Consider the following 72,089-nt stretch of genomic DNA (forward strand, 5'->3'; position numbering starts at 1 on the left):
GTGAGTATGGGTTATTCTCCCACCTAGCTGCCCACAACTAAGTCTGTTGTGACGTCCGTTGTGTGATCTTAGGTTATGGTCTGTTAAGATTTGTCTCTTGAGGGACGCTGCTGACTCACTTGTGGATGTGCAATCTACAATGAAACAACATAGGTATTGACACAAGGAATGGTGCTTACATAGATGCATAAAAAAAAACAATAAGTCGTTAAGATAACACGCACTATTGTGTCTTGACACCAGATGTTCAATGTTTCAAACCTGTAATGGTACTTGTCTTACAGGTGGTAAGGATTGATCCAGAGGTTTACTTGTCCCTGAGAACCAGGATTGTTAGTACCTTGTATACAAGAAACGTTCAGAAAGAGCATCAAGTTGTCAAGTCACATTTTAAACAGATTTGTATTGCTTTTTAAGAAACAGTGTTAAGCATCTCACAATACAGCCTGTGAATACAAGCGGATATCACATTTACAGGAATGTAGTTCTTTGGCATACAAATCTTCAGTTACTACTCAATAGATAACCCCCCCATCTCCCTCCAAGTTACCCCCCTTCCAGCCCTCTTCCCCTTAAACTATCCTTCCCACCCCCCAGGCATGTCGCTAAGTCGTCAAGTCTTATGTGTATAGGAGTTGGACAGATTAACAGCAGATATTGTAATCCAGCCCAACAGGCTGGTCCCATTGATAAAGTAGCATGGGATGCACATCATAGCAGGCAGGTCAGTCACTCAGTCAGCAATCCAGACTACTAAATCTGTTGAGCGGTCAATCCCCTGGAGGATGGTCTACTACGTCAGGGTATACATCGTCCTAATTAATGGGTTGTTTCAATAGTTCTACTAAAGCCACCCACACCTGTGCTGCCTCCAGCATCTTTTCATTCTCGGTCCATTGGGCCATTTTCAGTCGAGGATCCCTTCACATTCTGCCCATTTCCTAAATTCTCTCATCCACCTCAATACACTAACGCCATTTTTCGCCTTCCATTGACTAGTGAGTTCTGTTTTAGCTAGCACTAACCCCAAGTCTATGAACTTACTTGTGACCTTGTTTTTAGCGGTGTGGGGAAACCAGTATAGTAGACAACACCCTGGATTCATAGGCATATCTCTCTCCGTTGTGGTCACTAGTCTATTTGTCACGTCTCTCCAGAACTCTCCCAGTTGTGGACATTCCCAAAACATGTGGCTAAATCCCGCTCCCACCAGGTTACATCTCGGACAACCAGTCTGGGCATAAAAATATTCATTAATCTTACTCGGGGTTAGGTTTGCTCTATGCAGGACGTAGAATTGAATCAACTGGAATCACGCATTTCTGGTGCTCTTCCATGCCATTTGAGCCCTATAGCTGTTAGGGGTCAGCATACCTCCAGCATTAGGCGTCCATAGAAGCAAGTGACCGCTTTAAAAGTTCTAGCTGCTATCACTATATATTGACCACCAAGGGAGGTCTGGGGTTCCACAACCCCTTCTCTCCAATGTTTTCTGATAGCAGCCACCAGGGCAGCGTCTAATAGGGGACCCCCTCTTGGAAGGTCATAGCGGTCCAGTAGGTCATTAAAAGGAAGCAAGGTGCTGTTCTCGTCTAAATCCCCTATCTTGTAAATTCTCATTTTCTTCCATTCCTGCAATCTATGCCAATCTCCCCCATTTAGTAGTGCTGTACATATTTCCAAGGGAATTGCTGGTGCATATGGGGACTTTATCCTTGCCCGTCTGAGTGACCTGTTCCAGCACTTGCGTACCGTTTATAGCTGTGAGGGTATTGCCCTATCTCTCACGGGGAGACGCAGAAGTATCCGAGCCAGTAGACATAGACTCGGATCCGGACCTTCAGGTTCTTCTGCATTCCAGAGGCGCCCTGCCATCCATTTCGTAAACCATTGTAACTGTGCTGCATGATAAAAGGCCTCAAAATCTGGGATGGCAAATCCCATCTCCACCATGGGCCTCATCATTGTGGTAAGTGCCACCCGTCGCCTTCCAGTACCCCATAAGAACCCCGTAATGATGGTATTAAGTTGAGCAAAACTTTTGTGTGGGATCCATGTTGGAAGGGATCCAAAATACTAAAGGAGTCGTGGTAGCGTGACCATTTTTAACAACGCTATCCTACCCGCTACAGATAGCGGGAGGAACCCCCAAAACTCGAGATTATTTTTAGTGCTACGTATGGCACGCCCTATGTTGTGCTCAAACAGGTCCACTGGGCCATGATGAATCTGAACTCCCAGATAGGGTAGGCATTTATTTTCCCAGGAGACCTCTTCCGTCTCCAGGGGTCCAACCCTTTACGAGCACGTAGGAAATAGGCACGACTTGGTCCAGTTTACTCTAAGTCCCGCAACTCTTCCTAGTACACCCAGGAGAACTTTGGATCCTCGTAGGGCTTTTCCTGTATTAGCTAGGAACATCAGAAGGTCATCAGCATAGAGTGCTATATAATGAAGTTGTCCTGTCACCTCCAGTCCCTGATAGTAGTGCCCAGCTCTGGCGTGCGCTACCAAGGGCTCCATCGCCAGTGCAAATAATAGAGGGGAGAGCGGACAAACTTGCCTCATTCCTCTACCCACCAGACAAGCGTCAGAGATCAGCCCCCGTCCTGACCCTAGCAGTCGAGTCTTTATATAGGATTGCCGTCCATCCCACAAACCGTTCCCTGAGTCTGAATGCATTCATAACTTTAAAAAGATACGACCACTCAAGGCTATCGAAAGCTTTCTTGATATCAACTGCCAGAATACTTAAGCCTCTTCCTTTCGGTAGGTGTTGGTTCCAAAATTCTTAAAAGTCTACGGATATTCATCACTGTATTGCAAGCCGGAATGAATCCTGCCTGCCTGTTAACTAGCAATCTGCTAACCAGTATGCGGCTTAGTATTTTGTAGTCTAGGTTAAGCATTGCAAGGGGACGGTACGCAGTCCGGTCCCAGGCCGGTTAACCAGGTTTCAAGAGTGGGATGGTTACTAACCCTGGGCGGGCAGCTACGCTCCGTGGACGGAGTGTGCGTAGTGCTGGTTCCTACGTATTTTGCGTAGCATGCGTATCTGCCAGCACTACGCACGCTCCGCAGACGGTGCGTAGCTGGCTGCCACCCGCCTCCCTCCTGCCCTCTCTAAATCCCCCCCTTAAAGTGTAAAGTGTTATAAAAGTAAGTTTAAATCATGTACCTGGTCCGCGGCGCGTCCCGGGGCTCCCTCTTCTGTTTTGCTGCACGTCGTAAATCCCAAGGCGCATGCGCGGCCGCCCGCGCATGCGCGGCCGCCCGCGCATGCGCATTTCTCGTGACAAATGCGCATGCGCGGGCTGCCGCGCAAGCGCATTGGGATTCACGACGTGCATCAAAACAGAAGAGGGAGCCCCGGGACGCGCCGCAGACCAGGTACGTGATTTAAACTTACTTTATAACACTTTACACTTTAAGGGGGGGATTTAGAGAGGACGGGAGGGAGGTGGGTGGCGCGTAGTGGGGCTAAGCGGAGTGTGCGGGTGAGCGTAGCTTTGTGCCCACTTCGCGGAGCTCCGCGTATCCCCACTACGCGAACTACGCCCAGGGTTAATGATTACCGCTTGCCTTATTGATGCAGGTTGGTAGCCTTTCCGCCTCGCCCTGTTATATAATGCTACTAGCTGGGGAGCTAAGATATCTATGTAAGTTGAATGGAACTCTATTGGTATCCCATCCGTCCAGAGTTTTATTCCTGGCCATATCTTTGATGGCGCCTCGTACTTCTCCAATCTCAACCTCCCGACCCAGGGCTTCTGCCACCTCATCACTAATCACAGGGAGTTCTATTTCCACCAAGAATATCTCCACTTCTGTCATTTCAGCCCCTAGGTCGCTCTGGTATAAGGTGGTGTAATACTCCAAGAACTGGGCATTTATGTTTTGTTGACTATAGAAGACTTCATCTTCCCACCCTCGCAGCTCAAGTATCGTCATACCCCTGCATGCAGGGTTAGCCAGCCAGGCCAGGAATGCACCAGATTTATATCTCTCAGCATGAACCCTGGCTAAGTATGCCTTATAATCATATCAGTGCAACTTTTCTACTTGCGTTGTCCATACCTCTGGAGCTGCAAGTAAATCAGCCTGCTTATCCACCCTCTCGGGTCTATACTTCTCTACCTCCGTGAGTCTGTTTTCCCGTTTTGGACATCGTGCATGACAACCTTCCGCAACCCTATCGCCTCCCCAATACACCGACTCCGTATAACTGTTTTAAAGGCGCCTCATTCGATTAGTGGATTCATTGCGGTGTTGGCGTTGTCTAAAAAATAATTCTCAATAGCGGTCCTTATGGTGGTCCTGAATACCTGGTCTTCTAGTGTTTCCGGTTGCAGCCACCAGGTATGTAATTTAGGTCTAATTCGCACCCAATCTAATGACACCAGCAGTGGGTTATGATCAGAGATAGTTCTAGATAAATACTCACTTAGCCTTAGAGGTGCACAGGATCGAGTCTAGAAGGACATGTAGCTCATGCAATGCAGAGAAATATGAATAGTCCCGTTCTTCTGGATGTTGGGCCCGCCAAGTGTCTATTAGCCCCCATTGTTGTTGCCAAGTGCGTCCGACCTCTGCAACTCTATGTGTAGGAGTGTCTGGGAGTGGCGGGTGGGAGCGGTCTAACCCGACATTGGTAACACAGTTAAAGTCACCCCCTAATAGTATTGCACCAGTGAGCACTGGTCCTAATATCCTTGAAAGCTGTGCAAAGAGGTAAACATTGTTTACCACAAAACTTTTTCCCCGCAGGGAATCACAACGCGGTTGTTACAACAACCGTGTTATGATTCCGCATACCATTACTCCTCAAGTAGGAACAACTTGCGGAGGGGGAAGGTGTTGGATTTAAAATCCAACACCTTCCCTAGTGTCCGCACAGACTGGAGATGGAATAGTAAATTATACTATTCCAACATCCAGCACCCGCACTCCGCAAGTCGTTGTTCCGACTTGCGGAGTAATGGTATGTGGAATCACAACGCGGTCGTTGTAACAACTGCATTGTGATTCCCTGCGGGGAAAAAGACTGCGGGATAAGGAGATACATGTGTGCAAAAAATGCTGGCTGGTCTACATTAGGGGCGTATATACATCCTATCACTATGTCCCTGTCATCTAGGCGTCCTGCAAGCACCACAAACCTACTCTCTGGGTCTAATATTTTCTTGGTACATTGAAACGGAACTCCTGCCCTCACCCAGTTCAGGGCACCCCTTGCGAAGGCCGAGTAAGTATTGTAAAAAACCTGTCCCCTCCATCTTCTCTGTAATGCAACTCCTTCCTGCCGGGATAGGTGAGTCTCCTGTAAAAGGGCAATCTGTATCCCTCTCCTGACTAAGTGTGCTCGTACTTTATGGCAGCGTAACATAGTGTGCATTCCTCGGACGTTCCAGGACAGGCCTTTAAGATCCATGATGGATCCCATTGCGCTGTCCGTGTCTTGTCATGAACAAATACTCATGTAGCGACATGCCTGGCCCCATGTAACATCCCCTCAACAGTAAGAACTCCCCAAATCCCCCTCCCCAGGACAGGTACCAGCAAACTGGTTCCCATCCAAACTAGAACTAGCATAAAACTGTTCTGGAAAAGTGGCAGGCGTAGGCAGACCTCGCTGGACCCGGAACCCCCCAGACTCCTCCCCCCAACATCTTAGGTCTTGTGGGAGTCCGAGTGTTTAGTTTGATGGTGACATGATGCCTCTATTAGGCATGGGCCATAGCAGTAAACAATATACAGTATCACCCAGGCTGTAGTCATACGACCTACAATGCAATATTCAAGCTATGTCGTCAGCTGTTTGGGGAGTAACAACAGGTAGTTCAGTCTCAGAGTGTCCATTCACGCTGCCTGGATGAGAGCTTTCAGATCTGTCCATACCACGTTCGCTGGTGGTCGTAGTCGGACTAGTACGCCCATGACTGATCTCTGCTACTGCCTGTACAGCCTTGTGCTATTCCAGTCAGAGCCCTTTAGGTGAAGGAGCTCTCACAGGTGGAAGTGTAGGTGATTCCTGCTGGCTCAAATTTGGCGATTAAACACAGGGTTCTGCATTCGGTCGGGATTCTAACCATTCCCATGCATTGTGTGGGGCAGTGAAGAAGTGCGTCTCCGATTGATCGATCACCCGTAGGTGAGCCGGGAACAGCATGGCATATGGAATTTGTAATTGGTGCAGCTTTTACTTGATGGTCAGAAAGGAAGCACACTGGTGTTGTACTTCCCTAGTGTAGTCTGGAAAGATCATTAGTTTACTGTTTCCGAATAGTAAGCTTAGTTTATCTCGGACCTGTTGTAGAATGTGGTCCCGGTCCCGGTTTGGGTGGTCCAGCTTGGTCATTGTAGTTGGTAGTTGGTCTGGTTGGCTATGGTCTTTCAAGCGTCAATCTGGGATGGGGTCCTGCTTGGGTGATGCAGGATGGTGTCTCTCACTACTCGGCCCATGCTTGCCGGTACCGGGCTGCCTCGGTTGTGAGATGGGGCGTCAAGCGGTATTCTCACAGGAAACTGTACATGGCTCTCTCTAGCGGTGATCCATCGGTATGCGCAATGCGTATTGTTTTGTTGAGAGTATGCATGAACCTCTCCACTTCCCCAGCGCGGGGTCACCTTCTGGTGCTGAATCCCCCATGTCTTGAGGTAGTCCGCGAACTCTTGTCCATGGAAGGGTGGGCTGTTGTCTGTCTTCACCACTTCAAATATTCCGTTTGTGGCAATGGTCTTCTCAAGCGTTTGGGAGGTGCATGTCCACACAGATGCGTACTTGCCCCAGCAGTTTCGGTTTCCGTGCCACTACGATCAGGGACACCCACGGGGTGGACCCACTGACCTTTTCGATTATCCCTTGCATCTCCAGCACCCCAATTCTTCCTCGACCTTCTTCCATAGGTGGAATGCAATGCGCCTGTGCTTCAGCGCCACCGGTTGGACTGACGGTTCGATATGGAGAGAGACTTCCTTCCCTTTCAGGCATCCAATACCTTTAAAGACGTCTTCGAACTCTTCCATGATGGCCTCTAGTTCCTCTTCCTGTACTGCCATGGCGAATGATATTAGCCTCAGTTCTTCAGCTGATTGCCCACTTATCAGCATACCGCTGTCTTCCTTCATCACGTACACTGTAATGGGGATCTTGAGGTCTTGGTGTTGCAGTTCAGTCTTGAAGCATCCCAGGAGTGGGATAAGTGTCTTCTGCCGTACGCAAATACTCTGATTCTTGCCTCGCGTAGGGGTGGGCGTGTACTTAGTTGGTTGTATACATTGGCAGCCATCAGTTGAATCGAGGCCCCAGTGTCAATAGTGGCTCTCACTTCCTGGTGGTGGACTTTGATTTTGCACTTTGGAAGTCGTCGTCTCTTCCGTCGTGGCTGATCAACTGCAAACACATAGTGGACCGTAGTCTCCCACGTCGTCATCCATATCTTCACTGTCTCGCTCTTCAGCTACAGTCTGTGCTGCTTCTTTCTTTGATTTCGCTGATCGGCATAGTGCCGTGAAGAGGTCCATCCATCCGCATGTACTGCACTTCTTTCCTCTTGCTGAGCAGTCTTGCATGCAATGGGGTGTGCCTCCGCAGTAACCGCATTCCCTCTTCTTGTCCTGCTGTCTTCTCCCTGCTTTTTGGCGCACCTTCGGCCTCACCATGTTCGCCTTCTCCGCCATATTGACTTGTTCCGTCTTGATGGGTCGGTGGTGGGCCGCTTCCATGTGAGATGATCTGGCTTGTAATAGTTCCTTTGATCGGCCCAGGGTGAAGAATGTTTACTCTGAGTTTGGATGAGTAGCACTCTTGAATTACCTGACCTCAAATTTCTTCCTGTTCGTCACGGAATCCGCACGTGCTGGCCGTCTCCTTTAACCGTCCGTGGAACGCGTCTAGTGATTCCTACGCTTTTTGCGTGGCCTGGTGAAAAATTAACCTTTCGTAGTCTCTGTTCACCATCGGCTTGAAGTGAGCGTTTAGGGCATTGAGAAGCGTGAAATATGTTTTGGGTGTGGCTTCTACTAGGGTCTTGTAGATGCAGTGGATGTCTTTACCGCCGAGGTGGAGGAGTATGGCTCTGCGTCTTTCTCGGCCTATGCCCAGCCCTACAAAGTAGATCTGGAAGCGATCGGTCCAGTCTCTCCATCGCGGAGCAAGGGATGAAGGTGCTCCGTCCACCACGAAAGGCTCAATGGCGGGGATCGATGGCATCTTGGCGCAGACGCAGTTACACCTCGTGGCACGTGCACTGCTTACCTCCTGGGCGCACTAGCAGCCACTTGGCAGAGGGTGATGATGATATCGTCAGTGTCTTCTCCCGTGGCCTGTATCTCCTAGGCCTCACCGTGGTGTCTTTACTTTCTTCTTTCATCTTTTCCTTTTTTTTGTAGTTAGCAGGGTGCTGGGGCATACTCAGGTGTGGGCTCCTCTGGGTGTGCAGGAGAGGCCCAACGTGGAAGAAGACAATGGAAGCAGATTTGATGGGCGATAGAAGCCTACCAAAGAGGCTTAGACTTTGGGCATAGTTGCACAAGCCATTCCAGTGAAATTGTATGAAGTGGGTGTTAGATATGTTCCCATTTGACTGAATTGCCATGGAAGAGGAAGTGGCTCTGCCCCTAGCATTAGAAATGGTCCACCAGAAGTGGATTTGTGTGACTGTTCTCACTGTTCTTACTGTTCTGCTGGCATTGTTTTAGAGTAGTGTTCTGCTTAGTGGAACAGCATCAAGTCCGTACTCCGATAAAGAGTATCCCCATTTCACCTGAGCGCTTTGATAAGGATCACCACTATCTCACCTGATTATATCTATGACCCGTTTGATTCCACCAAGGACTGACACAGATGGGGTGATAATAGTATCTACTAGCTGTAGGGCCCATGGATTGCTTCTCATTCTGACTAGCAAACAATGATCTGGTTTCGTCCCTATTCTTGCTATATGCGTGTAGGTTGAGAGGCCTAATTATGGGGATATATGAATATATATATATTTATTACACTCTAAGTTTAGTAAATTAGGTTATGAATGTGTCCTGGCATACAGTGCATTGCATTAGAGTTAGATCCTGAGAGAAGGACGGAGAAAAAGGTATTGTGCATCTAAATGCTTGCCAGAATGTAATGAGGGAAGCATGAATGTTTCCTGGCTAGATCAGAAAATGAGGTGTAGGGTTTCCAAAGGTTCAACATCACTGAGTTCTCCAGGTCTCTCCATTAGCAGAATGTTTCCCATGAGCAAGTCAGTGTTTTTGTGTAATAACGTTTGAATTCAGTTGAATCAATTAGACATATATAATGTGAAATGTCATTATTTGAATATGTATCCGGATATCTGTATATAATCAAGCAGAACAGTAATATTTCATGCATGTCATCCAACAGTATAAGTTGACCTAGGCCTTAGGCCTCAATTTGTATATTCCTCATGAAATTTCATTGGCTTTCAGTGAAATGATTTAATTAAATGAATAATGGTTTTGTGCAAGGTAGTGGTGATCTCACCCCTCTGCAGGCAATGGAATGTTAACTTGTTAGTTTTAATGGAACTGATAGAGAGAATATTGGAAGACTGAACTGCTTTAGTTAGCTACATCATGCTAAAAGGGCCGTTCTAAGGGATAGAAATTAGATTTCCCATGCTTAAGGGGTATTGGACCTATGTTATGTTAGCATGATGTATCTATATGTATACTTTCTGCTTGATATATATGTCTTTTTGCTAGGAAGAAACCCTCTTTTCTTTCCCTGTGTATCTACTGCTATCAGAGTAGGCCAAGAACCATATAGATGCCATTTTCAGCACATGTGCAAGAGCACGGGATGCGATCCCATGCTGATCACGTGCTGTTTTCAAGCTCCCTGTTCATCTGAGTTACTGGTAGCGGCTTAAGGTAGCCTGTTTACTTTACTGTTTGAGACTCAAGGTCGCATCTGGCTTTGGGTGCGATAAGCGCATTCCTGGAGGCTCCGTGCCTACACTCCCAAGCACCGAGACGAAAGGGAGTCACCCTTCCTGACCTCCCTCGTAATAAATAGCTAAGCTTTGAACTTATCATGTGTGGCATATATGGTTCTCCTTGTAGCTCGAGAGCCAACTGGTGTTTTTCCTTTTACAGTGATTGTATGGGTTGAACTGAAAGTGTATATAACTTAATGTTTGAATATAAGCCAGCAGTCTTCTCTGATCACCTGATAGGTGAAGGACAGAGAGGCTGCTCTATAGAGTATTTTGCTTAATAAATGATTGAACTTTCTTTACTTCCAACTGACTGATTATTTGTAAATGGGATTGGGGCTATTGGTAGGTATAGCCCTATATCTTATTTATGTAGTACTTCAACTCTGGGCAGTCATGTGCCACATGCAAGAAGCTGTTTCGCAATTTCTGATCATGGCTTGAAAGTTTACCATGTTCAATATACTACTGAATGTATTAGGGAGTTTATTCCACCAAGTTGTGAATCTCAAAACTGTAGACAGTAAGAATTCCATAATCTTTTATAATATGTATTCCTGCTTAGATTTGGGTTACATTACTATTGTTTTAGCATGATTGCCTCTCTTTCCCTTACACCATAAATTTTATGAAGATCCCTTGTTTTCTCTTTTAGGGTAAATACTGAATTTAAGGAGCTTGCAATGCAATTTGGGAAATTTGGGGATAACATTTTCCTGTCCTAATGGCTAGATTTTTCATTGATCGACTTTCTTGTTTCCCATGCCAGGAATTTCATTCCAGCAATTTCTCTTGTTTACGGTATCACACCCCTGGATGGTTCAATTAGTATCCAGGATGTCAGGAACGATTATTCAGGCAATACAAAGAGGCTTTCAGGACTGCCTGTAGATCAGATGAGAGAAAAAGCCAGATGTGGGACCCTTTTTTGTGCTCGCAAATGGGAGTTCGGCCCATTTGCAACCGCAAAGGGCCCTTTGCATGTACAAATGCTATTTGGCGAGTCACTGACTCGCAAAATAGCGTTTATGCCTCTTGCAATAAGGAAGGGGCGTCCTTTCCTAATAGCGAGTCTCACTACCATGAACTATTGTTTTGCAACCGCATTTGTGACCGCAAAACACTTGCAAACGAGAAGGGGTCCCCAGGGTACCCCTTCCCCTCTGTGAGTGTCGGAGAAAATATTTTTTTAAAGTAGGCAAAGGTCCCAGGGATCACCGCCTGCCCTCAAAAAATGACGCTGAAAAATTGGATTTATCTTTTTAATTGCATCCCGTTTTCTAAGGAAAACGGTCTGCATTTAAAAAAAAAAACCTGCTTGTTTTAAAAAGTAGTCCCAGACATGGTGGTCTGCTGATCCCAGCAGGCCACCATCGCTGGGAGCGCTAGCCATTCCCAATGGGCTCATAAATTGCGCTTGCCTCATGAATATTGATGAGGCAGGCAATTTGCGATCCCTGTTGTACATTGCATTTTGTGAGTCGCTGTTAAATCTGGGGGTCTCTAGTTGGCAAAGGTTATCACCTTTGTTCGAATAGGGACCCTTACTTCTAAGTCAGGATAAGGGGATTACACTCCTTAATAACCCCTGCTCACCCCCTTGGTAGCTTGGCACGAGCAGACAGGCTTATCTCAGAGGCAGTGTGTTAAGCATTTATGAATATACACAGTAATACAGTGAAAACACTACAGATGGACACAAACAGGTTTTATAAAAATATGTATTCTTTATATAGACTTAACAAAATACCACAACCTACAAAAATCCACAATACTACACTTAAAGTAACTTAAAAAATTATTAACGTCTCTTAGTTCAAGTTGTTGGTAAATGCAACAAATATCGCAACAAAGTACCTGGATGTGTAACGCAAATTGAACAAAAGGCTTGCAAAAGGGGAGATGAGTCGGTTCCGTGACCCGGGGGAACGGTTGCGTCCTTCCTCAATGCTTGCGCAGAGTAGGGGACTCCTCGTGAGCCTTACCGGTCCGGAGGTGATGCGTAGATTCTTGGCCTGCGGGCCCGTTGCGGTGCGCAAGATGGCGCCTTGATGCGATGCGACGATCCGGTTGCCATGCCAGAAGATGGCGCCCTTGATGCGGTGATGCGATGACGATGTGATGACGCCCTGGCAGCCTTGCGACGACTCTGTACTTTGGAGCTGCGACAGGCCCTGCGACGCGCTTCTCCAGTGATGCAATGGCGACTCTCTCGATGGTGTCACGCTTCTCCGGTGATGCGACAGCAGACAGCTTCGATGAACACATGCTTCTAGGGAGATGCGGCGAAGGCTCGCTTGTCCAGCGTTGGGATGATTTCAGCTGCGGAGGTGAAGTCTTCTGTCCCTGAGACTTCAGCAGGAGGCAAGCACAGTTCAAGCCCTTGGAGAATATTCTGTAGATGAAAGTCCTTACAAAGTTCCTTTTCCTTTCCCTTGGCAATGAAGCAACTACTGCAGGCCAACCCAGCAAACAGCACACTGGCAGAGGGGCAGTCCAAACTCCTGCAGCTTCCTTGGTTCTTCTCCTTCGGCGAACCCAGGACCATCTCTCCTTCAGGAAACAGCTCAAGACCTGGCTGTTCGAGCAGTAACGTACCCCCCCCCCAGTGCCTTGAGACCCTCCCGGGTGAGTAGCGCGCTTTATAAATGCCGTGATTGATTGATTGTTCCAGAAGTGATCTAATTTCTTGGGATCAAGGTCCCAATATTTATACCTCAAAATCCTGAGCACTTTGTTTACATGACTCTCTTCTTCCTTTCACTGTGCAGGGCAGAGACATCAGCCGCCCCACAGGAGGTGGAGTCAGCACAGAGGAGGGAAGATACAGCTTTGGAGCACTCTGTTGACATGATTCCTCCTCTCCTTTCACAGTGCAGGGCAGGGACATCAGACAAGCCACAGGGGGTGGAGCCAGCATTGTAGAGGGAAGGCCCATCCCTATTCAGGTCCCAGGTGCAACTCCTCCCTCCCATCTAGATGCAGATCTCTCTATTCACCCCCAGCCTGTCTCCTGGAATTCCCCAGCCCTGCCACACACAAACCCAGACAAGGAATACATAACCCAGTAGAGGCAGGCTCAAATCGTTAGGCAAGCAAATACCTGCTTTCTAAAAATGGTATTTGCAAACACAGGATATTAAAATAAACTTCACGAAAAGATGTATTTTATTATTCTGAGTTCAGGCATACTGAATTCGAATTTCTACCATGTTCCCTGAGTCAGTTAGGTTTATAAGGATGTGATAATCTTAACTGCCCATTCTGGCCTATGAGAACAGGCTGTAGCCTTCAACAGTGAAAAACGAAAATGGCTGTAATTCACTATTAAAACATGCTACACACATCAGGGCATGTCCTACCTTATACTTACACCCTGCCCTTGGGCCTACCATAGGGGTGTCTAATATGAAGCAAAGGAAAGGTTTAGGGACTGGCAATTGTGTGCACTTAGCCAAGTCGACATGGCAGTACTAGACTGCACATAGGCCTTGCAATGGCAAGCCTGAGACACACTTTACAAGCTGCTTCTGTGGGTGGCACAACCAGTGCTGCAAGCCCACCAGCAGCATTTGATTTACAAGCCCTGGCCACACATGGTGCACTGTACTAGGGGCTGACAGACAAATCAAATAACCCAATCATGGAATCCAATTAGTATATCAATTAAACATGGGGAGTACTTGCACTGTGGCACTGATTAGCAGTGGCACAGTGCCCAAAGCATAAATCCAGCAAAAACATATCAAAACAGAGGAGGCAATCCGTCAAAATGGAAGGGAGACTCATGTCAATGATATCAGGTCTAACACGTGTGGGGAGAACTACCCTTCCCCTTGGGAGTTCTCTTCACTAAGGTGGAAAAATCTTGACAGACCATCAGCATTGGCGTGTTCTGTACCAGGGCGGTGTTCCACCGTAAAGTCCATACCTTGTAGAGAAAAGGACCACCTCAACAACTTTGGGTTCTCACCCCTCATCTGTATCAGCCATCTGAGGGACATGTGGTCTGTCTGAACACGGAAGTGAGTCCCAAACAAGTATGGTCTCAACTTCTTCAGTGCCCAGACCACAGCAAATGCCTCATGCTCAATTGATTCAGAAAAGGGGGTGGTGATGAACAGAGTGTCTGAATTAAGCAGACCACTCTTACCCAGTCCAAAGATCAGGGCTTGATCCATCACCGTTATTTATCTCACTGCACCATCCCAGTTCAGAACCTGGCTATATGCAAATCAGTCTGTCCCTGGCCCAGTGCATCATGGGAACAGGGCAGACTAAACTACCAAGCCAATTCTTCACTAGAAAGGAGACTAGCTACCGGGGACCGGTTTCTGGCATTTCAGCCGTCGTCGGCCCGGCTTGCTTGAATCCTGATGGTGCAGTGAGAAAGGGACTCATGTCTGAGTATACCCTGCCACACCTATAGTGGCCAAAAACAATTCAGAAAAGGGGGTGGTGATGAACAGAGTGTCTGAATGCCAGAAACCGGTCCCCGGGAGCTTGTTTCCTTTCCAGTGTAAGAATTGGCTTTTGTAGTTTGGTTTGCCCTGTTCCCATCATGCACTGGGACAGGAACAGACTAATTTGCATACAGCCAGGTTCTGAAACTGGGATGGTGCAGTGAGCTAAAAAACGGTGTTGGATCTAGCCCTGATCTCTTGACTGGGTGAGAGCTTTCTGCTTAATTCAGAGACTCTGTCCCTCACCACCCCTTGTTGTAAATATTTTTGTCCACCCTAAGCGTGGAAGGGTATTCTCAGATGTGAGACCCTTGTTCATTGCACCATCAGGATTCAAGCAAACCGGGCCGAAGACGGCTGTAATGCCAGAAACCGGTCCCCGGGAGCTTGTTTCCTTCCCAGTGTAAGAATTGGCTTTTGTAGTTTGGTTTGCCCTGTTCCCATCATGCACTGGGACAGGAACAGACTAATTTGCATACAGCCAGGTTCTGAAACTGGGATGGTGCAGTGAGCTAAAAAACGGTGTTGGATCTAGCCCTGATCTCTTGACTGGGTGAGAGCTTTCTGCTTAATTCAGAGACTCTGTCCCTCACCACCCCTTGTTGTAAATATTCATGCTCAATTGCACTCCACCTCTGTTCCCATGGAAGTAATATCCTACTGATGAAGGCTACAGGTTGGTCTAGGCCCTCTTCATTAATCTGTGATAGAGCAGCCCCCACACCATGCTCTGAAGCGTCTGTCTGTATAATGAATTCTTTTGAGAAGTTGGGCGCCTGAAGCACGGGTGCTGTGCACATGGCAGTCTTAAGGCCATCAAAAGCCTTCTGATAGGTGTCAGTCCAGTTCACTTTCTTGGGCTGCTTCCTGGAAGTCAGCTCAGTCAAGGGTGCAACAATGTTGCCATACCCCTTGACAAACCTCCTATAGTACCCCATGAGTCCTAAAAAGGCTCTCACCTGTGTCTGAGTCTTTGGGGGTTCCCATACCAGGATGGTATCAATCTTGGGTTGTAGGGGTGCCACCTGGCTGCTTTCTACCTGGTGACCCAAGTACACAATGGAGCCCTGCCCGATCTGGCACTTACTTGTTTTGATCGCGAGGCCTGCCTTGCGCAGTGCCATCAATACTTCCCAGAGGTGCTGCAAGTGTTCTTCCCGACTGGCGCTGAACACTGCAATGTCATCCAGGTAGGCGGCACTGAAATTCTCCAGCCCAGCCAACACCTGGTTGACCAACCTCTGAAAGGTGGCAGGTGCATTCTTCATCCCAAAGGGCATAACCTGGAATTGGTAGTGCCCATCTGGTGTGGAGAATGCTGACCTCTCCTTAGCCCCATCAGTCAAGGCGATGTGCCAGTACCCGGACGTAAAATCAAACGTGCTGAGGTACTGTGCAGCCCCTAACCGATCAATGAGCTCATCAGCTCTGGGGATGGGGTGTGCATCAGTCCTGGTGACTGAATTGAGCCCTCTGCAGTCCACACAGAACCGGAGTTCGGGTGTGGCACCTGGCGAGGCAGCCTTTTTGGACCAAGACCACTGGACTGGCCCAAGGACTGTTTGAGGACTCAATGACCCCTACAGCAAGCATCTTGGAGAGTTCCTCCTTAATGTAAGCCCTAACCTTGTCAGTCACTCTGTGAGCCTTGTGCTTCACAGGAGTACTGTCGCCAGTGTCCACATCATGGACGCACCACTCTGTGACACCAGGAACCAAGGAATATAGATCAGGGAATTGCCCCAAGGGCTGGCGACAATCTTGCTGCTGATCAGGGGACAGTGTGACAGAGAGGCTAACACCATCGACTGACCCATCTTGCTCTGTTGCAGACAGGAGGTCAGGAAGAGGCTCCTCCTCCATTCCATCATCCGTCGCTTGGAGCATGCCCACTTCTGACCTTTCTAAGTGGGGCTTTAGGCGGTTAACATGCAGGATCCGCAAGGGGTTCCTGGGAGACCGCAAGTTCACCAGATAAGTGACATCACTCTTGGGCTCCACCACCTCATATGGACCATTCCACCTGTCCTGGAGCGCACAAGGCTCCACAGGGGCCATGACCCAAACTTTCTGTCCAGGCTGAAACTCAATCAGAGTGGCATTCTGATCGTACCACCACTTAATTTCCTCCTGGATGGCTTCCAGATTCACAGAGTCTGGTTCCTGAAGGCCAGCATGTAACTATACACATCCTGGGGAGGTTTCCTGGGAGATTTCTCCCAGCCCTCCTTGACCAGACTCAAAGGTCCTCTTACCGGGTGACCATACAAAAGCTCAAAGGGGCTGAACCCTAGAGACTTTTGTGGCACCTCACGGTAGGCAAACAGAAGGCATGGCAAGAGGACATCCCACTTTTGCCACATTAGTTCTTCAAGACCCATGATCATGCCCTTAAGGGTCCGGTTGAATCTTTCAACCAGCCCATTTCCTTGTGGGTGGTAAGGAGTGGTGAACTTGTAGGTAATACCACACTCCTTCCACAGAGACTTCATATAATTGGAAAATAATTGAAAATTAAGTTTGTACCTCGGTCAACACAACCTCTCTGGGGAACCCCACATGGGAGAAGATCCCCGTCAGTGCACGTACCACCACGGGGCCGTCACTGTCCTGAGCGTAATGGCTTTGGGGTACCGGGTAGCATGGTCCACTAAGACCAGGATAAACCTGTTGCCCATGGCTGTCTTGGGGTCCAGTGGCCCCACAATGTCAATCTCCACCCGTTCAAAGGGGGTACTGACTACAGGGAAAGGTTGGAGAAGAGCCTTGTGCCTCCTTCCACTTTTCCTACTTGCCTGTCAAGTTTGGCAGGTCCTACAATGAGTATCTGAACTCTTCCACATCAGGGGCCAATAAAAGTGGGAGACATGCCTTTCAAAGGTCTTGTTCTGCCCCAGATGACCAGCTAAAGGAACATCATGAGCCAAGCCCAGTAGTAAGGCTCTGAAGTGCTGGGGTACCACCAGCACACAGGCTGACCCAGGCTCAGCCACCTTAGGCTCGCTATGAAGGAGACCATTATCCCAGTAGATCCAATGTGATCGAGACTGATCACCTGCTACCTGGTTTGTGGCCTGTTGCCTCAAACCCACAAGAGAAGGGCACTTCTTCTGCTCTTCACAAAATTTGAGGGACCCCCTTCTTGCAGCCAATGGGTCAGCTCAGGTAGGTTCCCCAATTCAGAAACTTGCTCCCATGGTTCCAGGGCATCCCCCTCAAGGTCTGCCTCCTCCTAGACCGTGGGAACAATGGGGGCTGGTTTCCCACGCCCCTACCTCTTCTCTTTAAGGCAGGTTCCTGGGCCATACTTTCAGGCACCAGGGTCTCTTGAACACCCTTAGCTGCTATAGACCGAGTGGTCACACATGCCCACTCAGGCAGACCCAATATCTCTAAATGCGCCTTTCTCTCCTCCTTAGCCCAAGGGGAGCTTTCTAAATCATTGCCTAACAGACAATCAACAGGCATGGATGGCCTCATACCTACATGAAGAGTACCAGAGACCCCCCCTCAAAGGGAATTTGAGCCACTTTGCAATGGCTCTCTGTGTTGTCAATGGCAACAACTGGGAAGAATGCATGAGGGACTACCTGCTCTTCATAGACCAAGTAACATTTGACAGCTGTCATACTGCTCCTGTGTCTCTGAGAGCCTCCACTCTATGACCATTGATGGTCACCCACTGCTTGTATTTTTTAGTGTTCTCAGGCAGCTGAGTTTTAGGGACCATCTCAAAGTCTCCTAATGAAACAAGGGACATTTCTGCGGGCCCCCACCCACCTTCAGGCACCCATTTCCTCCCCACCCAGGGCTACACTGGCCATCTGGCGGGGTGGTGCATGGGGTGGCACATACTGTCCTTTCTGAGGACACTGGGCATCATGCCAATGGTGTCCCACCTGCTTACACTGAAAGCGGGTAACAGGCCCCCTATGAACAGGTTTACCTTTCGGGGTCCTGACTTTTTTTCAGGGGGAGGCTCATTCTCTCCCTTTCCAAAGACAACCCGTTATTCTCTGTTTCCCTCTGACTCTCCATCTTAAACTTAGCCATCTCCAGATTGTGTACCCTATTTCTCTCCCTGTCTTCCAACTCTCTGGGGGACAGGTCTTTGGAAGAGATGCTGCTGCCAGGCGGGGACGTCACCCCACCCCTGGCTGGAAACTCTGGCCCATCAATTTGCCAATTTGCATCCCCCACAGGCTCCACCACAAGATCAGGTGAATTTCTTGCTTCTACCCAGGCCCTCAGCACCTTTTGGTAGTCTTCCTTTTTAGAAATGCCTAGTGTAGCAACTTTCAGTTTCCTGCAGAGATACTTGAGCTGTTTCACAGTGTAGGTTTCCAACCTCTCTTCCTCGAAATCAAGATCCATAGATGCAACAGATGCTGGTTTACTCATGGTAGCAAAATTGGGAGTTTTCAAGAAAAACTAAAGTCCAAGGAAAAAGGATTCTAAAAAAAATATGTGGTCGCGTTTGGTCTGCACTCACTAGTAGTGTCCACCAATCACTGTATATGAAACACAAATGCAAAGTCCAAATCCTCACCGCTGACTACCAATGTTAGATCTGGGGGTCTCTAGTTGGCAATGGTTATCACCTTTGTCCAAATAGGGACCCTTACTTCTAAGTCAGGATAAGGGGATTACACTCCTTAATAACCCACGCTCACCCCCTTGGTAGCTTGGTACGAGCAGACAGGCTTATCTCAGAGGCAGTGTATTAAGCATTTATGAATATACACAGTAATACAGTGAAAACACTAAAGATGGACACAACACAGGTTTTATAAAACTAGGGATGCTTTATATAGACTTAACACAAGACCACAAACGACAAAAATCCACAATACAACACTTAAGGTTACTTAAAAGATGATTAAAGTCTCTTAGTTCAAGTTGTTGGTCAATGCAACAAAGTTTTCAACAAAGTACCTGGAAGTACCCTATTTAGACAAAGGTGATAACCATTGCCAACTAAAGACCCCCAGATGTAACAGTCGCAAATTGCGAGTCGCAAAATTTAAGGGTCATACATCTGGCCATAAGAGCCTTGCACTCACTCATATGGCTATTGATGTTGTCAGATACTGGGCACAAAGTTCTCCATGAACATTTTATAAGCTAATTGGGTCTCACCTACTGACTGAGGGCCTGATTATAAGCAGGCTGGACAATTGTTTATACTGAATGACATGTTAAAAAAATAGCACTCTCTTATCTTGGCCCCTCCCTAGTCTATTACACTAATGCTACCAACAGGCTATTCTTTTGTTTTTCATGATTGTGTACTATACCGTGCTATAGACTGTCTACCATTTCTAAGATCTGTGAACAATCAGAGGTTAAAATATAAGCATTTGATTTCGCTTTCCTCCTTTGGGAAATTGCTCGGAAGCTCTCAAAGTCCAGACAACTAGCTACTCTCTGAGTCCCTGCTGCCACTGTATCAGTTTTTTACAGTCATGGGTGGTATATTCAAGTCAAACCCAGTATAAAAAAATGGCAAGTGAAAAGTCCACATTGTTCAAAATTTTCAAGACAAACTTAATGGCAGTGAATGCAGTAGAATATATTTTTCTCTGACAAAGGTTGCTTGTGTATACTTGCCTTCTGTTAAGAAATCTCACGGCCATCAAAGACTTCATCTACCAGTCTTTGGGCTCTTCTGCTGGGTATTGACTTGCCAAGTGGTGCCAAATTGATTCCCTGGGCCCTTGGAAGTGTAATCTGGTGAACTGAAGTAGTAAAACCATGCATCGCTTCCCAGTATATGTTTTTATCCATGCATCTCTGCAAAGTGAGACACACCACCGCTGCCAGTGCCACAACATGGTACCTGATTGGCAAATTGGCCACAGCTTTCACCACAGGCCTAAAGCTGAGGCTTTCTGTTACAGCACATCAGAAGAACTGCAGCAGCGTTTTGAGCACCACATTACCGACGTTCTTGATGCACAGCTCCAACCCCAAAGCAGTGCTTGTTTCCTCACTGCAGAGTTGAAACGTTTTTGGATTCTCAATGCATCATCCCTCGGCACCTATTCCTTCATCGACATTGCCCAGCAGTGAATAACCGAGGCTGCGTGTGCAGAGACCAGCATATCAACCAAGTAAGAAACTGACGCTTACATCCTCTGACAATGAGAAACAGAAGTATCACCTCCCCTGCGCAGCAGTTAAGAACCGACGCATCAACTTTCCTGGCAATAAGGAACCAACTCAGCACCTCCCCTAGGAATAAGGCACCAATGCATCACTTTGCTTTTCCGACGCGTATCCTCCCCTACACCTGTTTTCTCTTTGAATTTTGACACATGGAAGGTATTTTGTGCTGAGATTTCTATGGACTGAACTGATTTATCCTTTAAAAAGCGATCTTGGTTTGATCAAATAAATATTGGCTATGTTCCTAAACTGGTGTGCACTCGATTTGCAGTGTTTGTGTTACTGTGTGTGTATGTACAAGTGCTTTGCACACCTCCTCTAAGATATGCCTGACTGCTGGTGCCAAGCTACCCAGGGGTTATCTTAGATGTGTGACTCCATTACCCTGACTAGAGTTAGGGCCCCTACTTGGACTGGGTGCAAACCACTGCCAACTAGAGACTCCATTTCCAGCAGTAAAGAAAACTTTACAAAAGACTGGGCTGCCTCATGATTTTTCTGAACCAGGATCTAGTAGTAGCATAAATAAAAGCATGTAATCATGTTATGACATAACCAAGTCTGATTCTTTAGACTAAGATCGGAACGTGTCGGCCGGATTCCTTTCTGACTGAGCCATTCTGATGGGCTCAGTTTGAATGGAATCCGACTTGGATTTCCGGATGGCTTACGACGGGCTCGGAGAGCCCTTCTGCCATCCGGAAATCCTTCAGTACTCCCCCGGTCGCCTCTTTACGGCCGAGGGAGTACAATGGTAGTTTTTCACTTCCTTTTCGTGCCAGTGTGTCCAGCATGAAAGGGCAGTCGGAAACTGTCTCTGGGGGCCCAATGAGGGTGAGGCAGCCGAATGGCGGTCTGGAGGCACCTATGGTGCCCCTCCGTTGATCCCTGCACCCGGTGGCAGGCACCTTGGGGTGCCGGCCACAGGGTGCAGGGATGAACTGCACCCCTGCATTTCACAATGGAGGCATGCATTCCGCTCAGAATGCATGCTCCCATTGTGAAGTATACGAGTGCGACCGAACAGGGTTCGGTCGCATCGCAGGGCCGTAACTGACCACAGCAGGTTGGTCGGTTACGGCTCCTGAACGATGTAGGACGGACTCAGGTCCGTCCGACATCGGAATAGGCCCCTTAATGTGAAAAAACTCAAACTCTATGTTGCAGCCTATCTGAGCCTTAGTCTAGATAGCGCACTGAATAATTATTTGCATAGTGTGCTCGGAACGCTGTTTGTTATTCTGCTTTAGGGTGTACACAGTTAAGTATCTATTGTGTTTTACGTTGGGCTATGAGAAGAATCTTAGCATCAGTCCCTGTAATGGTAGATCTGAGCAAACAATGTTGCACTTCACCTATTTTTGTGAGTTTTATAAAACGTATTCTAAACAAAATCTTTTATGAAATCTCAGAATTGTATACAGTCTAGCCCAGCTTTCAAAGTTTTACAGCAACTAAATGATGATGAGTCATTTTATTATGTTGGCTACTTTCTGAGAGCTACTGTGTGATCACGATGCACAATGCACTTTAAGTAATGTAATTTAACTTTTTATCTGACATTGCATGTGTTTTTGCATTTTATTGGATCTGTCTACTATGAGACTGCTATCAATGTTTTTTTTATAAATGTACTCATTGTATTTTTAATATCACCTGGGCCTCCTTTATGGGTATTTTGCCATAGGGCAGGGCAGCAGGCCTTGCTGCTGCGCTGCCCTACAGCAATAGAAAAGGGCAGGAATGCACTGTATCTATTAGCACAATGGGCTGCAGTGTACCAAAGCAGGCACCTTTGCACCATGGTGCACCAGAGCCTGCATTGCGGGGATTATTGTTTTTGTGCAGGAAGGGAAACCTTCCTGCACAAAAACAATCATAAGAGGCTTTTTCCTCTTTCTATGTGTGCTGCAGAGTGCAGCACACATAGAAAGTAATAAAATGGGGAGAAATAACGATATTTCTCCTCGCTGTGCCTCCCTTACGCCTCCTCTAGGGAGGCTTAAGCTTTTAGTGCTGCCTTAGACTTACGATTTGTTGTAAATCTGGGGCATGGATATTCATCGGAGGAGTAAAACACGGGAAACAGTTGGAACAACACAGGCAGGGTCATACGTGTTCCGATAACGCAAGCACTACCACAATTGCCTTAATCACAGATATGCGTGATTAAGGCAGTGCGGGGTCTAGCTGCTGGCTGCAGCTCGGCGGAAGCAGGAAGATGCCAGAAAGAGAAGACGCAGTCAGGCAAATGGGTTTGGGGGTAGTTTATATGGGTTGCGGGCAGGGTTGGGGTTGTTTTCAGGGCTGGAGGGTCGGGTCCTTGTCAAGGGCTAGGGGGTCTGAGTCTTTTTCCGGGTTGGGGTGTCGGTAAAGTTTTCAGGGCTGGAGAGAGGAGGTGGGGGTTGTTTTCAGAGCTGGTGAGTCGGGTAATTGTCAGGGCTGGGGGTTGGTCGGGGTAGGTTTCAGGGATAGTGGAGAGTTGGGCAGTTTTTTATTTAGGGGTTAGGGTATTAGGCCTAAGGGCAATGGAAGGGTTTGGGATAGTTTTAGGTACAGTACGGGGTGGAAAGGGGTCAAGGAAGTACATGTTAAGGGACAGAGTTTTAGGCCTCAGGGTGGGGGGATGGGTAGTCAGGGAGTTTTTAGGGCTTAGGGGAGGGCGGGTCATTTTCTTTAGGGGTCGGGGGTTATAATTGGGATTAGGGTTCTGGGCCTAAGGGCATTAGAAGGAGTTGGGGTACTTTTAGGGACAACGCAGGGGTGGGAGGGGGTCGGTGGTGTATATTAAAAGTTAAGGACAGCGTGAAGGGTGAGATGGGGTCTGGGTATTTGGACCTCAGTGCAGGGGGGGCAGGTAGGGGGTTTGTAGCTTAGGGTGGGGGGGTCACTACCTTAGCCACACATATCCCTTTACCATTCATGCCTTCACCATGAAATTGCATGGTAAAGGCATGCGTGGTAAAGGAATGAGTCATTAAGATGGGTTTGCGGTATGGGCTGCTTGGTAGAGGCATGCATGGTTTAGCCATGTGTGCCTCTATCATACAGCGGTAAAAACACAGCTTCATAATGAAAAACCTTGCGAATCAATCCCTATGTGATAAGTTTGAAGTGCAAATAATTTAAGTGAAATACTTTGAAGCATACCTTGTGTTCTTTGTATATTTTTTGGGAAGGGGTCAAATAAATACATCACAAGAGGTTTACTAGTTGGATTATATAAAAAAATATATATTCTTAATAGTTAAATAGAAATAAGGATAAGGGAGAAAGAGGGAAAGGCAACTCATAGGAATCTTATATATCAGCATAGCAATGTAACAGTTCTCAGTTTCTAATAACCCTTTCCAAATATACCCCCCGCCCCCTGAAAAATAGCTTCTTCTCATTTTGTAGTACCTGAATATCTAAGTTGTTCCATCAGAGTTTTGAAGCCCAAATATTGTGTAAAAAAGATACTGATGTCACAAATATCATGGGACAGAATATACAAGGTAAGAATGTAATTATTTTTATGTACTTTATATTGGTTCATAAAATGTAATTGCATGCAAAAAATGTTTTTAATTATTTTGTTATGTTTGACTTGTTTTGTTTTTAAAGTTATTGTTATTTTAATGTTGAGTGTTTGCATTTTTTTAGCATAGTTCCTTGTTATTATATTAATAAATGTAAAGGTTATTTTAATTTGATTTTAATGTATTTATTGATGGATTTTTTGTTTTGTAAGAGAATAGGGGGGGTCATTTTCGTAATTTTAATAACTAGCCTATAATATAATTTTTTTATTGTATTTCATTATTATTTATTTTACTTATTTTATTTGTGAATAATTTAATATATAATTTAGAATCAGGGGTGGCCTTCTTCTTGAATGTGTTGGCTTTTCGTCCTTTATCTTTGTGGATGAGAATCTGGAATAAGAAAGAAAATGCCCTTAGCAAGGACATTTTAAGTGACTGCCTTTCCCATGACCACTCAAACATATCCACTGGCTCAAGTATGTTAGAGAATGCTTTACCAGTCTACGAAGGCCAGATCTATTTGTGAACCCAGATGATATCTGTATTTGGGATGTGACTTGGGTGTAGGAAACATTTTCAAAAAGCGTACATGGGCCAGAGAAGAAGTGGAGCTGAGGAAGTCTAATGTGTGTAGGTATCTCTTATTGAAAAATATGTCATTAACTGAACCCTATCTTTATGGTTTGAAAGTACCCATGACAATTATTTACTGACCAGATTTGGATTGGATCTTTTTCAGTATCTTCTGGCCCATCCTTGTGGCGCATATAGAGGGCACTGCCGCCTACCCTGAGGCTGCTGCGGAATGTTTCTACATGATATGATGTACTTTTTAATAAACTGTAGCTTTTACAAGGTACACAGTACGTTTTGTATCATCCTTATTCTTAAAAAGTCAAGTTTTAGGCAGGTGAGACACACTTTTACTTATTTACAACTGTTCTCAAGCCGTTCGGTATTGCACGTTATTTGTTTTTTAAGGTCTGCTATTAGAGTTAGGTTTAGTTGTGATTAACCTTGATGGTTACTTATCTATCACTGTGTTAAAATGAATTTGGTTTTAACATGGTCCATGTTTACAAATTTGCATTTTAACTCTCCCCTAACTACGTGTATGCCCCCTACCCAGGTCGAATGGACTGACCATTTTATTTTAAAATTTTACACTGATGCTATGGATAAGCCACGCATACAGTTGCCCTTGCCCACTAAAAGAAGACCCTGGCACAAATTAACGGCGGATAATTTTCGTGAAGCCTACCAAGCCCCCCTGATCAATGATCACAAAGGAACTATGTCAAATGAACTTGAACGGTTTGAAAAGGCAGTTAGTGAAGCAGTTAACTACACCATCCCTCTGAAAATATACAAACCCCGTCAGGCAGTCAAGCAAGAAATCTGGTATTCGGAGTATCTGAGACTGATGAAACAAAAAGCCAGAAAGTTAGAAAAAGTATGGAGACAGTCTCGGAGACCGGAGGATAAACAACACCATATAACCGCTCTCAGGTCTTATCAAAAGGCCATAAGGGCAGCTCGGAAAAACCATATCGCGATGCAACTCACCAAGGCAGGGAAAGATTCAAAAGTTTTATTTAAGATCTTACAAACTTTTACTAAGCCTGTGGCATGTGAAACTGTAGAGGTTGCATCTCAAGACCTATGCGACGGGATCTCTCAATTCTTCATGAGGAAGATAGATGCTATCTATGGAAAGATAATGACCTCAAAGAATACTGAGGTGGCCGATCCCAATAGTCTTTTCCATAATAACACACAACACAAGCCACATGCTAAGTACCTAAAGAACTTTCCCCCTATCTCCTTAGAGGAAGTTACTGCTCTAATGACTGAGATTAAGAGTGGCAGCCCCCGAGGACCTCATCCCTGCCCGCATCAAGCCCATGCTGGCGGAAGTTCTGGGCCCAGAAATCCAGCAGTTAATCAACTTGTCAATACGTACCGGAGAGGTCCCGAGGGACTGGAAAAGGGCACTCGTGAGACCGCTGAGGAAAAACACCACCATTCCCTGGACGGAACTCACCAACCTGAGACCTATTTCTCTCCTTCCCTTTATGGGTAAAGTGATAGAGAAATTTGTTAATAGGCATTTGTCAGATTATGTTGAAGAGACAGATGGACTGGATCCATCCCAGTCGGGTTTCAGGCCGAGGCATAGCACCGAGACCACCTTGTTGTCAGTCGCAGACGATTTACACATGTTACAGGATAAAGGTCATTCTGTTATCCTGGTTCTGTTGGATCTGTCTGCGGCGTTTGACACCGTGTCACATGACATCTTGACCACCAGGCTTATTAACATCGGCCTGGAAGGTGAGGCCCTAGCGTGGTTGAGGAGTTTCCTGACAGACCGCACCCAAACAGTCACCTTGGGCGCCTATCGGTCAGAGGAGTTGGAGATCTCGAAGGGGGTGCCACAGGGCTCTTGCTTGAGCCCTACCTTGTTCAATATCTACGTGGCCCCCCTAGCGAACATCATGAGGTCCCATGGGTTTATCCCTGTCTCGTATGCGGATGACACCCAACTCCTCTTCCCTTTTACACACTTTACCGATGAGGTCAGCAACTCCTTCTCCCAGGGGATGAAGGCAGTGGCCCACTGGATGGCATATAACCTCCTGCAATGTAATGTTGCTAAAACGGAAGTGATGCTGTTCGGTGAGGCCAAACTCCTGTGGTCCCCCGATTGGTGGCCGCAGGATTTGGGACCAGTCCCGGAGCCTAAACAGGTTGTAAAAAATCTCGGTGTGCGTCTGGACCAGAAGCTGTCCCTGAAGCAACACAGCAACCAAGTGGTGGGCTCCTGTTTCCAGGTCATCGGAATGTTAAGGAAAGTGTTTCCCTTGCTCCCTGACTCTACCAGGAGGACGCTAGTGCAGGCCTTGGTGTTGAGTCGTTTAGACTATTGTAATGGGCTGCTTCTATCAGCCAATGAGGGAGTAATTGCCAGATTGCAGGTGGTCCAAAAAACTGCGGCCCGCCTTGTCCTAAACCAGCCCCCTCGCACCCCCTCCAAACCCCTCTTGAACACCCTGCATTGGCTTCCTGTCAAGCAAAGGGTGAAGTACAAGACTTGTTGCATAATACACAAGTGTCTTCAGAAGAAAGGCCCTGGGTATTTGTTTAATAAATTTCTCCCCTACGAACCTTTGCGATCCTTAAGATCCAGTGAACAAGCTCTGCTGCAGGTCCCGAGAGCAAAAAAGACTAGACAGGGTGGTAGAGCCCGCTCAATTGCGGGTCCAAGGCTTCTGGAATAGCCTCCCAGTTTCCTTAACCCTTTCGATGCTGATGACGAGCTCAGCTCGTCATCACCCACGGGTGTCGTGTGCTGATGACGAGCTGAGCTCGTCATGGTGCCACTAAAATGGCATTTTCCAGCACAGGGGGGGGGAAACGCCCAGCAGCCATGTGGTTAAGACTCTGTAAGGAATATCTTCCGTTTCGGAAACAATTAAAAACCTTTTTATTTCAAAATTATTAGATAGGACATGTACTCACTGTCTATGTGCAGGAAGGATGCCAAAGGCGCGGAGATACTCCTTTGGGAGGTGATCCTAGCGCGTTATAAACCCGCAAATAAATAAATAAATAAGGGGTCATGCAAACAGAATTTTTGCCATTGATATAGTCCATGCTATCAATTTTGTATTTTATGGTGCCTTGACGATGTCTTTTAATACTTTGGACCTCTTTGATTTTGACGTAGTGCTTGCATTTTAACTTACTTTTTACAGGCTCATGATGGTCACATTGTACTGTTATTCTGCATACCGAATGGAGTTTTATTTTGTTTGTTTTAATTGTTTGCTTGACTTTTATGATTTTCCTTGCAAAAAACTAATAAAATGTTAATGATGATCATGAATAAAATGCTAATTAATTGCTGTAATATTCAGGGTGTTGATTATATTGTTGATTTTGTAAATTGATTGTTATATTTTTTATATTAATTATGTTGTTTGTATTATTAGTAACATTCTATGTGTTGTCATCTGAATGTAACTAATATTTCCCTTCTGACTGCATCCTTGATTGGTATGCTTGATTTGTAATGTATACTTTTTAGTACTTTAAATTATTTGTTTGTAAGAATTACATATTCCATTTTTAGATCTTGTGCTATTGTTATAATGAACAAATTGATAACATTTCGGACTGTTAGGATAGCGGTGAAAGTACATTATATTATAAAGTGTGTCACTTCATAATGATACATGTTGATACTTAAGCCTAGTGGCAAATCTTCTATTGTCATTGTAGTATTAGAATCAGTCTATCATAGTCAAAATAACAGATGAAGATCTACTCGATTCACACTGGATACTTCACATGTTAATTGTCGGTTGCTCATTCAAGTGGTTGCCGGTTTATTCTTGAAGTATTTACGGCAGTTTTAGTTTGCAGAAGAACCTAAAGGAAAACAATGTCCATCAAGGATTGAGTAAACATTCCATTTTACTATATGTGTCTCATATTTTAATAACTATATAAGCCATTCTAATATTCAAGGCTTTTATATGTAGTCTCTTTGGGCACCTAATAATATTGTTCCTTTTTAATGTGTTTATTAGTTTTTTAATGTGCCATCCCTTTTTTACACATTACTAGGGGCCTCATCATGATGCTGGTCAGAAAGCATTTCGACCGACTACTTGTCTGTATCGTTTTGAACTGACTCAGGTTCGGGAGTCCAACTGACCAATTACGATGGTTCCGAACCAGTTCGGTCTGATTCCCATTGACTTCAATGGGAGCCTGTGCTCTGACCGACAACACAGACTCCTATTGAAGAAAAGGGTGGTTCTGGAAAACCTTGCACCCTGTGATGGGCACCCCATGGGGCCCACCACACTGTACATGGTTGCAAAGAGGTGTCCCATGGGTACCCCCTCAGGCCCCAAACAGACGGCTCTGGGTGAAGGGGGTCCTGCTTCGGGCCCCCAAAGTCATTTTCCAAAGGCCTTTTCTTGTCAGACAGAACAATTCAGAAAGTCGATCTGAATCTGACATCGTAATACGTCAGCTGGAAGCGCAGAGTGGTACGATTGGGCTCCGATCGACTCAGAGTCTCCAAGTGCCAGTCGAAACCGAGTCAGACAGGTAATTGTGATGGGTGGAGATTTCTTGGTTTTTACGCTACAGAATAGGTGGGACCCCACTAACGGATCATTTCCAAGAAGTTCCTCCACACAGAAAGACCTTAACATTTTTCGGACTGGAGATTGTGAAACCAGCCTCTAGAGGAGGTAATCGGGAACTGAACATGAGGCGTAAGGAGAGAGAATACATAATGCGTCTGAACGCCACGACGCATGGACTCAACAAAGGTGCAGAAATGCACTACTGGCTGTACAAATGAGGTGTTTTTCTGTATGCTGATGCCACCAATAGAGACCAATGTCTCACTGACACACCCTAGAGGGCTCTAGACAATACCTCTGAGCCCATATGCATTCAAACCTGTAGTTTCTATAATGACCTTTGTGCTGTCTAATTCATGTATGCCAATTCCTCCCACTCTTACACTTGTGTGGTGACCTATTTCAGAGGTAACTGTGGGCCACATTGTTTTTTCCTGTTTTTCCTGTACGCCAATTCCTTTAACTCTTACACTCGTGTGGTGACCTTTTTCCCTACCCACCATTACAGATTTCGTGATGCACGACATGACCCATCCCATGGACCACAACGCTGCAATCTACATGATAAGTACATTTCTACTCATATGACCACTATATTTATCTTCCAACTAGATTAGTGGGGTTATTGTAAAGTGAACCAACATCCCCTTGGGTCGCCACGTTAATCATCAATTTTAAAATATTCAAATTCATATTTAAACTTCTTTTATTTTTGCTTTTACCCCTTATTCTTGATTCTGGCTAATATATTTGCTTTACATTTATTCTGTCCGACTCTATTGCTTTTTAGGCCTTTCAACAAGTTGTATGCATACATCTTTCCTGGAGTAACTCGTCAGTGGCCCGGCACCCCAGAGCACGTCATGACTAACTATTTGACTCTGACGTCAGGGGGTTGAGTCAGAGTATATCTGTCGGCGTTTCCCCGACCTCTTCTTGTTCCTGGACCGTAGAGAATGTATACTTATTGCCTTAGAGGTAAGATGGAATTTCTCACACCCCAAACCGACTGAGATGAGATTAACTTTCACAAACATGTAACCAGTGTCGGATTGGTAACGGGGGCATCCGGGCAATGCCCGAGGGGCCGGGAGCCGAGTTCCACCTGAGGGCTGCTTTTGAGCAGCCTGGGGGCCGATTTGGGCGGTGTCTTTGTTGTTTGACTATACCTCCAGCGGCCCAGTGGGTGTCTAAGTGGCCTTTTTGGAGGGAGTTGGGCACTCAATACCTCCCTTATAGGAGCAACAGGTAGAGGTGTCACCCCTTTTCTCTCGCTGGGCCTCCCATTAATGTAGGCATACTGAGCGGGGCAGGGGGCCTGAGCAGAAGTGGCCTCACTTGTTTTCAGGCGTGTTTTACTAGTGTAAACTGATGCGTGCATATTTTTTTTACCCCCCACCCCCGCCCTTTTATGTAAAATTACGCTGAAGCAGTAATTTGAGGGAAGGCATTATGCAAATGTGGGCCGATTTTTTTATGCGTGCCTGGGCCGATTTTTTATCCCAATCCAACCCTGCATGTAAACTGTATCGTATCGTATCGCAGCGCGTGCAACCAGTCAGAGTTCTTTTCAGCACGCACTTCCTAAAGCAGCCGCTCCTGTTGTTCATTAGACAGGATTTCCCCTTCCTTTCAGCGCGCCCTTGTGTTAACACACTTCTTGAAGCACTCCGTTGATGATTCAGGATTACCTGTCACTGTATTCCTAAATATACACCAGTCTCTCCTGGACTTTTTAGCCATTAGCTGAGCTCCCAGCGACACCATTACCTACTATCAACAGACATCTTTTCTCGCCCTTAAGGCCTCAGCTTTCATGATTAAAGCAGATCAGTCTCTTTTCTCGCCCCCACTGCCTCTCAGTTTTCATGATTTAAGCAGGTCAGTCTCTCACGCGTGGCAGGATCTGTAAATAAATAGTAACTCTGTATGTGTTTATTTTACTTTAGTATCACTAACATTACTAACGAAGCCCTGGTAAGCGGTCGATTGATTTCTTGTATTTGTACCGTTCCATCCACAGGTTTCTGTATTTAGCCAAATAAGCCTTTTAGGAATGTCCAAAACGTATGTCTTTCTCATATTCATTTTGCCTTTTATTTTCCTTTAATGCACCACGATACTATGCGTAGACTTTTCTGCATGTATTATTGGACCCTCTTTTACTACACATGCCTGTAATTACATCGTGAATTATGAAAATCAGTTTGGTGATAATGTATCCCTATGCAAATATTTTTTCATTAATTAAATGTACATAATGACCTGGCGTGCCTCTTTCCACATGCTGGATTCGTAATAATGTGTCTATTTGTGCAACAATGTACCAGTCAACTCATTCTTTATGCCTAACATAAAATTATGTAATAACACAGGTTGGATCACCTGATATACATAGATGATTTATCCTGATTTTTTAGTTTGCTCTTGTTTTCCATTTGAACCCACGTAATACCAAGGGTGTTTTTATATTCCATAATTTGACAATGTACCAGTTAACTTATTCTTTATGCCTAACATATAATTATTTAATAACACAGGTTGGATCATTTGATATACATAGATGTTTTATGCTGTTTTTCCTAGATTTCTCTTGTTTTCCATTTGAACTCACGTAATACCAAGGTTGTATCTATATGCCATAATGTCACATTTAACTTGACTATGTAACTCCTTTTCTTTTCCTTTGCTTTTCTCCTTTTTCCTTTTTCCTCTTCTCTCCCTGTGTCCCACCCAGTTTTCATCCCCTTCCGCATACCCTTCAGTCTTTGTCCCCCTAATTCAATGATAACTTTTTCACCTCTCACCCTGTTCTGATATCATTCTCTCACTTCCCTTTTTGACTTGGTGACCCTTTCTTCCTTCTCTCTCCCAAATGTACCCCACCCACTTTTCCTTTTTCCTATTCTCTCCCTATGTGCTCGGCCCGCTCTGCCCGCTTACCTTTTGGTCTCTGTCCCTCAAACTCAACTTTAACCTTCTCAGCTCTCACCCTGATATTTTACGTTTTCACTTCCCTCTTTGACTTAATACCTTACCTATCCCTCACCCTGTACTCATACCACTCATCATTCTCTCCCTTGACTTTTTCTTCTCCTTTTTTTCCCTCTATATCTATGTCTACACACTTTCAGCCTTGAAAAGCCCTCGGCCGATGGACCACTAGGGCGAAACACGTGTCAGCTGTTCATTTCACTATTCCTGTTCCATGTCTGGAAATACAGATAAATATTACACATTTGAAAAGACTTCAAAGAACATTTGAAATGTATTCCGCACTAACGCTGACAAATTGAGAGGGCACAATCCTTCATCTCTCTCTGGAACCGAGTCACACAGAACAAACTGTTAGCTTCCATTGTAATCGGCTGGTCGGAAATGTTTCCGAGTCAGTCGGAAACATGGCTTCCAGCTCCGGTTATTAAAATCCAAATGCCGTTTGGAACCTTTCGACCAACATCGTAATGAGGCCCTAGATTGTTATACTACTTTACAATTATTTGTAGTTGAATTTCAGTCAAATGTTGACTCTTGTTCTTTTTTGCATACAGTATACCCCTAATCTGTTTCATTGAATGGTTGGCGTACCACCAAAGGCTAATACTTTTTCATTGGCTGCTCACACAACGTGAGCAAGGTACCCACATCTAGGAGTATCCTCCCAACATAGGGCGAACAAAGCAAACACAAGGAGATGGACAGAGCGCTGAAACTTTTCAGATACTCACCGCCAGTCACAGATCTCTGTTGAATCCGTCATCGTTCTTTAGCTCACCTTGCCACCCTAGTTCAGACTCAGCCTTATGCAAATCATTCTTCACCCTGTTCCTCATGGGAACAGTCCAGACCAAACTACCAAGCCAAGTAAATGTGAACACCCCATCCAAGAGTGTCAGCAGTGATCACATTGGTGCATTAGGCAGGGTTTCCAGCAGTTATATAAACAAGCATCTGCATTGCAATAGGTCTTGCATTTATATGAATTTGAGCTATTGGCATTGTAAATGACAATGCAAACATAAATGATAGGCATTGTCATTTACCATGCCAATAACCTAAACTCTCGCAAATACGAGACCTATTGCATTCCAAATGCTTGAAGGCATCGCTTAGTTGCCCACTTCTGTCTTCCATGGCCCCTGAAGAGCTCCCCGTTTGCTACGTGTTAAATAAACAAACAGGTTGTCACAATTGCGCATGAGAGACCCTCCAGCGCTCCTGCAGGAAGAGAAACTCAATAAAAAAATAGTGCGTACAGGTTGTGCATGCAAACGCATGGTACCCCCGTGTGCAGCCCCCAACAACCTGGAGGCCCGCAATGGTCCCCCACAGTCAGGCACCGCATGCCTTTCCAGAAAGGCAAATCCCCGCCGGCATTATAACATGGATGGTGGTGTATTGCAGACATCCCCACCATATTATACCCTTTTCCGCCCGGTCTCCTGTTTGACCGGTGGAAAACCTGTGGATGGTCTTTCCGTCCACCGGGGTCCCCCCGCCATAGTAATGTGATAGAGGGGAAATGGAATGCGGGCGGTGGAAAATGTTGTGCGGATCGCATGACATACTAATATACCCCCTTGTTCTTTTCCACTCTGATTGATGGGGTACATACTATCATATTTTAAAACTGGACCAATGTCTTAATGTGCACACCAGTATCTCTGGAGCTGGCTCATGCCAATGTTCATGTTGTCAGTGTTTCTCTCCACAGAGAAGAAGGGCATGCATGCCAAGGCAAACACAGTTACATAGAAGCTGAAGTCAAAAACAAGTATTAGTTCTCAGAGGGGACAAAAATGAGGTGCATGAAAAGAGACATGTAAGGGCACACACCAGGTAAAGAGATTCTTAAGGAGTTTGCACGAAGGTTTGACGGTTCTCATGGAGGCATGGAAGCGGATGAGGAAGAAATAGAGGCCAAAGGGAACAAAGCAATGGACCTGCTTTGGATTGTAGTGTCACCTGCTTTTGTATCTTTATAAGCTTCCATTAAATGATACTCACACTTATATGTTACATAAGCATCATATGGTGCAATGTGGATGATTTCACCATTCGTATTTGCAATGATAGAGCATCGTCAATTTGGAAATATATGGTGCTGAAAAACTGTCCTACATGCTTACAGTATCAGATCTCCATGTTGCATCTTATTTACTTCACTAAACAAAGGTTCGGTTTTTTCTTGGGATTTTGTTCCTGATGCCATCATATTTAGAAGCATTTCAGTGGCATTTGCCATGCATAAATTCATACTGGACTAATTCAATTTAGCTTAATCAGCTTTTACAATAATAATAATATTATTTTATAATTGACTTACATTTTTTTTTGACTACTTTGATGATACCGCATCTTGTAATGTTATCACGTTCAAATGCTTAACAAATATACAGCTAATTCTAGAAAGATTGCGAAGTCACTCTGCTATCCAAATGATTTTTCAGGGATACTAAGGAAGTATGGACAGCGAAAATGTGCCTGTCCCCAAACAAGGAGTACTAATACTATCAAATCCCTGATTTTTCAGCACCACCAATTTCATTTCTCTCGTCCTTTTACAGTTTTGATTGATGCACCACTCTTATTTAGCAATCCACCCATCGTGTTCCGCTTATTAGAGTTGTTTAATATTTATGAACCGGCACCGACAAACGTGTTTCCATATTTTGAGCTATAGCTAAATTACAACACACACAAGTATACACTTGAACATTTTCCAGTTTTCGAACCATTCTCTAAAATAAATTGAACGTTATGAGCAAAAACATAGCAAATGTTAACAATTCTGTAGGTATCAAAACAAATCAATTTCGGTGACAGCAGTTCGGGCTCTGAATGCTCCAACAAACCATGAAAACAGCTTCTTCCAAAAACATACCTTGTGCAGTGACTGGTAAATAAGTGACATTGAGGATCAACTTATCAATTTATCGGTAAACAAGTGCCCGCTAGAGTAGTTTTTCTATTAAACAATCTGTCTCACAGATATGTTTTTTGGGCAGGTTTAAAATATTGAAAACAGGAAAATGATTCAGCCTGTAAAATGCGTTTTATTCTTGCTTACTTTTTGTTCTTTTCTTCATTTTAATCAGACTCTTTCTAACACTGTTGCATTTTCTCTTATAAATAGGTTTTTTATGCTTGGGGGTCGATGCAGCCACAAGAACATCCACACTGGCTTTCAATGTGATTTTAACGCCTAGAGATAAATATGCACCTGGATATCTTTTTAAAAATGTAAATTAGCCATAATTAAATCCTGCGTCTGAGAACCAATTGATATTACAGAATAACAACAGTCTCTCATTTACAATAAAGCTCTCTTATTGAAAACCCAACAGAAACACAAATAAGGAGGACAACTATAATTCCAGTAGCTCATGTTTCACCTTATTGCACATAATGCGGTGCAGAAAGTGACCTAGCTTCTTTGCGCTGCATTGAATGAAAGCGAGAGAGCAAAAATGCTCCATATTTACAAAGATGTGGACCATTTATGTTCTCTCCTTGCGCTGGCATAGTGCATGTGTAGTTCCAATGTGGGCACCCTTACACTACACTGCAAGGGTTCCTGCTTTAAAGCAGGATTGAAAACAATCCTTAGCTGCATATTTCTCTTTTAATGTCTACTGCAGAATGCAGCACAAATGAAAAGAGGAAGTAACGAGGAGAAATACAAATATTTCTCCATGTTTCACCTCTGTAGGCGCACCACTTTGATGCAAACCCCGGTTTACAAGTCTGTAAATCTGGGTTTGCATAACAAAAACATTGTCGCATGCATGGGAAAGACCCATGTTCTACCTAGGTATTGCCTACCCAAGTCAAAGTAATGCAATTTGTGTTACTTCGTATTTACTAAAAAATGAAAAGCTGTGGTAAGTGGCTTTATGTGGCTTAGTAAATGCCAAAAGTGATTTTGTGTCGGGACTTCACCACAAATGTGAAGCAACCCTGAAGTAAAATCATACTAAATATGGACCCAAATTCAATATATGTCATCATGAGGATATGCATGGCTTCGAAAATATGCAAAAGTGATTCTTTGCAGATTTGCAAACCTGTGTGTTTATGTGTATCTGTGTTTATGTGGTGTTTGGCTGAGTAAAGTAATGATAGAATTGACTCAATGAGTGGGTGGATAAATATATCATCATTTCAAAAACTTTATTTCGATTTCATATAGAAACCATAAAAGTATACATAAACAATTTTTAGAAAACATTTGAGTTAATCAACCATAGGATCACAGTACATTTGAGTTAATCAACCATAGGATCACAGTACATAGTTACATAATTACTAAAAAACGAAATTCATCAATATCTTTTTCTGATCACCAGAGCAGATCTAATAAAATTTAAAACGGCATTACAGATATGTGCAGTTGACAACGATAGCAAATGATCATATGCTTCTTTATAATAACGTGTTTCGAATGTTTCCAACAATGGTTTAAGGAAAGTGTTTCTTGGTGCTTTATACAAAGTGCAAAAAAGCATGAGGTGGAGAGTATTTTGTGAAACCCTATTGTTACAAGGACAGTAGGGTAACTTCTCCCACCAACCCCCCTGCTTTGGGAAAGCAAACAGAAAGTGTAAGGTGCCAAGGCGAAATCTCGTAAGGTAAAAACGCCATAGTGTGTTTGTAATATATGACAAATAGAACTGGGGGACTAATTTTCCCCTTACACTTGTCACATGGTCATTTGTCTTTAAAGAACCTGAACAATTACTGAAAGCATTTTTAATAGTCTCCTTGGCATCCCTACCGAGCAGTTCAGGATTAGTAAACATCTTACCTAAACCTATGTTATTAAAAGTCTCCCTAACATATCGAAGCCACGGGATTTGGGTATAGTAATCAAGCTTAAGGCAATCTTGAATAATGTCTTTGGTTAATTTCAATTCTTCAGATTGCCAAACCTTAGCCCATAATGTTAAAGGGGCAATGTGAATAACATCACTTATAAACTCGATTCCAATTTCTCTGTGGCAAAAAGTATTAGATGTACCCATTGGGACAGATAATAAGCGTTTAATAAACTTATTTTCAACAGTTTGTATTTTTTCACAATTATACGAGCCCCAAACTCCTGAACCATAGGTCAAGGCAGAAACACACTTAGCTTTGTATAATAATGTGATTTCTGCTACACGTCGCTGGCCTAATTTGCTGTCAAAGCGGAAGAGAGCTTCAATTAGCTGTGCAACCTTCTGAACCCGTGCTGTTAGCAGGGGCTCCCAGCTCAGTTTTTTGTTGAAGAGGTTACCCAGATAACAAAAGTTATCCACCTTCTCAATAGTGGCATTCTTCACCACATATTTACGTGTCTTAACATTTTTTGGACCACAGGTCATGGCAAAAGATTTAATAAAATTTACACCTAATTCTAATTTGCCCATGAATGTATCAAAAGCATCCAGAGAGATCTGCATACTATTGGAGGTAAGTGCCATTAAACATACTATTGGAGGTAAGTGCCATTAAATATATCAGAAAGCGCATGGATGGATGACAAAGCATGGAGGATGGCGTGGAGCACCATCGCCACTGTGCAGCATGAAACTTAACTTAGAATGACCGCCTCTTTTTTTTTTTGTCCACTGTCCGATGATTAACGCTGCTTGGTCTGCTCTCCTCCATTGATCTACCCAATGCTGTGGTGCCCCCTATCCTTTATGGGTATTGAATAGCAGCAACATTGCTCCTCTAGGGTTATTATCTTGCGGTGCATTTTTGTGAGAGAATGAACAACGCTGAGTGTCAAAACCATATCAGTCGGGTTTATCTGTGACTGTGTAGTTCATACCTCTCTCCTAGTGCCCCTATGTGATTTACCAAGGGCAAAATGAGGACACAAAAAAAAAAAAATGACCGCCTCAGTATTCCTTTCTACTCAAGGGAACTCATATCCAGGGAGGTCCATGTACTGAACCGGATACGTGTAGAATAAGCATAATTTGTTACATATATATACGTCGGCTAAATTACATCAAAAGGTAGAATGCACACCCAACATTACATGTCCATTATACTATGCTCAAGGAAGTTTTGCAGCGTGCCATCCTGGAGCGCGCTCCGTTGGTCTGCGTTTGTTACAACATTGTAGTGCCCTTCCTGAGGGAAACTATAAATATATGAGAAAACTTGTATAAACCACGTGTTTCCAGCAACAACAGGAAACAACAACCAAAATGTACCAAATCATAGCCCGAAATGCATTGGAAATGTCATCTCTATGCTGAATTGCGAGGAAAACATGTACCTCTATGTGTTTGAGAGTAAAACGGGATGGCATTCATTGAACTGATGATTAAATGGAATTTAAGAATGAAATGTCGGATTACTTGTGATTACCTCTGGAATAAACAGTTGAAAAATGGAAGAAAATTATCAAACTTTAATGGATGGTTCATTTACCTTTGGCTTTGCATCCTGGAGGCCCAAAGTTTGAACAATATATGTCGGCTAGCCATCTTTCCATTACCATAAAAATTGTAGGCCGCTTTTGGTGTTCTATGTGTTCCACATATTGATGTCGAATTTATGGCCAGTGGCCAATTATACTATCTGGATACTGCAAGGATGTTCAAATGAGATGTTTCTTCATCCACGGAAGCGCCTACCGGCACCCTAGAAAATCACAATACTTCTATGATCCCCCTACCACTCATCTTTTAAGAGCCTAGAAATGGTGGTCCTGATGAAGGTGGACACATTTTACAATTTTCACAGAAACGTGTTGACTTGGTTGCAGTGAAATCCCAGCTGTCAACATAATCACGGAAAGTTATGAAGTGCATGATGATGTAGGCTGGGAAGTGTATGAATGTGATGTGTGTGTGTTAGTGAGGTCTTGTGTGATAGGTCAGGATGAGAGTGTGGTTGCACTATGGGGATATTCCAAGGGTTTCAATGTGCATGTAAATTCAAATTGAGATGATGTGTTCATAGAAAAATGACATGTATATTGAAATTGTATTATTGTACACTTGCACTTTAAAAATGTTTGGTGGTTTTACTATGGGCCCAATTCACAGAACTGACTTAAGACAAAATCCTAAACTTACTAACATTTTGGTATTCACAGAAGGCCCTTACTCATTTTGATATTTACAGAGGGCACTTACTCATTTCGGTATTCACAGAAGTTAGGAGTCCTAACTTTAGGACTCCTAAATGCCTTCTGTGAATATCAAAAGTTCTAAAGTTAGGATTTTTCTCAGTTTAGGAGTTACTACTCCTAAACTGAGAAAAATCCTAACTTTAAGACTTTTGGTATTCACAGAAGGCATTTACGGCTCCTAACGTTAGGACTCTTAAATACCTCCTGTGAATACCAAAAGTCTTAAAGTTAGGATTTTTCTCAGTTTAGGAGTAGTGAAGTTAGGACTCCTAAATTTAGGATTCCTAAACTGAGAAAAGTCCTAACTTTAAGACTGTCGGTATTCACAGAAGGCATTTAGGAGTCCTAAAGTAAGGAGTCCTAAATGTACTACTCCTAAACTGAGAAAAATCCTAACTTTAAGACTTTCGGTATTCATAGAAGGCATTAAGGAGTCCTAAAGTTAGGACTCCTAACTTCTGTGAATACCGAAATGAGTAAGTGCCTCTGTGAATACTAAAATGATAGTAAGTTTAGGATTTTGCCTTAAGTTAGTTCTGTGAATCGGGCCCTATGTTTTTAACTTTTGTATAATCAAAATAGATAATAGACAAAGTTTTTCTTCATAGATAAAAGCAAAAAATGAGTTAAATAATATAATAAAATGAACAAAATATATAAGTAAATGTTTGACTTGTTTGTATAGCAGTGGGCAACCCATAGAGCGGCTAGAGCAGTCGACCTCGAAGCTGGGGAACCGGGTTTGAGTATCGGCAATGACGCTCAACATCCTGTGATTCTGGGCAAATCCCTTAATCTCCCCGTGCCTAACAGAAATGAATGTGCTCATCTGTATTGAAACTGGTGCTCATGTAAAGAGCTCTGAAACCCGATTTCTCAGGTCTAGTTTGCGCTATTTAAAACTCTACAAAATTGGGAAAATTCAAATCAGCTGATAGTAAAAGGATATAGGTTGGGTGGGAGTTTTTCTCAATACAGTACAGTTTGTTTACCCCTTGCTCCCAGACCCACAAATTAACCACAGGAGGGTACCTCCTTTTTTGTAAAATGGATGACTGAGTGTGTACATAGATATATTACTGGGTATCTCTGTGAAAGAGTAAATGAATGTACAGATGAAAGGTGCATGAGAGAATCTTCACTACATGAGGTTGACCATTCATTCATGAACACAATTTATTCTTTCATGTGTGATCTTGACAATTATGTTATCAGTTACATAATTTGAGAGGCTATCAGTGATTTCATTGATTAATTATTTTAATATATAATTAGGATTGTCATGTTTGAATTTATGAGTAGTGCATGGCAGGGGCATGAATTATGCATTGCAAAACTCACCATGACTGGCCATTTTTTAATGATTTTTCAGGTTTTTCCTAATGATAACTTTGCTTTAAGTGTAGTTCTTACATATACATTTACTGACTAAACCACAATAGATTAAAGTGGGGTAATAGTTAAATATTGTAATAAGATGTTACCTCACAATAAAACATCCTTTAGAAATTCTCTGAATAAAAACTATCCCATTAAGGTGAATAGATAATTGCCCACAGATGTGGGGTATTGAATTACTTCAAGTTCACAAATGCTGTAGGGCAGCGTCACAATAGGGACAGTGCTGTTCTATCCTCTGCCTCATGTGCAATAACTTGTTTTAAACATTTGTTTTAAACTTTTCTAAATCCTAAATCGTTTTTATGCTTTATATGTTTGAATGCACCAAGTGAAAGGATTGTTAGAACTGAACTGAATGAAACTGTATTTGAATCTGCTGACCATAGAGTAACGCTGTTTGCCTCCTCTAAAGGCATGCCAAAGTCAAGTCCATCTGCACCCGTACGCACCGACCGGGCCCAGGTGCCAGGACCCCTGCTCCTTCTAGCGCAGTCATTTCAAGTACACCACAAATCAGCTACTAGCATTGAGAGCCCCACCACTACCTCTATGTTCGTCATTGCTGGGGTCAAATAATAAACTTCAGATCAATAGCAAATGAGTCTGCAGTCAATGCAGCTTCGAAATGTGTTGAAATAAAGACTCTTATCTCACTACTCAGGAGCTACAAGTAGCAACATGGAATCTGGGAATGATCAATGTACGCTCAATGTCCAGGCATGCCATTGATATTAGAACCCTACTGGAAGAGGATCCGCTGGACGTTTTGTTTGTCACAGAAACGTTGCTTAACAAAAACTCAGATCCTGATGTCCACCTCACCCTCCTGGTGGGCTACCAGATCCACAGATTAGCTCAGGTCAGAAAAGTTGTGGGTGGAATTGCCATCATTCTAAAATCTGATCTGAGATGTGTTACTTACTCCCTCTCCCTTCTAGAACGTGAAAGTCTTCAGTTCCAAATCACACTCCCCCCCACGTATATGTTCTAAGGTGTTCTTATCTACAGATTCTTGGAGGCAATCCCAGACATACTGGTCAGCCTACAAAAATCCCACATGACTATTTTAGGTGACTTTAACCTGAACTTCGACATACAGGATGGCCCTCCTTCAAAAAGCTAAAAGCAGATCTTGAGTCATGACAACTAACCCAACTCCTATCAACCCCCACACAAGAGAAAGGGCATACTTTTAACCTTATTGTTTCCAATGAGCCTCTGGTTACTCTTTCTAGAAAAATCCCGGTCCCCAGGTTCGATCATTGTCTTATTCTCTTTAAAATTCACAAACCTGCCCAACAGAACAAGTGAAGGACCCAGATGTCGGCCATAAGAAGAAGGAAAATGGTCATTCAATCCCTCATAGTTTCCTGTCTGGATTATTGCACTTTAACTTTATGTGAGCTCACCCAAATCTATACTACTATTATAAAGAGAGAACTTGCACCTTTTGGCCAGGTAAACTCGGGAACCACAGCGCCAATCTACACACCCGACACATCTATGAAAATGTCAGGGTGTGTAGATGGAGATAGGCTATATAAATTTAAAAAAAAAGTAAATTAAAAAAATTAGTTTTGTAAATAAAGTAGTCCCCTGAAAGTAGCGCCGGCCAGGACCTAGCGCTGGCCGGGACGCGACGTGCGTGATAACGATGAAGGAGGAGGGCGGTGCAGTGACGAGCGGCTGTGCAGTGAGGACCGGCGGCACAGGTAAGGAAAGGGAAAGTGAGACTGTGATGCAGGGGGAGGAAAGAAGGAGGCAGCAGTAAATGAAAATGTCGGGGCGGGAGGGGGGCGCGAGTGAGTCTGGGCGGGAGGGGGGCGCAAGTGAGTCTGGGTGGGAGGGGGGCGCGAGTGAGTCTGGGCGGGAGGGGGGCGCAAGTGAGTCTGGGTGGGAGGGGGGCGCGAGTAAGTCGGGCGGGAGGGGGGCGCGAGTGAGTTGGGGTGGGAGGGAGTCGGTGCGGGAGGGGGTCGGGGCGGGAGCGGGTGTCCTGCGCCCAGCCCCTTTCTGCCCCAGGCAACGCTGGGGCGGGCTGATAGTATGTAATAAAGAGACTCTGCCAAATGTGTCAGCAAGGCTCCTTCTAAAGCTTCCTAGTTATGTCTCCGCAAGAGAACTCCTCAAACTGCTGCCTTGGCTCCCAATTGAGGCAAGGATTAAGTTTTCAATCCCTCTGTGTTGCTCATAGGGCCATAAATAACAAGGGCTCAGTAAAGGTAAGAGACTTGGTAACCACTTATGTTCCAACTAGACACTTGAGATCCTCACATCTTCATTTCTTCAGTACAACCAGGGTAAAAAGGATGAGATGGACAGAAAGATCGTTTGCACACGTAGTACCGAAGTTGTGGAACAATCTTCCACTCAGTCTCAGAGCACTGGAAAATGAAATTTCATTCAGGAAGAAACTTAAGACATGGCTGTTTACCTGTTAAAGTACCAGAGGCCTACTCCCAGCACAGTTCTCACCAGCAAGGAGAAGCCTTTGGGTAGCCATGTGCTTTACAAAACGTAAACATAAACAATGATTGTATAATGTCATCAGGGATGTCGCATCTACACAATCGTAGGGTATGTCCCCTGGGCACTGGTTTATGGGCCTCTTATTTAGAGGTTGCTCCTTTTTGTCTCCAATGTTGAAAGAATAAACTTTAAGTCCAATGTTTCATAAATATTAATTTATTCTTATTGTTACTTCAATCATCTCAATTTAAACTTCATATAGTAGTTTCAGCACTACATATCCCAACATTCATCATATAGGTCCTGATGCATTTCGGCCAGATAGGCCCTTATCCGGGGACAATCTAAAAATAATGAGAACCATGGCTCATTATACTCGAAGGGAATCGCTACTGCATATAAATCAAACTTCCATATTGAAAAAGTGACCGGGTGCCTCAATTCAAATGCCTTGAGTGTTTCTATGCTATTGTGACATTGGTGCTCGATAATTGGAGTGCTCGTGCAAGTTAACTCGTGTGCCTGTTTGGTTAGCTCAATTCCAAGGGGGTGAGCGGGGGCTATCTCAGAAGGTGATCTTCCTTTCCGTGACGTTGAAACACGGGTCCCTATTTGGCCCAAGGTACCAACCTCAGTCAACCGTGTCTAACGGGGATTTTCCAATTTCCAAAGCCTGCATATATCCTGTCTCGCCAACAGAATCACACAAAAGACACATTTCGTTTTCGGAGAGCTTACTCGTAAGCTTGCTTTTGGATGCAGCCCAAAACATATAAGTTGAGGGCTGACCTCTATCTGACGTCCCATCACCCCCTGATGAAATTACATGCTGATATCCAAAAGGGGGCAATCTTCAGGCACGGCATGAACATATGCACATCATTCTCCAATGGAAACATGCACTTCGGGCACCCAAATGCTTTCCCGGTGACTCTTGAAAGCTTGGCTAGAGACCATTATAACCTGTGGGTAGTAAACAGGGGATTTCTCTGAAGTGAGGCCAGTTTCACCTCTGCACATAGAGTAGAGAAGGATACTTGCCATTTTTGATTTAGGTTTCCCTCCAAATCTCCCTCTTTCCACATGTTGATTATATCTGGTAAGCTCTTATCATCTGCCTCAGAAAAAGCCCAATACCAAGTAGAAACCTCCTTTTTGAGAGGGCAAATTCTCATTGCCTGTTTCAGCAAGGGCTCATCTTCTTCTTCAGCCCACTCTTGGGAGGCCCACCATGATTGCAACTGATAGAATGTGATTCTTGCTAGCTGACCCTTGGTGTAATTCCTTAACATCTCCCAGTCTACTAATCTCGAACCTGTTCTAAAATCTGCCCAGTAGCTTAAGACAGCAGATTTTAAGTGTTGACTGAACTGGTCTATCAAGCAATCGGGGGTGCCTGGGGAATCCCAACTTGGTGCTGAAGACTCATAGTAAGGTATACCCAACCTCCTTCGGAAATATATGCATGTTCTTAGGGCTGTTTTGAAAACCTTCAGCCTGACCTTTTAAAAATATTTTGGGTCCCCATATTTAAATAAAAATGACTCTGTCCTAAATCCCTAAGCATTGCCTCAAGTAATCTTCCCATTGCTGCGCGAGCTGGCCTATTTGCTAACATATGAACATTCTTAAAGGGGAAAGCATAACAATATATCAGCAGATATAGAGAGCTAGTCCCCCACCCCAAGCTTCTTCCTCAAATTTTTTATGTCAGTCATGGGTCCCTTCACCGCCCAAACGAAGCTATCAACTGCACCCTGCAACTTAGCTTTATCCTCCCTAAGGAAGGTAAATGGTATGGAGTTAAAAAGATTGTAAATATCAAATGAGGCTTGGGCTTTCAATGTGCCCTTATAACAAGTGCGCCAAACGTTGCAGCTGCCCGCGCTGGTGCGGCGCAGCTGTGAGTAGGGAAAGGGGGTTTTTAAATCACAGTGCCCCCCTCACTGGAGCACATGGGCTCTCCAAACAACATGGCCCCAAATATGCAGCAGCTGTCCTCTTAGCAAGACAGGGCAGATGTAAATCAAAAGGGGGCCCTAACAAGTGGTGCCTTTTGGCCGCCCACGGGGGCCGTTTAAACAAATATGGCTCACGTTAGAGCCACACGGCTCTTGAAGAACAACTTGCCAAACGGTGGAGCCACAAGGGGCTCTATCATGCCTAAGACGTTGCAGCGGCCTGCAACTGCTTCGCCGCTGTGAAAACCAGCATCACACTGGGGGCTGGCACTGACCATGTGCCTCAACACACCCCCCCAAACACTGCAAGACTCAGCCCCACTCACCGGGCTGATTGGAGATTTCTTATACCCAGCGCGGAAGGGCAGGCACCAACATTTCTTATACCCAGCGCGGACGGGCAGGCACCGACAATGTGTCTCACGCCCCCTCTGAACCAGCTCCCTTCACCGGACTCCTCTTGCAGTGGCCAGCAAGGTCGCTGCTTGCTCCGGCCGCCTCTCTTCACCCGGGCCCCCTCCTGGGACCCGGGACTCCTCATGTGTGCTTCTCCTTGTTGGCTGGCACCCACAGGGCTCTCCTTCACTCAAGGGAGCCCCACAGAGGAAGGCGCAGTCGGACAACTACTTCCTGCTTTGGTCCTGCCCGGAGTCAGGCGGACTCTGCCTGGCTTTCGGGTCGGGGATATCGATCGCGCCGCAGCGGTGAGACATGGGGTGTGCTCCCACCATGCAAAATAAAGGTATCAGTAGGGTGGGCAACCGCAAAGTTCCCAAAAGATGCGGGGTGGGGACCTGCCCTTTAGATCAAGAAATAAGCGGAGTAGGCTCCCGCCAGGCATGAAAATATTGCAGGTGGGTATCCGCATCCAGAGGCATCATGAAGGGATCCCCCACACCGGGGTTCCCTCTCCAAGGGGGCTGCAGCAACAGCACTGCACAGCCCACACGCTCCTCTGGGGGAAAGTGGAATGAAAGCGCACACGATGCGCTGGAAGCATCAAAAAGTCCTGCATCCAAAAATAAGGGTCCCAAGCAAGCAAAATGGTCCCAAAAAGTCCTTTAGGAATCAAGGGGCATCAGTCCCTAAGTGAAGAAATGAGAAAAAGGTCCTCAGAGATGAAAAGGGCAATGCAGGGCCCAGGGAGGCAAGCCCTCGTGGTAGCCTCCCCTGGGCCCCTGCCAGCAGCACGCCCTGGCAGGAACAGAATTGAAGAACTGAACATTTACATGGGGTCACTGCCCCTATATTTATATCACATAATTTTTTGTGTAAAAGTGCAGGGCATGGGAGAACCAGATGCAACTGGTTCAGGGGAGCTTTGGAGCACTCTGTTTTGCTCAGCTCCTCTCTCCTTTGTCAGATGGAGGCTCGGGGATCAGACACACCACAGGGGGTGGCACCAGCATTGTGGAGGGAAGGCACAGTCCTATTCAGGTCCCAGGTGCAACTTCTCCCTCCTATCTGCATGCATATCTCTCTATTCACCACTGGGCAGACTCCCTCTAGGTCCTGGAGCCACCCACACCTCTCAGCTCCTGTCACTCACAAGCCAGACATGCATTTCACATCATGCAGGCAGATACATAGGATACAGAAATGCCAACTTCTAAAAGTGACATTTCTAAAATAACCACAAAATATCTGCGCACACTATTGCACAGCATTTATTCACATGATTTCTGACATACCAGAGTTGACCACACAGCTCCTCTCATAACAGGAATTACCACTGACACACACTGATCAGGGAATTCCCATGCATTCCTATGGGAGGGCAGGCCAAACTTCCAAATGTAACACAGAGAGCGCCTGCACTTTACACTGGGCCACAGTGCTAAAGTGCGCAGAGGCCTAAAATCACTACCACCATGTCAGACCTTAAGGCAAAAAGTTTAGGGTTGAACCTGTCAAAAAGGGCCATGTCCAACTCAATCTCCTTTCAGCCAAAATGCAGGGTAGACCAATCATTCCCTTGATGGGCTTCCCTGCTAAGGGCGAGACAATACGGATGCGAGCCCTCAACGGCATGGACACCCTCCGGTTCTACGCCACTCTGAACCAACGTGGTTTCCTCTGAAAAAAAACCTCAGGCCCAACTAGGCTACCCCACTGGTACTCGCTAGTTGTCCACGGCCAGGACCAGGCCCTAAGCAATCTAGATACCACTGGTCCGTGCCAATTCACAGAGTGGAGGGCAGTAACCCCTGGCACACACTAGCCAATCTCCACTCTTCCTCTAAGTGTAGTTCCAAATTACCACTGACCCTTCAACTTATGGTCCGCACCCTCCGGCTGACAAGAGATGACGGGTGAAGCATTTCCTCACCTTCCCTCCCTTCAGGCATTCTGCACTCTCCCAGGAGAAGCACCCCCAGAACACAACTCACCCACCAGTTCAGGACCTCTCTCCATAACTGGTCTACCACCTGGGATCTACATTCACCGTCTGCACCGGGTCAGAGGACTCCCTCTCTCTACACCCCCTTCCAGAGCACTATACCTGCCAACTTGAGTGGTACCCCTAGAAGACAAGCCCGGTCAGAACACTGATTACAGTTGCTCTTCGTCCAGGACCGGAAACACCTGAACCAGGCTCCCCAACCCAGAGACGGTACCCTTTGGTCAGATAATTGCCCGGTGAGCAAGGACTTCCTGAGGGTGGCACATAACTAATGGGTTTTGTGACAGTTTGCCTGGTGCAGAGCCCCCAACCTCCTGTCCATCTGACAGTGCGTGAATATGCCCTAGGACAGAAGTGGCATCACCATGGCCAATCATTGGCGACGCAGCCCTTCTGGCTGGCCCCTGACCCACTGGTTCTTCCACTGGAGACTCTTTCTCCCTCTCACCCCTCAATCTGGACTTCTGCACCCTCCACTTAGGAGCGACACTGCCAGACACCAGAACTGATGGAGGCTTGATTACAGATACTCCCAGCTCACCTAACAAGGGAGATCCCCATCGAAGAACGGTCCAACAGGACAGACTAGGCTCCCTACCTGGTGTTCCCTCTAAGAACCATCCAGTACTGGAGACTGAGGTGTGGGGCACTTTGGGACACAGCCTAATCTCACTCATTCTCCTGCGAGACCGGATGCGAGTGCCTACAACTTCCTCACTACAAGGTCATGTAGCTGGGCTACTCTGAACCACTTCCACCACTCTGGGTTGGAAGAGACCTGCACCATTATTCTAGTATCACTCCCAGTGCAAGCTCCCTAAAATCAAAGAACGTAAACACACTCCAACGGATGTTGGAGCGTCTCTGGAAAACAATTATGGGGCAGGATCTCTCTGACAGAACAGATTGAAGCGCCCTTTAACACCATTTACCGTGCTAACCAATCACCCAAATGCCCAGTACACCACAACATTCATCTACACTCCTCCCACAAGACTGGTGAGACTGCAACTTACTGCCACTGAAACACAACCTGTACCCCTCTTAACCGGGCACCAGGTACCATACTCTGGGAATCGGGAATGGGACTACCTGCACTGGACAACATATTGCTGCCACCACTGGATGCCACCCTTACTGGGTATTCCAGAAAACTAACACTGCACTTAGGGGATAATCTACCCTCCCGAGCTAGTTACTCCATACCAATTAAGTTACCACTGTAGGCCAACTCTAGATATAGCAGACAGTACAGGGGCAGTTCAAAACTCCTTTAGCTTGTGCTGCAGGCCAACCCCATAAATAGCAGTCTGCACAAGGGCAGTCACTCCTCCAGATTCTCTGGTTTCTGTCCTTGGCAGGACACCCAACTCATAGTGCAACATAAAATACATTTCAACAAAAATGACATTTAAAACAAACTCAGAGACAATATTCCCCATCCTGTGACTGTCTAAAATGCAGAGCGTGTAGTGCAGCCAGTTGTCACTGCGGTATTGAGCAAACACAAGTCCTATCCTCACGGCTGACAACCAATGTTAGAAATGGGATCTCTGGTTGGCTAAGGCTTGCGCCAAAGCTAGACAGAGACCATCACTCTAGTCAGGGCAAGGGAGTTACATGCCAAAGATAACCCCTGATCACCTCCTTGGTAGCTTGGCACGAGCAGTCAGGCTTACCCCGGTGGCGATGTGTAAAGCATTTGTGCAACACGCACAGCAACAACATACTAGGCAGACCACAAAAGGAATTCCACACATGGTTATATCAAAAATAGCCTTTGTATTATCATAAAACACATTAGCTGGTAATCACACAATATACACTGTGCCAACTGGCACTGGGCAAAATTTACAGGGGGATTATATACACATGACAGGCTAACATGGACCACTGTCAGAATCATCACTTGGTAAAAATAGTAAAAGTAAGAACATATCATAAACGTAGACCACAACCAGTGATTACTGGCAAACACTATACTCAGCATCATCCTGTAATGTAAATCATATCATGTACAGTATCACCTTATGCGAGAAATACATTCTGCACCAACCTCATAAGCCTAAACATATTGGACCATAATCTCCAAAACATAACTCGCAATAGGAAATAAACGTACTAACATAAACCGCAGTAGGGAATAACTCATACCTAAACCACAGTAGAGAATAAACTAAAACATAACACAGTATTCAAAACCTCATATTCATAAAATCACATCTAGAGGCATAAATCAGGGTGTATAAAACAGTACATGAATTACATTTCCTGCGCACCTACATAAATCACATTAGGGCCTGGTGCCCTACAAAATTATTTGTCCCCCTGGCCAATTGGCCATCTCTAAGGGGCTCAAATGCCCTAGGTCCAAAAGTCAGGATGGCTGCCAAGGCAGCAGAAGTCAAGGGTGCGCAGGCCTAAATGTTGCAGCTGGCACTAAGTGCTGCGCAGCCGGGAAAGTACGGGGCACAGGAGTGCATCTCACTCCTAACTTCAAACATGCCCCCAAAGAAAGGACAACCTAAACGGTGCAGCTGCCCACTACTTGCTGGGCAGCTGTAAATATCAAATGAGGCTTGGGCTCTCAATTTGCCCTTAGAACAAGTGCGCCAAATGTTGCAGCTGCCCGCGCTGGTGCGGCACAGCTGTGAGTAGATAAAGAGGGCTTTTAAATCACAGTGACACCCTCGCTGGAGCACATGGGCTCTACAAACAACATGGCCCCAAAAATGCGGCAGCTACCCTCTTAACAAGATGGGGCAGCTGTAAATCAAAAGAGTGCCCTAACATGCGGTGCCCTTTGGCCCCCTACTGGGGCCTTTAAACAAATATGGCCCACGTTGGAGCCATACGGCTCTTGAAGAACAACATGCCAAATGTTGGATCCACACGGGGTTCTAAAATAATCATGCCCAAGGTGTTGCAGCGGCTCGCAACTGTGGCGCTGCTTTGAAAACCAGCACCACACTGGGGGCAGGCACCGACCATGTGCCTCAACACACCCCCCCAAACACTGCAAGACTCAGCCCCACTCACCGGGCTGATTGGAGATTTCTTAAACCCAGCGCAGAGGCGCAGGCACCCACAATGTGCTTCACGTCCCCTCCGCACCAGCTCCCCTCATCGGACTCCTCTTGTGGCAGGCTGCGGGTCGCTGCTTGCTCCTTCCGCCTCTCTTCACCCGGACCCCCTCCTGGGACCCGGGACTCCTCATGTGTGCTTCTCCTCTCTGGCTGGCGCCCGCAGGGCTCTCCCTCACTCACGGGAGCCCCGCAGAGGCAGGCGCCGTCGGCCAACTACTTCCTGCTTTGGTCCCACCCAGAGTCAGGCAGACACTGCCTGGCTTCCTTGTCGGGGATATAAATCAGGCCGCGGCGGTGAGATGCGGGGTGGGCTCCCACCATGCAAAATAAAAGTATCAGCAGGGTGGTCACCCGCAAAGTTCCCAAAGGATGCATATTGGGCACCCGCCCTTTAAATCAAGAAATAAGCGGGGTAGGCTCCCCCAGGTATGAAAATAATACAGGTGGGTACCTGCTTCCAGAGGCATCACAAGGGAATCCCCCATGCCGGGATTCCATCTCCAAGGGGGCTGCAGCAACAGTGCTGCACAGCCCACACACTCTTCTGGAGGAGAGTGGAATGAAAGCGCATACGAGGCACTGGAAGCATCAAAAAGTCCTGCATCCAAAAATAGGGACCCAAGCAAGCAAAAGGGTCCCAAAAAGTCCTTAAGGAATCAAGGAGCATCAGTCCCTAAATAAAGAAATGAGCAAAAGGTCCTCAAAGATGAAAAGGGCAATGCAGGGCCCAGGGAGGCATGCCCTCATGGTAGCCCGTCCTGGGCCCCAGCAGCAGCACACCCTGGCAGGAACAGAACTGCAGGGCAGAACATTTACCTGGGGTCATAGCCCTGATATTTATACCACATAATCGTTTGCGTAAAAGTGGATGGCATTGGAGAACCAAATGCAACTGGTTCAGGGGAGCTTTGGAGCACTTTGTTTTGCTCAGCTCCTCTCTCCTTTGTCAGGTGGGGGCTCAGGGATCAGACACACCACAGGGGGCGGCAACAGCTTTTTGGAGGGAAGGCACAGTCCTAAAAAGGTCCCAGGTGCAACTCCTCCCTCCCATCTGCATGCATATCTCTCTTTTCACCACTTGGCAGACTAGCTGTGGCTCCTGGAGCCACCCACACCTCTCAGCTCCTGTCACTCACAAGCCAGACATGCAATTCACATCATGCAGGCAGACACATAGGACACAGAAATGCCAACTTCTAAAAGTGGCATTTCTAAAATAACCACAATAAATCTGCGCACACTATTGCGCAGCATTTATTCACACGATTTCAGACATACCAAAGTTGACCACACAGCTTCTCTCATCACAGGAATTACCACTGACACACACTGATCAGGGAATCCCCATGCATTCCTATGGGAGGGCAAGCCAACCTTCCAAATGTACCACAGAGAGTGCATGCACTTTACACTGGGCCACAGTGCTAAAGTGTGCAGAGGCCTAAAATCACTACCACCATGTCAGAGCTTAAGGCAAAAATTTTAGGGGTGAACCTGTCAAAAAGTGCCAAGTCCAACACCCTTGATAACTTACGCAACTCTTGAAGCTAATATCCCAGAAAAGATCTCATAATCGGTCTTCAAAAGTGATATTGGTCTATATGATTCAGCTCTTGCAAGTTCTTCATCAGGTTTCAAAACGAGGATCACAGTTGCCTCTGACCAAGATGCCAGCACTTTCTCACCCTCTAAATATATATATCGCATTGAAACTCCTTTTAGAAAAGGGATTAGCTACTCGATGATCCCTATAGAGAGCTCTACTGGAAGGCCATCTGGGCCATCCACCTTCCCGCCACTCATTTTCCTACATTGTGCCTGATCTCATCCTCAGGGATCTCCGACACCAGTATATCTCTTTGCTCCCTTGTAAATATTGGAAGATCTAACTCCCTTAACCAGGCCACTAATTATTTTTAGATTTTCTATATATAAACTACTCATATACCTCCATGCTTCCGCTCCAATGTCTAAATTTGTTTAAAGAGCACCCAAGTCTCCAGATTCATCAGTTTTGGTATCAAATTCCTGGCACTATCTACCTTAGCCTTCCAAGCCAGAAGTGAACTAAACCTCTTGCCATATGAGAAATGCTGTAACTTGCTAACTTTCCATCTTTCCTGTATTCTTTTAACCAGTTGGATTTTGTACTCTGCCTGTAGGTCTTCGAGTTCCGTTCTGAGGTCTGGTATCCTAGAAGTTCCCTCAAGTGATACCTTCTGAAATTTGTTTTTTTTCACCTTAATTTCTGCTAGAGACACCTCATCACTCAACCGTGCAGCTTGTCTTCTACCAATCATGATGTCACTTATTATTTCCCTTAAGTATGCCTTGAATGAATCCCACACTATTTGTGGCTTTGCAGAATCTCTATTAAAATGAAAGAAATCAGCCGTCTTATCGGCCAGGCCTACGACCACCACCTCATCCAGCAGTATAGTTCTTTCCAGGGTGCACCTTCTCTGCCCCGATTGTTGATGGTTTTCTAAATATAGGACCACAGGAGAATGATCAGAAAGCACTGCAGGGCATGGATTACATAATTCAAAGTCTGGTCCACCAAGAAATAATCTATACGTGAATGTTGGCCATGCTTTTTACTATAAAATGTTAATCCTCTAACTTCCCCCATCGTCCTTCACTAGATACCTAATAACTTTATTTCAGTCATCACATTTTTTTAACCTGGAAAATGTCTTAGTGGTATTAACATATTTTTGATGTTCTATCAAGGTCTTTTCTTAGGACTATATTAAAATCCCCTCCGAGAATAATAGGAACTGTAGCCTCCAAGAGACAGGATTGCAACTTCTCTAGCGCATCAGGAGTGTCGTTATTTGGACCCATAACAAGCTGCAGATGATACCAGCCTATCCTGAATCTCTATATTAGCCACCAACCATCTACCAGAAATATCCAAATCATACTTCAATAACCTTATTCCTGAATTATTTCTTATTACTAAGGCAACTCCTCTCTCTCTTATCTGGGCATACTACATCCTCTACCCAACGTAGTTTACTAAAACAGGACCTGCACTTCTCCCACTCTAAATGAGTCTCCTGGAGCATTATGATATGTGTCCCACTGTTCTTTAGATATTCTGCCACCGATGCAAACTTCCGCCTGGATCTCAAACCATTTACATTCCAGATTATGAATTGAATCTTTCCAACTTTATTCATATTTCATTACCCTTATCTTGTACCAACTTAAACTCTCCCTGCAGGTAATACTGTTTAAGGTTATATACCAGATACATCCCTGAGACGGTCTTATTTTGACTGAAATTTTATAAGAAGAGGACCCACACCCTCTGGGGAAGCCCCCTCCTATCCTTAGGTGGCAATGTATGCCATTCGCTAACCCCCACCGCAGAGAAATATACAAACTAAAACATATAAACAAATCAAGCTGGCATCAAATATAATATCTCCAATCAGTATTACTATCTACAGAATACAAGAGTGGACTTTTAAGAGCTAGGTGTTGCGACAGTGGTTCCCTCCATCTGAGCTAAGAGAGTATACACCTCCTCAGGGTCACTGATGTTCTACATTTTGTTCCTCCACATGATTTGTAACATAGCAGCAAATTTCGTCTGGACTTGAGCACCTTTACCACTTAAGTCATTCATCCTAGAACCTAACTCCCATTGTCTCTGCGCCATTCTCTTTCATATATCGGACCTCACTTTATAATTAAAATCCTCGAACTTCAAGGTTTTCTCCTTCAATACCCGGCCCGGAAGTTCCAGCTCTTTAACCGCATATGTAAGAAAATGATCCAAATTTTTCTAGGAGACTTTCTATTGGGGTTTAATTTAAATGGATCCCTGTGTACTCTTTGGATTTCATTTTCGAGGTTAATATCCAGCCTGTCTAGTAAACTTCCCACTCTTAGCTTACATATGAAGCCTTTCATATCTCCTTTTTCTGCACCTTACGGGATGTTGAGTAGCCTCAGGGTATTAAGCCTAGATTGAGTTTCCAGTCGTTCCAGATCTTTTTGCAATGTTTTGTTTTGCATTTTCAGTATGTCAATATCTAGAGAATTCTGATTCATTCCTACTGATAGAACTTTCACATCTTCCCTGAGGGTTGCAGTACGTTCTGCGATACTATTCAGCTTTTCCTCCCACACCACACATTTCTCCTGCATAACTTTCTGATTAACCTCTGAAAACTCGAATTTCTTAAGGATGTCTGACCTAAGGCTCAATATTATGTTTACCAATGGATTTTCAGCTCTCTCCTCAGCATGGGGCTAGCCTCCGACTGACCCGGGCTTGCCTCTGTATTTATCTCTGTAGGGACTTGTTAGAAATGGGGGTATCTGGTTGGCGGAGGTAGGTACCTTTGTCCAAATAGGGACCCTTTCTTCTAGAGAGGGTAAGGGGGATACATTCCTAGAATAATCCCTGCTCACCCCCTTGGTAGCTTGGCATGAACAGACAGGCTTATCTCAGAGGCAGTGTGTAAAGCATTTGTGAATAAATACAGTAATACAGTGAAAACACCACACCCGTTTAGAAAAATAAGTAATCTTTATCTAAACCAAAACAAGACCAAATGACATAAATCCACAATACAGCATACAGCATTACAAATAAAGCTTTCAAAAGCTAAAAATAGGTAAGTTCAATGCAAGTCGTAAATGCAACACTTTTCTCAAAAGTACCTTAGATGCATCACACAAAGCAAATAAAAATCTGCAGGGAAAGTGATGCGTCTGTTCCTTACACTCAGGGGAGGTGATGTGTCTGTTCTTTACTACAGCGTAGGGGAGGGGATGCCTCGATTCCTTACTCTGTGGGGAGTTGAGGCATCTGTTGCATCTTACTGTGGGCCCCAAAAATGCGACTGTCTTGGTGCCTTCATGCAATGCATCGATCCGGTATGATGCGTGGTTTTGTGCAGCCGCACAGCAGACTTGCGTCCGAATCGGTGCCGTGATCCCGGACTTCGGAGATCATTACACTTGATGCATTGTGCGGTGATTTCTCAAGCCACGGCAGGCGCTGCGACGGTTTCTTCAGCGATGCGTCGAAACAAGTGCGGTTGCGATTAGCTTCTTCTGTATTGCGTACATTTTCCAGTTCCCAGCGACAAACAGTCTCCAGAGGTCCTAAACAGCAGCAGGCACCTCTTTGCAGGTTGGAAATCCCAGCAAGGAAATTCAGGGGAGCTGGGGGAGAAGCCGTTGTGGCCCTGAGACTTCAGAACAGGAGGCAAGCTCAGTTTCATGCCCTTTGAGATCTTTCTCAAGATGACAAAGCAAACAGCAAAGCCCTTGTCTCCCTTCTGTGGCAGCAAGCAGCCACTGCAGGTCAAACCCAGACAGCAAATAGCACAGGGGCAGTATTCCTACTCAGCTTATCTGGCTCTTCTCCTTGGCAAAGGTTCCTCTTGATTTCCCTGAAGTGATCTAGAAGTCCAGGGTCTGGGCCCTCCTTTTATACACCAACACCCTTTGTTCTCTGAAGGCAAACAATCTATGTACCCAGCCAAAACCAGTTTTTTGGGGCACTCTGCAAGTGCACAACAACCTTCTTTGTCATTGTGAGCCCTGGCGGAGGGGTGGAGCCATCATTGTGGAAGTCAGGCACAGCCCTATTCAGGTGAAGGTGTTACTCCTCCCACCCCTCTAAATGGAGACCAGGCCTATTCAGCCCAGCCCTGACTCATCAGACTTCAGAAGCTGCTGCATTTCTCCAGCCCCTATCATCCAAAAGTCAGACATGAAATACAAAAACCTGGCAGAGGCACACAGGATGGCTAGGCAAGAAAATACCTACTTTCTAACAGTGGTGTTTTCAAACAAAGAATGTACAAATCACCCCCACTAAAAGATGCATCTTAACATTCTGAGTTCATGCATACTAAACTTTATTTTCCTATCTTGTTCCCAGGGTCAGTTATGTTTATAAGTTGTTATAAACAAACTCCCGATTCTGTCCTATGGGAACAGATAGCCTTGCAATAGTGAAAAACAAAATGGGCAGTATTTCACTATCAGGACATGCCACACACATCAGGACATGTCCTACCTTTCACATACAATGCACCCTGCCCACAGGGGTACATTGGGCCTACTAAAATTTAGAAATGTAGAAAAGGGAAGGCTTAGGGAGTGGCAAGTGTGTGCACTTGCCAGGTTGACATGGCAGTCCCAGACTGCACACAGGCACAGCAATGCCAGGCCAGAGTTACATCTTACAGGCTGCTTCTGTGAGTAGCACAATCAGTGCTGTTGCCCACTAGCAGCATTTGATTTACAGGCCCTGTGCATTATACTAGGGTCTGAAAAGTAAATCAAATATGCCAATCATGGAATCACTAATCCATAAACACAATTTACACAGAGAGCATATGCACTTTAGCACTACTCAGCAGTGGTAATGTGCCCAGAGTCATAAAACTAAGCCTGGGTGGTGAACTACTCTCCGTTAGCGGACCTTGCGGAGTTTCCCGCACTCCTCGTTCCGCGGAGCTCGCGTAGTTCCAAAAAACTCTGCTTCACGCGAGGAAAATCGACCTCCCTGAGAAATTTTTCCTCATTTGCGACAGTCAACATCAAGTTGGCGAGCGTGGAAAATAAACACAGCTGAAGATTTCTCAACGTGGGGTGGTCAGGTTTCTCATTGCGAGTGGTTGTGTATGCTTGCGACCGCTCGCAATGTGAAACTGCTTGTTCACCTTGAGAAAGCTGCAGCTCGATTAAAAATGGACTTGAGTGGCAGAAAAGAGAAAGAAGGGACCGCTTGCGCTGTGCAAGGTGCCGTTCGCAATGATTGCACCGTGAGGACAAGCACCCGTGCTGTGCAATCACTGCGAAAGGCATTTTGCTATGGAACTCCACCACTTGCGGAGCTCCGTGTAGTGTGACAGAGTTTTTTTGCACTTCGTGTAGCTCCGCGAAGTACAACTCTGCAAACTCGGCCCAGGGTTACATAAAACCAACAAAAACAGGCCATAAGCAATAGAGAGGAAGGCAAAAAGTGCAGGATGACCCTGCAAAGGGGCCAAGTCCAACAGGGCTTGAACTACTCTTTCACGGACCGGTTTGCGTCTTCCTCAGCTAAATTTTCCAATGGGGAAAACGGATACTGATAGAAATATCCCATGGTCTTACTGTTATTGAGGTGGCTTGTTCTTGACCCTCTTCCCCGCTACACCCCTGAGGTAGTACTGTAATTGTTGTCTGCTCCATGATTTTAAAATAGGAGTTAAATGAAGTTGTGGGTTTAAGAAATGCAGAACCTGCTGTCAACCCACATTGTTTAGGCCTCCCAGTGCTTTTCATCAATTTCTTTGATGGGAAACACAGTGATCACTTCATTAGTAATCCACTCCCCTGACCTCACACAATTTACTTTTTTTTCCGGGGCAGATCTTAACTGGTATCTATTTTTTAGTTGTGGTAACTGACGTGTATCAGCTGGGCCCTGAACCTCCTGTACTGGTACCTATCCCTTCAAAACATGCCAGGTGGCCCTTAGATGCTAATAGTACCTGCGGGGGGGAGACCCTTTCCATTGATGACAGCTGTACCTGCATGCCTGCAGGCTGCCAGCACCTTTCACCCTCAGTTTCTTATGCCTCCATGCGCTGAAATTTGTGACATCGAGGAGGCTGTTGCTAGCTCTCTGTTTCCCCTCTTCCAGGGGTTGCCATCTTTCTACAGGATACTGAACTGTGCTGACTCTGCCTGAGCTCACCTTGAAGCCAGTCCAAGCCACAGCAGCCTGAGATCGCTGCAGGAGAGCTGATGCCCAACCCCACAAATTCCGATGCTGCCTCTCATCAGATCCCATCAGTGTCCCGCAGAAGAAAAACAAATACCTCAGAGCCACTGTACAGAAAAGAAAACAAACCTAATCTCCTAATCCAGTAAGTCCATCCTCAATTCAAAACGTTTATGGGAGGTTGATATTGTGTCCTTCTCAGCTGAACACCAGCCCACAGTTCTCTCCATTGATCTGGAGCTCCCGCGACCAGCTTCAGCCCGCCGCTATGTTCCCCTGCCACCCATGTCTCATTTCCACACCTAACTGTAACTTTATTTTAATCTTTGTTTTTTTCAGTATGGTTTTTTTCCCACATGTTAATTTTCTTATTAGTAAGCCTAACTATAAAGTTACTTCAACCTTACATATTTATATATATTACACTGGTGGCACTAATACCAGAGTAGTTATAGATGCAGCCATTATAACAGAACTTGGTGACTCTGTAAAAATGTGTCCCCAGTCTTTAACCCTCTATTTTTGTGTCATTTCCTCAGCTGTTCCATCGTTTCCAATACAAAGATCAAGGAAGATTGGGGAAATACTACTGTGTACCTCTTGTATGTTCCACTGTGCCAATATTAAAGTGTTTGTCATTACTCTCACAGAGATCCTTGTATGAAGGGGCTGAACACAGGCAGAGTCACAAACATGAATTTCCAGTTTATCACACTCGTATGTTTGCGCATCCAAGCTTGCTACTTGTAAAGTTGCTCTACCTCTATTAAAGACAGGACGCTGTATACAGTTACACGTTGTATTTATTTAACTTCTTTTCTACAGAGAGCGCCGAGCTCGTGCAACCTTGCTCCAGGGTTCGCGCCGTTTGCCTTGCTTGCTGCGCGTGCATCCTTTAAGATGGCTGCCGGCACGTCGCGTCATGACGCAACGTGCAACCACTATAACGCCAACACTACATATCTCCCTTTTTTCCCAAACAATGAAACATGTAACTCACAGTCCGCCGCTCATATCAAAGTCTCGAAACCTGGCTGGTCTCGTCACTGTTCTTCCCCTGTGGGTCTGTCTTGCCGGGGTGATCAGGGCTTCTCGTTCCAAAGTCTCTGCCCTGCTCCCCTTGCTGTTCATTGCAGCTTGACTTTCCATCAACCCGTTTCCGTTCATCTCTCTCTCTGCTCCCGGGCTATCTCCATAGTCTTGCTCCTTACTGACATCTTCACTTCCTAAGTCCATCTCTCCATCGAATTGTTCATCTCTTGCCTTAGACTCCTCCACACTTTCTAGGTCCTGTCTTCCTTGGTCCCACTGCAGTAACTTGTTGCATCTCGCCATGCGGTCCTGGGACCAAATGTTGCCATCACTCAACAGAGCTGCTCTGTCATACACCTTCTTCACTTGCAGGGCTTTACTATACTTGCTATCTCCTTTCCTTTGCATCGTCGCCAACTTGACTCGCACCCATTCACCTTCTTCCAGTCCGGTATCCTTCACGTTCCTCCGTCTGTTGTAGTGCTTTGCATAGACATCTTGTGCCTTCTCTAAGTTTGCTTGCACAACTGCTGGAGACCATTTGCTCATTATTGTTTTCTCCTTCCACACTCTGTTGTCCTTCGTGAAGGGATCACGTCCTCTGACAGAGGGAGAAAAATTCACTGCATAGTTACCCTAGGACACTCTTATCACTAGCTAAGCATGAACCCTGTGTAGGCCCTGCTGCTTAGAAGTTATAGGCCTCAGTTACATTGGCCTGAGCACTGCCATTTTCTCTCAGCTTAAACAGAAGCAGAAAGCAGGTCTGACCCAGGCTTCTGCCAGCTCCACTTCTGCGAAGCCTCGCACTCCTTCGAGGCTCCCACCCCACTGTATGCTAGGTTTACGATCATTGAAGTTCAAGTTCCCTCTTATTCTTGCAACACACCCCAAGCACCCCATCTAAAAGCTGTGAACGGAGATAAGGGAAGTTCCCACCACAAGCTACTTCTCGAGCTTGTCCGATAAATGAGGACAAATGTGGCAAATCAGTATCACAGACTGGCACAAAAACGCATGAATAGAATCCTTCAAAGCAATAATAACACATTTCTGATTAATGACAAACTTCCAGTCAGAATGGCAGGAACTCAGTCTAGGCTGGCGTACGTGCCACACAATTACGAGAAGGGGCCACATTTACACTTATGATGGGAAGTCACCAGGCAGGGGCGTGAGAGGCGATAGAAGGATATGTGGTTCGAGGTGATGTGATATGGCGTGACCATAGGCCCCTCACCCCTGAACAATATAAAATGGTGGTCCGCCAGATAATCGTTGAACTACTCCTCGTTTGCACATAGGGTGTCGGACAGGAGTTTTTCCCAGGGGTTACTCGCGATAGCCCTTGTTCCATGTACTTAGGTTCTGCTCCTCCATTGTATATTCTGCTGTAATGAAAGGCTTTTTCCTTGTTGCATTTAAAGTTATATTTCGCCATTTGACATGTTATGTTTTCTCTGACCTTGTTTTATCTCCACTGCATTGAAGGTCTTTAAACTTGTACTTTCAGGACATCTTACATGCAGTGGTGAGTGTGCCCAATAATATGTGCTTAACCTTTTCTATGAAAGCTGCCTCAAAGCCCAGAAGTGTACTTAAAGTATAGCCTCTCTCTCTCATAGCAGCTGTAAACTGTACTTTGTAAACCCAAACTGGTCCATGTGACTTTCAAGAGAATGCTAGGAGCATGATCAAGTATTATGTGGTTTTCATGATATCATTGAATATTTCTAGAAGCTGTGTCTTCTAATAAAACTTGTTCAACTTTCAGAAACAGTCTCCAAGGCTCATGTATCCGTTTATTCCTGTTTTTAGAGCAAGAGTTCCAGGACTACCCCGGTGCAAATTAAGCTGTCCCATTTCCCTTAGTTCTCTCTCACGGGTCTCCCCAGCGCGGCTTCAGAGCTGCTGCACCGAGTCCCCTGGCCCCTCCTGCCCAAAATTCATTTTCCCTCCATCATCTTGGTGACCCCGACGTGATGACAAGGACTAACTGAACAGGATGCATCTGGATTAAAGGAGGAAGTACGAAGATGATAAGCGGTACTGCACCACTCTCTGGCCGGACCATTGGGAAGAACACAGCCCATGGGTACGCATATCGTTTTGACTGCCCGTGGCTGCTCTTGTTCTCTCTCTCTTGGGTTTGGGTGCGGAGGAGAGGGGTGTATTAGTGTGACGCAGCGGTACTCCTGCCAGTACTCCGTGCTCCCTGTCTGTTGGCCTCGCCATTTGATCTTACTCAGAGGAGGGATTGTGTGCTAAGTGGAGACTGAGCCTGACAGTTAGGTCATTATTATGATTTATGTGTTTCTCTTTGTGTAAATAGTCGCATGTTATTGCTAAGCCTCGTGTAAATACAAGAAGGATTGTGTCTGTCATCCTGTAACGCTTATTTTTTACATTTAGCTTTTTTATTCAGCATTTATTTAGCGGTTAAAGGGAGCCCCTGTTGCATTTAGAAAACAGGGAAGGAAAGAACGCATGTGGCAGTTCTTTCAACATTTATTTTGATTGCAGTGCCTCTCTAAGGAGGGGACCTTTGATGCATCTATAGATTGTCAAGGAAGGAAGGGGTGGATTTAGCACCCTTTCAGCGCTTATGTTTTGTTGCAGTGCCTCTCTATATAAGGAAAGAGAGGACCTCTGACTAAATCTAATAGATTATCTGGGAAGGGAAGGTGCGTCTGGCGTCTTCCAAGTGCTTGTTTTTTGGTTTTTTAAGGGATCCTCTGTGGAATATACCACCGCAGGGAAGGGAAAGGTTGGTGCAGTCACCTTTCCAATATTTACTCAAGTGAAATGTTTTAAGGGATCCTCTGTGGAATATACTACCGCAGGGAAGGGAATAGGTTGGAGCCGTCGCCTTTCCAATATTTATTCAAGTCATTATTTTGTTTCAGTTTGCCTCTCTATATAAGGAAAGAGGGGGCCTCCATTTCATTACTAATGGAGAAGTGAGCTAATCTGAAGATCCGCGTAGCTAACGGTATTTTTCAGACATCGCTTATCCCTGCTATGTGACCAGGGAAATTCCTGCTGTGTGATCAGGAAACATTTATCATTGTAGCCATTGTATATTTGCCAGTTACACGTGTCTTATTATTTACTTTTTTGGTGTACACCATAGTGCGCATTTTGTTGTAATATAAAATTCAAATAGTACAAGTATTTGCATTTAGCTCTTCTTTTATCAATACAAAGGTACGAATAGGTGATTTTATCTTTAGGAGTTTCAATCACAAAATTGTATGTTATTGGTTAGCATCTGGTGCTAACATATATAGAAGTCTTTTTCTTTTTTATTCTTTGATTCTTTGATTGATTATAAACTGTGTACATTGACTTCTGTATATATTGTGGTGCATTGTGGCGCCTGGCCCAATACCAATACTACCACTTAGGGGTAAGGGCCCACTAACCAGATACTGCTGCAAATATTTTGTGAACATCATTTGAAGAATGGGTTGTTAGCGAGATTCAATAACTAGGGAGATTGTAAATGCATTTTTATGTATCCCCATATGTATTGATCTGCCACTGATAACTGAGGAGTTTCTGTAAAAAATACAGCATATTGAGCCCCACAATTATCACAGATATATTGTTTTTTTAATGCTGCTACTCTCCTGAGTGCACACTTGGCATTCAGGATCGCCCCCTCCCTCCACGAGCACTGCAGGCTCCACAAGGGAGGACACAGAGAAGTACTCTGCACTTTCTGGATGACTGGGTTTCATTTAGTATAGCATGACATTTTTCTTTTTTTAACTGCATTCCACACAAATGAATAGGATACATGATTATAGGACATACAAAACGACACACGCCACACACGTGCAGGTTTTTATGACAATACCGGGACTAGAGATACCTGTTATTGTGATGTCATTGTGGCCTCGCAACCCTTTGCAGAGCAAGGTCCTTGAGGCTTGTTTTGGTAACCATCCTACTGCCCTGCAATTCCCTGACAGTTCCCCAGAAGGTATTTACAACGGTCCAGAAAAGGAAGAAATTAGAGAAGCATTTTATTCCGTCCTTATAGAAGCATTGGGTGATGAGCTTGTGGTAAACAGCCCCACCCCAGAAAGCAACTGACAGGAGTTCAGCCAGATGTCCGGTACATATATGTACATATAACCAAGAAAAAGTACAGATGAGCTATAGTGGACAACAAATAGTTGAGGTAGTTCTACACATATTGAACAATAAAATTGTATCAGTGCAGAACGTGAGCGCACAAACTCACAGAAAATTTAACAAAAAGGAAATATCCTTAATATCTAGAGCGTGGGACTTATTGGGAATCCCACTCACACAGGGTACTGAGATAAGGGCATCTACATTAAATCTAGTGAGACTGTGCCTCCCAGTGCCAACGTATACATCCCTCACTGATGACACACAACTCACACTTCAGTCAGCAGGTAGTGTAGTAAGTAGCGGAAGCCCTGATACTGCTCACCCGTGTTCACTCACACCGCCTCCTCCAAGCACAAGCTGCCTGGAGGGGCAGGGAGATTCACAGGATACCCTCGCTCCACTAGGTTGTGAGCATCACGCCCACGAGTTGCATGACCAGCTGCAGCAGCAGCCATCACCAAGTCTCACAGAACTATCACAAAGACACCCTTCCACGACACATTATCCAGAAATGTGGGCGTATTTACAAAGCCGCATGTTAAAAGGAGATTAGTATTGCCACTTTCACTGCCACAGATTGCCCACCGCAAAGATAACTCAATACTAGGAGATGAGCAGACAGCCCACACAAGACCCAAGACTACAGATTACGGTGCACATAGTGAACGACTGTGTTGTTGCCCTTTCTGAAGATACCGAAAAAGAGGGAGTTAGGTCCGTGGTGGGGCTGAGGAAGGGCTGGACCGTTCTATACAAAGTATCAACAAAGAAGTGCCCCCTTCTCTCCTTATTTAAAATGTCCTTTAGACATACTGAATAAACAATACATTAAATTCAGTCCAGTATATTTATTTATACTTTTGATTTATAAATTTATGAAGAAACTATTTCAATTGACAGCAAAGGATAATACACATATCAAAAAGTCATTGCATTCTTATCTAGAAAATTGCATTATAAATTGAAAGAATATATACAGAAAATCATATTCACAAACAACTTAAACACTTAAGTACATCCAAAAACACATATAACAATTCATCATTTTGTTTTTACACCACTCAAAAAATCAGTGATTATAATTACAGTTACTAAACAGAGAAAGCTTTGAAAACAAGAGCAACAGTGTCCTTTTCAATTAATCGTAGGCATGGAATGTAATATTTAGCTCTTGGTAGGTATGCCGACGCGTTTCAGGTTTGGGTCATGAATCCCCAAACCCTCATCAGGGCTCTGTTAATTATCTGTTAGGGATGCAAGAAAACAAAGTTTTAATGTCCCATAGCTGTTTGTCATTCCTCAAGTGTATCGTGTGGCCAATACATATATATACCTGTATTGTGCAGTGAGTCACTGTTAATCACTGCTGTTGGTTGGTGGACTCCTTTCATAGAAGTTATGGGGATATCTAGGGATCAACAACAACATGTTGTCTTTGTTACCAATCTCATCTTGAAGATATTAAGGCGATTTTTTGCAAAAAGGGGGTTTAGACAGGGGGGGGGAAAGAGCATTCATGCTGTACAAATTCCTACCTCCATGCGCGCGGCCTGGTTTTGCCAATGATGTGGAGGGAATTCTATCTTGTTTTGGTGTCTTGTTTTATCAAAGTGTAAGTCCTGGTGGTAAAAGGACACATACCATATAAAATTGTATTATGATTATGCAGTGAACTACTGAAAGTACTCCTATGTACTAGACAACGCGTACCTTTTCGGTCCTCCAGCGTGGCGCTGCAGTTACGCTGTGTAACTTGTTCTGCCGCATGATTAACTTACACCTATTGTGGACGAAACAACCGTTTAAGTCTATTTGTATCGCCACAATCCGCTAGCTGGTAAATTAAAACATGCTTTGAATCCGTATGTAATTAGAAAAACGCTACCTTTTCCTTTTTCTATGTCCGTCGGGAAAGAGGGTCGGCGCGCGTCTATCTAGAGAAGCTCCCAGCCGGGGCTCTTGGAGAATCCAAACAATCTAAAAGTTAACGGGAGCGCGAAAGGTTATTGTTCACGTTAGTTCCCATTTTGCTCCTATTGCGGTATAGCGTGTATCAGTTCATACAACGCGCTTACCTGGTTCTTTTCTTTCCGCTACTCTCAGGGCGATGCAGTGGATGCTACTGGCTACCTCGCTGGTTGTGCCTTACTGAAGTCGCCATTTTGGATTAGTTAAAAACATTGGTCCGGTTGGTGCATTATGGGAATTGTGGTTTGCTGGCAAATAATGCCGTGTTGACTGGTTGAGTCATTGTGTGTTGCAGGCCTAATAGGGCGCTTGTCACTGCTAGAATAAGGCGATTGTACTGCTAGCGTATGTCATTAAAGCGCATTGTTTAGCAAAAACGATTAAACAGTATAACGCCAGGTTCAAATTCTTGACAGCTCCGACATATTATTCAAGCCGGTCACTATGCAATTAAATTTTAGGATCAAGTAGGCTTCCTTTTCCAAGAGCATTTTTTCAATATTTGCAGAGCGCTGCACATTATTCATTGTATGCAGGACAGACCATTTAAAATCATTCTCATTATGGGACATGTCCACAAAGTGCTCTACCATGGGGGCAGTGAGTACCTTTTTCTTAATTCTAGACCTGTGCTGGCAAATGCGGAGGTAGACTTGTTGATTTGTCTTGCCAATGTAGATCCTCTGGCAAGGACAGATTATTACGTAGACAACATTCTTTGTTCGACAATTTGAGAACGCAGAATGTTTCCATTTCACCCCCTGGTGCTCAAACTCACTTCCTTCGATGGTGTTTCCGCACGAAATGCAATTACCGCATTTATGATGCCCTTGTATTGGTTTCAAATTCCAAAGGGATAGGAGATCATGCTTCTGTTTGGCTTTGGAGAGATCAGCTCTCACTATCTGCTGTCCCACACTCTTATTCTTTTTATACACGAAGATGGGACGCGGAAAAGGACATTCAAGGTCTTCCAAGAGGTGCCAATTTTTTAACACAGCTTGCCTGAGTTTATGCGTGTCTGGCCCAAAGGTGGTCACGCAAACTAGTCGATCTAGTTCTTTCTTTTCTTTCGTTTGCAACAGTGATTCACGTGGGGTGTATCTGGCCCTTTTGTATGAGTGTTTCAACATCTTCTTTGGATACCCTCGGTGGAGCATTTCTTTACAAAATGACTGGGCGTGTTGGTCATAATCTCCTTTTTCCGAGCAATTTCTGCGAATGTGTAACATTTGTCCATACGGTAAATTAGCCTTCAAGCTTCTCGGATGAAAACTCTTGTGGTGCAAGATTGTGTTTTTGTCCGTTGGCTTTTTATATAAGGATGATTGGAGAACACCATCCACACGGGACAGTTCAACGTCTAGAAATGTCATTTTGCTGGTACTTGTCTCCATAGAGAACTGAATGTCTCTATGTCTGGAATTTATCCACTCATGGAACGCCAATAGGTCGGTGTGGCTCCCCTGCCACAGGAGCCACACATCATCTATATAGCGCCACCATTGTGCGATGTTTGCAATATATGGATTATTGTTTTCCACAAACATGGACTCATATTGTGCCATGTAGAGCACTGCCATCTCTGGGGCATAAGGACACCCCATGGCAGTGCCCTTGATTTGCATATAGAATTGATCATTGAACACAAAATAGTTCTTTGTCAATGCTATTGCTGCAAGTTGTAGTATGAATGAGGTCGGCACTCTGTGGGGTCTGTCCCTTTTGTCTAGATACAACTCGATAACCTCAAGAGCTTCCTCCTGAGGAATCTGTGTATACAAGGACATCACGTCCATAGTGGCCATGATTTGAGTTTTCATCCGAGAAGCTTGAAGGCTAATTTACCGTATGGACAAATGTTACGCATTCGCAGAAATTGCTCGGAAATAGGAGATTATGACCAACACGCCCAGTCATTTTGTAAAGAAATGCTCCACCGAGGGTATCCAAAGAAGATGTTGAAACACTCATACAAAAGGGCCAGATACACCCCACGTGAATCACTGTTGCAAACGAAAGAAAAGAAAGAACTAGATCAACTAGTTAGCGAGACCACCTTTAGGCCAGACACGCATAAACTCAGGCAAGCTGTGTTAAAAATTGGCACCTCTTGGAAGACCTTGAATGTCCTTTTCCGTGTCCCATCTTCGCGTATAAAAAGAATAAGAGTGTGGGACAGCAGATAGTGAGAGCTGATCTCTCCAAACCCAAACAGAAGCATGATCTCCTATCCCTTTGGAATTTGAAACCAATACAAGGGCATCATAAATGCGGCAATTGCATTTCGTGCGGAAACACCATCGAAGGAAGTGAGTTTGAGCACCAGGGGGTGAAATGGAAACATTCTGCGTTCTCAAATTGTAGAACAAAGAATGTTGTCTACGTAATAATCTGTCCTTGCCAGAGGATCTACATTGGCAAGACAAATCAACAAGTCAACCTCCGCATTTGCCAGCACAGGTCTAGAATTAAGAAAAAGGTACTCACTGCCCCCATGGTAGAGCACTTTGTGGACATGTCCCATAATGAGAATGATTTTAAATGGTCTGTCCTGCATACAATGAATAATGTGCAGCGCTCTGCAGATATTGAAAAAATGCTCTTGGAAAAGGAAGCCTACTTGATCCTAAAATTTAATTGCATAATGACCGGCTTGAATAATATGTCGGAGCTGTCAAGAATTTGAACCTGGCGTTATACTGTTTAATCGTTTTTGCTAAACAATGCGCTTTAATGACATACGCTAGCAGTACAATCGCCTTATTCTAGCAGTGACAAGTGCCCTATTAGGCCTGCAACACACAATGACTCAACCAGTCAACAAGGCATTATTTGCCAGCAAACCACAATTCCCATAATGCACCAACCGGACCAATGTTTTTAACTAATCCAAAATGCCGACTTCAGTAAGGCACAACCAGCGAGGTAGCCAGTAGCATCCACTGCATCGCCCTGAGAGTAGCGGAAAGAAAAGAAGCAGGTAAGCGCGTTGTATGAACTGATACGCGCTATACCGCAATAGGAGCAAAATGGGAACTAACGCGAACAATTACCTTTCGCGCTCCCGTTAACTTTTAGATTGTTTGGATTCTCCAAGATCCCCGGCTGGGAGCTTCTCTAGATAGACGCGCGCCGACCCTCTTTCCCGACGGACATAGAAAAAGGAAAAGGTAGGGTTTTTCTAATTACATACGGATTCAAAGCATGTTTTAATTTACCAGCTAGCGGATTGTGGCGATACAAATGGACTTAAATGGTTGTTTCGTCCACAATAGGTGTAAGTTAATCACGTGGCAGAACAAGTTACACCGCGCAACTGCAGCGCCACGCTGGAGGACCGAAAAGGTACGCGTTGTCTAGTACATAGGAGTACTTTCAGTAGTTCACTGCATAATCATAATACGATTTTATATGGTATGTGTCCTTTTACCACCAGGACCTAGACTTTGATAAAACAAGACACCAAAACAAGATAGAATTCCCTCCACTTCATTGGCAAAACCAGGCCACGCGCATGGAGGTAGGAATTTGTACAGCATGAATGCTCTTTTCCCCCTCCTGTCTAAACCCCCTTTTTGCAAAAAATCGCCTTATTATCTTCAAGATGAGATTGGTAACAAAGACAAAATGTTGTTGTTGATCCCTAGATATCCCCATAACTTCTATGAAAGGAGTCCACCAACCAACAGCAGTGATTAACAGCGACTCACTGCACAATACAGGTATATATATGTATTGGCCACACGATACACTTGTGGAATGACAAACAGCTATGGGACATTACAACTTTGTTTTCTTGCATCCCTAACAGATAATTAACAGAGCCCTGATGAGGGTTTGGGGATTCATGACCCAAACCTGAAACGCGTCGGCATACCTACCAAGAGCTAAATATTACATTCTATGCCTACGATTAATTGAAAAGGACACTGTTGCTCTTGTTTTCAAAGCTTTCTCTGTTTAGTAACTGTAATTATAATCACTGATTTTTTGAGTGGTGTAAAAACTAAATGATGAATTGTTATATGTGTTTTTGGATGTACTTATGTGTTTAAGTTGTTTGTGAATATGATTTTCTTTATATATTCTTTCAATTTATAATGCAATTTGCTAGATAAGAATGCAATGACTTTTTGATATGTGTATTATCCTTTGCTGTCAATTGAAATAGTTTCTTCATAAATTTATAAGTCAAAAGTATAAATAAATATACTGGACTGAATTTAATGTATTGTTTATTCAGTCTGTCTAAAGGACATTTTAAATAAGGTGAGAAGGGGGCACTTCTTTGTTGATACTTTCTGAAGATACAGCACCATCCCTGGAGTCTGTCTCACCCCTGACATGTACAGTCATTTTGACGCTAATCTCAGCCCTAGGAATTGACATAACATACTTACAGCAGGTAAGGCTGACAATAACGCCCGGTGGCGTTGCACACTTATGCCAGCCTACACACAACACAGAAGGATAATGTCAACACCCAAAGTACATCCACCAGCCTATGACGCAGATGACATTAATCTAGGACAGGGTATAAAGACTGACATAGAACTCTTATCAAATGACGATGCCTCAGCTCCAGACTTCTCAGATAAGTCACAAGATAGTACACCAGAGAGTACATTAGGTCAGCTATCCCTAAGTTCGAAAAGCCCAATACTGCAGGATGCAGCTTCAGGAATGCCAGGTCAAATTGACACGCTATTGATAATAAAAATGAGACGTATCCAACTCTGCAGCCCCCAGCAGGAAGAAAACAAAGAGAGCCATGAGGCCTCTGGTGGTTCACAGCACAGCTCCCACATGACACTCCCCAGACTTGACCGCCCAGCACCCACATCCCTCACTGAGGATCACGATACCACAAGAACAAGAACCAGACATTATGACCCATTCCGATTCCCGAGCCACCAGCATTACAATCCACAGAGTCAGTATAATGAGTGGCAGCCCCTTAACACAGGTCCTAATAGAGAGGGAAAGCACCAGCTACAGTTAAATGAAGTAAAGAGAGACAGCGAACAGTATCCCTCTGAGGTAGTAATTGAGGAGGACATTAGCAGGAATAGGACAGAAAGTGACCTATGCCAAAGAACAGGTAAAGAAGAAGGGGACATGTCACACAAACAGTACTCAAGAAACCCTACAGAAAATACAGCAGCACTCCAGCAACTTGCATTATACCTAGCCAGTATAGGGGATAGTATGACTGAGCAGATGGGTGCAAAGAAAAAACAGGCACCGAATGAAGTAGCTAGTAGTGTGAAGGAGGTAGGGCCACACAGTGGTGGAGTCCCAACTATCATGCCACAGCAAGGGCCATGGATAGACTTACATCAGGAAAATCAAAGTGTAGCACCACCACAGATCAACATAGCAGCTTCTCTCACAGCCAACAACTTAAGTGTGCCCCAAGCTCCGTCTACAGTCATTAATTATAACACTCAGGTGACACGACCACCTACGCCTATGCCTCAAGCATCACCTCCAGTAGTTACACCACGTAGGCTAGAGAGACCACAGCTAGAGCAAGACAATTTGGATCTGTCGAAAATGTTCGAACAAGCAGAAAAGAGGAGAAGGCAGAGAAGAAGAGAGATAGAAAGTATCACAGTGGTAGGTAACTATGGGCGACTGGATGACGTCCAACAGAAATATGATGCATCAGGTACAGCACGTCTGCACACAGCCAGATCTGGTGTACTACACCATATGACCCTTGACAGGCCAAGACCACCATTGATCAATGGTCTGACGCCGAATGAGATAGTAATACTTGGAGAAGGGAGTGACCTTTATGTCAATCCATTCTCAGATAAATTGGCAGAATGGACAGAAGCTAATGCATCTCAAATGAAGGTTTGGCCCCGAGAGGGTTCCTTTGAGCCTGATGAAATGGCCACTGCTGAGGAATGTATCTTGCAAGAAGCAGGAAATGACGATTGGAACTACACCTACATGCGCCAAGGCCTAAGGGTCTGGAAGAAATACGCACGCAGGTATTGTAACACAAGACCCACAGGGGTAACACACCAGCTGCCCCAGCAGCCCAAGGAGGTCAATGACCCCCCTACCTCAGTAACTTGGTCCCTAACGGACAAAGAAAATTTGAAGAAAGAACTCCCACCCCTCACAGAAGGTGCGGGAAAGTGGATAGAAGCCTTTAAAAATGACACTTCAGGTGTGTTGTTGGCTATTTGGGATATGAAAAGCCTACTCACATCCCTGATTGGAAAGGATGCAGAGGATATGTTATCACGCATCAACACAAGGCTTTGCACCACTAATTCAGAATTAGATGGTGATCCTTTCAATAAAATAAGATCAGCGCTATGGAACGAATTGCGCTGGAAGTTTCCAGATGACTCAGACATTGGATCTGTAATGTCACAAACAAGGCAATTAGCTATTGAGAACACAGCTGCTAAACTACAACAGCAGAAATTAAAGAAAAG

This window comes from Lissotriton vulgaris, chromosome 3_1 (genome assembly GCF_964263255.1).
Source record: "Lissotriton vulgaris chromosome 3_1, aLisVul1.2, whole genome shotgun sequence".
Taxonomy (NCBI): domain Eukaryota; kingdom Metazoa; phylum Chordata; class Amphibia; order Caudata; family Salamandridae; genus Lissotriton; species Lissotriton vulgaris.